This window comes from Ischnura elegans, chromosome X, assembly GCF_921293095.1.
Source record: "Ischnura elegans chromosome X, ioIscEleg1.1, whole genome shotgun sequence".
NCBI classification, from domain to species: domain Eukaryota; kingdom Metazoa; phylum Arthropoda; class Insecta; order Odonata; family Coenagrionidae; genus Ischnura; species Ischnura elegans.
Genome location: NC_060259.1, coordinates 104,646,551 through 104,718,639, shown reverse-complemented (window position 1 = coordinate 104,718,639; position 72,089 = coordinate 104,646,551). Strand labels below are relative to the sequence as shown.

Sequence of the window (72,089 nt, the reverse complement as noted above, 5' to 3'; positions counted from 1 at the left end):
ATGGAATTTCTTTACTCCATAATAAATACTAACAAGGAGAGGTCGCCAAAGTGATGTTCAGGATCTGGATGCGGATGTTATTTTCTAAAACTATATAGGTAAGGTAGAAAAAGTGTCACGGCTTTCTTGCACATAGGCCCGGGTTCGAGAGATATTCGCATGTAAAGATTTCGCGCAGCATTAGGTCCCTTGAGTAAGCGCCTCCTCTCGTTAACGGCCGTGGCGGTGCGGTCTAGGGCGTTCGTTTTGTATGCTTTAGTTAGTGTCCCGAGATCGAGACCCAGCGCCGGCAATTTATTTTCTCTCTTCCAATTTTTGAAATCACTGTTACATTTTACCCCAATTCGTTTTAATTAGTTACTTTGCGATTTTTTAAATTTAATATCAATTTATGGATTTTAAACGAAACTCCGAATTGTGCCTTACCACGCGAATTAGAGGACGTATATAATTACTTACACGCAAATTTCCGGGGAATTTAATCATCCTCGCCCTAGCCATTGGTCCCACAGCCTCTTCGTATATTCGTAATCTCAAGTCTTTCTTATCAACAAATAAACACCATTGCCTATCCTCACATTCAGTTACTGACCCTAGCAAGTTTCCTCTTCCACCCATCCAGCACAATGATCCTGCTTTCCAGCAGCCTACCCAAGCCGTTTTCGAGGCCTTCTTTGTTTACTTTTCGCAGCCGCTTTCACACAATTGGGCCTCGGCGCCTCGTTCAGGGATTATCGAGGGTCAGTTGTGGACGCAGGGTTGTTGGGACGGAAGTCTTTGAAGGACGCTAGAAGGCAGGTCATAAGGGACGTATGGTGAGTGGAAGGACATTTTGTTGTAAAGATCGAGATTCGTTGGGAAGACAGTGCGTGGGCGGTTAGAAATCTAATGGAGGGAATGCCTGGTGGAAATGAAATTTTGAATAAAAAACGTTTAAGGTGGAAAATACTGGTGCTTCAGGAATGTAAAAAAGGTATTGAAAGTGGAGGCACACGCGTCAAAAACCAGGGTACGATTCACGAATGGATGTACAATCGGTTAATTGATGCGAGGCAGAGGTGTGCATCGGTGCACATGATGAGCACATTACACGGAAATTCACGTGTAATTATTTATATACGTCGTCTAATTCGCGTGGTAAGGCACAATTCGGAGCTTCGTTTAAAATCCATAAATTGATATTAAATTTAAAAAATCGCGAAGTAACTAATTAAAACGAATTGGGGTAAAATGTAACAGTGATTTCAAAAATTGGAAGAGAGAAAAAAAAATTGCCGGCGCTGGGTCTCGATCTCGGGACACTAACTAAAGCATACAAGACTAACGCCCTAGACCGCACCGCCACGGCCGTTAACGAGAGGAGGCGCTTACTCAAGGGACCTAATGCTGCGCGAAATCTTCACATGCGAATATCTCTCGAACCCGGGCCTATGTGGAAGAAAGCCGTGACACTTTTTCTACCTTACCTATATAGTTTTAGAAAATAACATCCGCATCCAGATCCTGAACATCACTTTGGCGACCTCTCCTTGTAAGTAATTCCTTTTCACATTGACTGTAATTCACTTCACAGTCACTCATTGTTCTTGAAACACATGCTACTAATTTATTCTCATTTCCACATTTAATAAAGAGACAACATCCTAGTCCATCCTTAGATGCATCACATTGCATAATTATTGGCTTACATGGATCAAAGGGAACTAAGGATGATGCTTGTGAAATTTTATCTTTAAGATTGTCAAGGACCTTATCATGATTAGGCAACCATTTAAATTCAACATTCTCCTTCAATAAATGAAATAATGGTTTCATGACCTGATTCATATCTGGTACATACCGTCTTACATAATTAAATGAGCCTAAAAGTCTTTGCAACTCTTTCTTATTTTTTGGACTCTTAAGTGACTTTAGGGCATCTACTCTTTGAGGATCAATTTGCATCCCTTGTTCAGAAATTATTTGTCCCATAAATTTGACCTTAGATTTCTTAAATTGCATTTTGTCTCCATTAAATTTGGCATTAACCATTTTGGCAGTATTGATCACATTTTGTAGGGCTTGATCATGTTCCTCATCAGACCTTCCCATGATAAGCAAATCATCTCTACACACAATGACATTAGGTATGCTACCAAAATATTTTAACACTTTCTCATCAAATAAATCACCTGAGTTACTTAACCCATAAGGTAACACTTTGTAACGATAAACACCAAACGGTGTAGCAAAACAACATAACCAAGATGATTCAACATCTAATAGTAATTGATGAAACCCTTCTGACAGATCAAGGGTTGTAAAAATTTTTTTTTCTCTACATTTCATGCAAATATCCTCCAATTTGTATGGAATCAAAGGTTTTCTAACAATAATTTTATTTAGATGTGACGGATCCAAGCATAGTCTCAACTTTTTGTTTGATTTCTCAATCAAGACAATTCTATTAACACATGCATTATCACTCATGTTCTCAACTTTGCATATAGCACCTCTTTTTTCCAATCGATCCAATTCACACTTAAACTGATCCATGAGGGCATGCGGGACTCTGGATGGAGGATACAATATTTCTCCTACCTTGTCTCTGATACTTAGTGAACACTTGTCCGGAAATTGCCCATGACCTTGGAATACTTCTTTGTTCTCTGAAATAAAGTTACTTTCAGCACTAAAATTTAACATATCTGGCACTTTTGCTTTCTGAGCTTTGATTTGGTGCACTTTTTCATTAGTTTGAGTAACCCTTTGAACAAGATTTAACGCACAACACCCTGGTAAACCCAATAAAACTTTACATTTCCACTCAACAATCATAAAATCAAGACATGACTGATTGTTAGTTGATTTGCAACATTAATTTACAACACCCAAAGGTTTTTTCTTACTACCATCAAAACCTTCTAACTGGACATTTGTTTTACGTAAGCTTACTGGTTTATCAAGTTTCTCCAAAATACACAAAGGCATTACATTTACTTCCGATCCTGGGTCTAGCTTCATCTTCACTTTCTTACCTTCCACATTTAGTATAGCAAACCACTCGGTAACATTTTGAGTAATACTTTCAACACTTTTCACACTTTGATCACCCTTTGTCACATTATAAACAACATTCACATTTTCACAAAATAATAGAGACGAATCAGATTCATTCTCATCGTCTTTTTCTACACTTTTCACAGCTTTTACCTTACACGAGACGGCAAAGTGATTTTTCAACCCACACTTTCGACATGTCTTCCCGTAAGCTGGACATTGACGAATACCATGTTCTGTTTGACATCGTGTACATTTAAATATTTTCTTCTGAAACACTTTACCTTGGGGTTTTGAATTGCTTTGCCTGTGTCTGGTTTTTACAGCATCCACTACTGTACCTGCTGTGTCGCCTATTTCTTCCATCTTGTTTGCCTGTTGTCTGCTCTGTTCCGTCGCTCGACAATAAGTTTCTGCCTTCCTCAATGTTAAGTTATCAACTCTTAACAGACCTTCACGGATAACTTTATCCCTAATACCATGCACTATTTTATCCCTCAAAATTTTCTCCTCAACGGTTTCTTCATCCGTTGCATCGTTATAATTGCAAGATTTAATTAACTTCCAGCATGCTGTCATAAACTGGCCAAAAGTCTCACCTTCATTTTGCTTCCGATCCATAAACAAGTATCGTTCGTAACACTCATTCGTCCGTGGCTTCACATATTCACCAAGTCTTTTGGTCACATTTTCATAAGATTTGCGTTCCTCGCCAGTCATTGGGATCGTTGACAGAACACTGCGGGCTTCCTCCCCCATAATATTTCGCAACAGTGATAGTTTGACTTTATCATGCGATTCATCATGTCCGATGGCAATCAAGTAATCTTCAAATGCATCCAACCACGCAGGAAATTTAGTAGCAGCATTGGCACCTTGGAGGTCGAGATCTGGTGGAAGTTTCACCGACGATGCCAACAACGCGTCCATGATGATATATTTGACTATTACACCAGTTACTAATACTTATTTATTCCTCCCAACTTGTCTAACGACTGCGCCATGTTTAAACTTATATTTGGTGGTGCCCAGACCATAACTAAACACATAGGTTCAAGACAATTGGGAATAGAACAAGCATGTGGCAATAACACGAACGATCTATGGAAACTTCTCAAACCGCCATCTTTATTCGGCGTACCACTTGTACCACCTTAACCAAATTACATATTCATACATAACCAATGACACAGGAAATACTCATCTAAACCCACCAAGGGTGCGTGCATCTTGCAAGTGCATTTTTAAATTATAACGGAGTGAGGATGACGGACTCCCTCACCTTGGCCATTGCATGGATGTGGTGAATATTTCCCACTGAGTTTTACTTCATGATTTTTTTAGTGAACAAGTGCTGTGCTCCGTACGGTGTTCACCCTGCTAACTCGAGAAACTTCTCCTGTCCAGATTATGAAAGCTCTTGTTTTGCCTATGTTTGGCATTCCAATTTCAGGTTACGCCAGAAACTCAGAGGCAAGTCTGTATAGGCTTTTATATTTTTTATTCAATGTCAACTCATAATTTCCGGTTTTTGATTGGTTGAAAATGGAATATTTTTTAAAATTACATTCATCGTTTCAGCCGCAAATACACCTGTTAAATTTGAATTATGGATGCCGCAAATTTTTCGTACCTTGCGGTGTACAATGAAAATATAGAGAGAAAAGAGTATTCGTAAGCGAAGAAGAAGGAATATGTCGTGGAATATTTGGAAATAAGAATTTCGACTGAATGAAATCAAGCATGCCAAAAATATTCTGACGCGCTTTATGCGAAGAATTTTTTCCCGAAATACCTGAGAAAGTGGAATCAAAGCTCGAGGGCAGATGAGCATTTCAAAGACACTTCCAAAAGCTGGTCGCAGAAGGAAATGAAATTTCCCCCAGAAGTATATCAATATCCCCCTCTCACATCTACTGAGTGCATATGATTACCGTGCATGCATGAACAGTCGGTGAATATATGCAGTATGAAAAAATGATCATTCATTTATCTCAATCATCATGCATCGTTGGAGTTTTAATTCAAGATTTCATTCCAGACAAGATGAAATTACGTATTAGTTTAAAATTATAATAAATGTATAAGAAATATTGGACCTGTTTCCATAATTTTCAAAAATCTACGAACATATGCTTTAGATGCATGAAATGCAATTATTAATGTGATTGCAATTTTCATGACAGGTATCGATGAAAGACTTATCCATCGACTTTAAGTGATATAAAAATCCCTATGGCTATGAGTTACGGCTGTGAGTTAAATAATGAAGCCTTCGGCCAATAATGCATGGACATAGCTGAGCTGTACATCGAGCTTTATGGTTGGTATTACATGCTGCTCATGGTACATAAAGTGTTGATTTATGGAACAGCAATTGCCAAATAATCCTTTCTTACAATTGAAGTTTTAACGGAGCATTGGAGGCAAGGAACATAGACATGAGGAAATTCCGAGAGCACCGTGCAAGAAAATCCTCATGTGTGTTAAATAATAAAGATATCTTTCGAAGACTCCTTTTAATATCTGAACTAGACATTTTAATTACACCAGAAGTTCCAAAACAAACGAGGTCAGCCTATCAGGTGAGGTGAAAATCTGCTAATTTTAAGTGATTCGCAGAGCGACAAAGAGTCAGGTGGGGTGACACCGGACGACGATTCTTTTAAAATTCGTTTTTTTGGGATACGTAAAAGTGATTTTATTCAAATTTAAACATTATTATCCTCAATTTCCTTAATATCGGTCAATTTATTTAATCTAATATGACTTTTCAAGTACATGGAAGCCAAAAATGTATTAGTGTGAATAGTTTTTCCGATTTCGGTATCTCGCCAACTACGCTGATGGTCGCGGGTTCGAATCTTGACAGTTTCATGTCTTAAGTTCTATACTGGCTTTTAATTACAATTTATATATTTTTACTTTAAAATTATACTGTTTTTACCACTCCTTTACCTCTCTCCAAGTTATCGCCAATAGCAATGACATCTATATCGAGATTTTCTAAAAATTGTTTAAATAATAACAGCTCAAAAATGCTCAAATGAAGAGATAGCGTAAAAATAATGCCAAAATCAGATTCAGGCGATCAAAATGTGTATAGAATTTTCATTTTTGTTTCTAATTTAGGTAAATTACGACGTTATTAATTTTGGCCAGCTTTTCTCGATTTGGGACCACTGTGCGTCGTCGCTTGTATTCAAGTGTGCAACCTCTACCATGGCGGTGCCGCCGTGCTTCCTCGTACTGAATAATGACGTCACTTTTCTACCAGCTAATCATCGGGCGCTTTCGATTCTCACTTGTATTTGAAATTTCTCGTGAACTTTGATGAATTAAATATCCCATAGTCAAGATGGCGGACGGTGGTAGTTGTGCTTGTTCCAGTAAAAATATAAGCTCCAATTCTCAATATATTATCTGTAGCTTGCGTGATGATCATGTTCATAAAAAGTGCTCGAACTTATCTAGTAATCGTTTTAAGTTGTTTGTGAACGATCCCGAAGCTGACTGGTTTTCTAGTAACTGCAACCCGAAAACAAATCGCAAGAATCCCCACGCGGATTGCACTACTATTTTCAAGGAACTGAAAACGCTGATTCTTGGTCTGAGTAATGAAATTGAATCGCTGAAGAAACAACACACCCAGGTCTCAAATGGTTTACCTCATCCGAGCATGGACATGGAGTTAGTTTTCGCTGAAGTGAACGAGAGACAACAATGTGCATCAAACATGTTCAACTGCAATGATTCCAACTCTTTCGATGATGACAAGGTAACGATTCAGTCGATAATTAAGGACACCAGCAGTGATATTCCCCTTCAAACTATTAGATTTTTCGCCTGGGTAAATATCAAAATGGCAAATATCGGCCGATAAAAGTGATACTTACTCTCCTACCTCTGCCAAGAAGCTATATCTACACAGAGGGTTATCTTCAAAAGTAAAGATTGTTCCTGATCGTACGAGAACCGAAAGACAATATCTTCGCCAACTTCGTCTTACTCTGGACGAAAGAATGAGAAACGGCGAAACCGACCTAATAATTAAGTACTTTTATGGGTGTCCGAAAATTGTGAGCTCAAAAAACTCACTAAGCCAAAATCGCAATCCAGCATCTCAATCTACTACCAGAATGTAAGAGGAATGCGTTCCAAATTATATGACTTTAGAAACTCGATGTTGAATTGTGATTATGATGTGATTGCGCTAACGGAAACCTGGCTTAATCCAGACATTCTAAATTGTGAATTAGGTTTGAGTGACTACTATATCTTCAGACGTGATCGTAACATGAATTCAAGTGAGAAGAAGAGCGGTGGTGGTGTCCTGATAGCGGTGAAATCCAAGTTTGTGTGCAATGTTTTAGAATGTGATCCCACTATTGAGTCTGTGTTTGTCTCAATCTGTTCTACTTAATCTAAAGTCCTGATAGCCACCTCTTATTTTCCTCCGAATTCGTTATGTGATAGCTATCAAACATACTGTGAAACGTTAGAAAATATCGCTGATTCTGATAAATATTCTGAAATATTGTAACTGGGTGATTTTAACTTACCGCAGATTGTGTCCTGGGATTTTTTTAAATCCAATGATTTAATGACTAGAAAAATATTTAACTCCACCTGTCAGAACTCTATCAAATACCTTGCACTATCTACAGCTTAAGCAGGTGAATGATATCCGCAACACATATGGTAAACTACTTGATTTAATTTTTACCAACACATGTTCAGTGACAACTTCCCAGGAATGCTGCTCTCTTCTTAGTTGTGACCTCTATCATCCTGCACTTAATATTTCCTGTACTCTTAAGAGTCACATGAAGTATACGGACTTTGTTAATTGTGTCTAAATATAACTTCAAGAAATGTGATTTTGTCTCATTGAACAATTATTTACTGAAAGTTAATTGGTGCAGTGAACTTGAAAAGCTCTCTACTAATGAGGCCTTTGATCATTTTTACTCAATGATATATCAAGGTCTACAACAGTTTACCCCATTTACAACTATTAAGTCCAGCAACTATCCCCATTGGTTTAGCTATGAGCGAAGAAAAATGATTAGTGTAAAAAATTCACTTCATAAACTTTATAAACAAACTGGTTTACACTGTGATTATGCTAGATTTTCAGAAATTAGGTCTGAATGTGCCAAATTGATTAAAATCTGTCACAATAGTTATGTCTCAATTGGAGGCATCAATTCCTGGTAACATTAAGCGCTTTTGGAAATAGCGTAAATGCAATAAGACGTACGGATAGATTACCAAATGTAATGTGTTTTCAATATCAAATTGTAGACTCGAGTGAAGGGATAGCCAATTTATTCGCTAAATATTTTTCATCAGTGTATAGGAAACATGATAATGCTCCTATTCCAGACTACTCATTACATTCTTCTTTTACTATAGCATCGTTAATGATTTCAGTTAATGAAATTGGACATAAACTTGGTAATCTTGATCTAAACAAAGGCTATGGTCCTGATGAGCTTCCTCCCCTATTTTTTAGATGTGTCTAACCCCATTACTATATCCACTATTCATAATTTTTAGTAAATCCCTCAGTAGTGGCATCTTCCCTGACTCCCTAAAATCCACTTACATAATACCTGTGCATAAAGAGGGTAAAAGAAATATTATCTCTAATTATCGCCCTATTGCCAAACTATCAGTATTGGCCAAAGTTTTTGAATCACTGGTTGTAGATGAACGTAGTTCTACTATTAACAGCATAATCATTCCAGAACAACATGGTTTCATTAAAGGTCGCTCTACTTTAACTAATATTCTTACTTTTCAAAACCATTTGCTGAAAGCTATGGAAAATGGTACTCAAACAGATGTCATCTATACCGATTTTTCTAAAGCATTTGACTCAGTCAATCATAAAGTTCTCCTGGTGAAACTGAAGTCACTTGGCTTTACAGGCACACTGAATTCCTGGCTCGAAAGCTATTTATCTAATAGATCACCTGTGGTTAATATTAATTCCTCAAAATGAAAATTTTTTTATGCTACTTCTGGAGTTCCACAAGGCTCTCATTTGGGTCCGATGCTTTTCAATGTGTTTATAAATGATATCAAGGATGTCCTTGACCCAGTTTCTTTTCTACTCTATGCAGATGACCTAAAGATTTTCCAAACCATTGATTCTGAAATGGACTCTGTTTCTTTACAAAAACAGTCTGCAAAGGCTTGAAAAATGGTGTAGTCTTAACTATCTGAATTAGAATATTAAAAAGTGCAATACCGTCTACTTCCATAGAAAAAAAGCCATTTCAATTTCAATACAAATTAAATGGAATTACTCTGTCACAACAATCCCATGTAAAAGACTTATGGGTAATATTTGATTTCAAGGTTAACTTTCTGCAACATCTCAATTATATTCAAGCAAAATCGTTTAGAGCTCTTGGCCTTATTTCAAGATTTGGTAAAAACTTTAATAGTATTGAAATTTACAAAGTGCTGTACACAGCTTTGGTCGGATCAAACTGTGAGTACTGCTCTGTCGTATGGTCTCCTTACTATGTCTCTCACTTTAATACCTTAGAGTCCATCCAAAGGAAGTTTGTTCGAATGGTTTCGATAAAGTTTCGACTATTCGATAAGGACTATAGCTATTCTGCTATATTGCCTTTGTTTAATCTTCCATCCATGTTTAAGTGGAGACAGTGTTTTAATGTTATCTTCATGTATAAGCTGTTAAATAACCTAGTTGATTCCCCTGTCTTACTAAGAGAAATATTCATGAAAGTTCCTTCTTACTCCACTAGATGTGACGCTCTTTTTGACAATAGCCATCACTCACGCAACTACACCTACTTTTCCCCATTGCAGCAAATAATGCGTGACGGCAATTTATATCTCAAAGTGGACCTATTTTTTTATTCTTTACCTTCTATAATGAGGTACTTGAAAGGAATACCATGGCATTCCTTTCAGGTACCAGATAAGATGTTACCTAATACATAATTAACTATTACAATATGTATATTTTTGCCATTGTTATGATATTTTATGGCATTTTATAAATAATTTTATGCTTTGTAATTGGGCCTTGGCCCGTTAATTAATAAAATATGAAATATCGCAAACCGCGTCATAAAATAATAAAAAAACTTTCACCGTGGTATGCAAACATATTTTCATATAATTTTGGAGGTCTTCATTATATCTGAAATATATGCAAATTCCCTGATCCGTCTTCGGGAAACAGAAACAACGAATGATCAATGATTTGTCTTTGTGCGATGGTGTGGGATCAATAGATCATAGAGGTGAGTTCTTGTAATAAGTTGTGGTGCATTTCTTTTAAATGAAAATGTGTTGAAGAAATAAGGCGGACATCCAGATTTAAGTATTGTATAACCCATAATTAGGGTAAAATAGGCTCGTCCTTCCTTCACGTGCCTTTTGAGTGCTCGCTTACATGCTCCCAAATTTTAAGGTCGCGCATAAATCGTACTAAAGTTTTCATTGCTACTTGAAGTCTGCGGTTATTATCCCTGTATATATCACATAGTAAGCTACTAACGTGCCTTTTGAGTGCTCGCTTACATGCTCCCAAATTTTAAGGCCGCGCATAAATCGTACTAAAGTTTTCATTGCTACTTGAAGTCTGCGGTTATTATCCCTGTATATATCACATAGTAAGCTACTAACGTGCCTTTTGAGTGCTCGCTTACATGCTCCCAAATTTTAAGGTCGCGCATAAATCGTACTAAAGTTTTCATTGCTACTTGAAGTCTGCGGTTATTATCCCTGTATATATCACATAGTAAGCTACTAACGTGCCTTTTGAGTGCTCGCTTACATGCTCCCAAATTTTAAGGTCGCGCATAAATCGTACTAAAGTTTTCATTGCTACTTGAAGTCTGCGGTTATTATCCCTGTATATATCACATAGTAAGCTACTCACGTGCCTTTTGAGTGCTCGCTTACATGCTCCCAAATTTTAAGGCCGCGCATAAATCGTACTAAAGTTTTCATTGCTACTTGAAGTCTGCGGTTATTATCCCTGTATATATCACATAGTAAGCTACTCACGTGCCTTTTGAGTGCTCGCTTACATGCTCCCAAATTTTAAGGCCGCGCATAAATCGTACTAAAGTTTTCATTGCTACTTGAAGTCTGCGGTTATTATCCCTGTATATATCACATAGTAAGCTACTGCAATATTCGAAATATGGAATGGTTATTGCGTTTACAACTGATGTTGATGTGAAGTTGCTTTTTGGCCCTAATCAATTAATGAAGGTTCCTGAAATACTTACCCCTCATGCCTTGGCAGTGAATTTTCCAGTCCATATTTCATTCAATAAAGACCCCCAGATTTTTTTTCATGTTCTTCATAGGAATACTTTGTTTTTTGATTGTTATGGTTTTTGACAATTTTTACTTTTGAGTAGTACTTTATATGCGAACATATGAAAAAATTGCCCACGCCAAAAGCCGGCGCCAAGGTTTAAACGGACTGTCCCCTGTAGGGTACATAGTTTGAAAATTACCGCCAGTAGGAGAACCTTACGGTATAATAACACAAATACGTGCTGTGTGTCATCGAAATATTGAAGGAGAAGGATGGTTGAGGAAAATCATTCTCAACCAAAGACATTCAGCAGACGCCATGGAGTCAAGAGAGCATTTCCATTGCCTGTTGGCACGCTTAGCAGAAACCTTACCCATGCAGCAGTGTTGCCCCTCAGATATACTTTTGCCTCTCTTTGCTTTCACTTTCTTTGAACTATCCTTCCCGTTGAGGTGTGGACGAGGGACGATTGGCATTTTACCGACGAATCAAGTGGGAGGGAACGCAATTGGGTAACAAGGGGAAACTTTGCCGGTGCACATGGCGGAGGTCGATTTGACGCCATTCCATGAATGTAGGCCAACCCTAGACTCCTTTCCTTGCAACGCATCCCACAGGCAACCGATAGCTCCACCTGTACTCAATGACGCGAGTCATTTTGAGGACTGATTTCCTCCTGCAGGGCAATGCATGAAAGAAAATCCCAGCGGGTGTTCTGATACAAATTCTTAATGCGCTCGCTATCATGCTTTTGTTCGCGACTTTATCGAAGCAATGCTTGCCACCACACCGCTTTCGAAATGTTGTCATTAGTCATCATGCCCGCTCAACAGCCATTACGTGTTTCATATTTAAAATCTAAGGAACCCTATCATGGAGAAATGTTCAAGCTATAATTTTTGATAGCCTACTAAAGACAAAAGAGCTATCCACCTACCCTCATTGGAATATATAGTTCTTATTTCCTCGAAATACATACCTGTAGTATCACACCTCCCTCAAATTTATTTAGATTTAGTGTTTATAATTGGCTCTCATTCTCAAAAAGATGTATCACTCCTGCTTCTACGGAATTTTATTACCAGTTACTCATTTAAAGGTATAGAAAGAAAGCCCTTGTCATTATTTAACTTCATATGAAATAGAAAATTTCACCTTAAAATTTCTCGAGAAATTTTTATACAAGAGATAAATTCTGTGAGATGAGATGACTTACCCGATGCGCTCCGACAATGCCAAGATAATAAATTTACGGATGCATAAGAGACGATAGAATAAAAAATGTGTCTAGTCGAGCGATAGCAATCCGTCCTGGTAATCGATTTTTTCGGCTTCACATTTCTGTTAGTTCGTCTGGGTGTTATACTTAGGCGGAATTTGTAACCTACTCTTGTTTTCTTTATGCCTTGAAGTTTTGGGCAAGTACTCTGGCTCAAACACAGTAAGACTACAATTTTCCATTATTTTAAATAATTATGATCATTAATTCATTGATTCTCCAATTTCATTGCTCAAAAATTCTCCAAATTCTTAAAAAAATTAAGTGATAGAATTTTAATTATATGAACTCTTCACATTTCGTGAGGAAACGGATACCAAACAAAATAGCTTTGGTTCAGTCCAGAGGTTTCTTTAATGCGCACATTTGAAATGCTTCTGATAAAGACAAATTGTTACAACTTTTGTCAGTAATCAAATAAGTGGAGGCCGTTTTTTATTTTGCCGTTCAATTTATTTAATGTGGAGTAAGCATTTAAGGTGAAGCAATTCCCGAAAAAGCAAATCCCGAAAAATTTACAGTTTTAAAAAGCGGTTGAAGAAGTAGGGACAAAGGGCTTTTTATAATGTTTTCCATTGTTTTTTCAAATGTTTTCTATTGTTTTTTTCATCTTGTGTACATGTTACCACTAGGCCAATGGCCTACTTGTAACAATTTTAATAATAATAATAATTATGTCCTTGAAAAAGCAAATTATCGTCAGTGGAAGAGTTCAGGCTTAACTGTGTTTCAGCATGAGAGAAAAAGGCAGTGAGAAAACAAAAGGCGGCGCAAAATTCAGCCGTAAGATAACATCCAGACGAGCAGAGAGATATGTGAAGCCGAAAAATCTATTACCAGGACGGATCGCTATCGCATGAATAATCATATTTTGTTTTCAATCGTTTAGAATTTTTCGTAATTTAAACTCGGATGGGAATCTCTATCGGACCGTAGATTGAAAAATAGACTAAAACTTTTAGATAAATTCAAGAGTAGTGTCTTTTCCGACGAAGTTAACCATATCTTACGGACGCCAACATACTACGGAAGATCATATCATATAAATAAAATAAGAGAGATAGATTGTAGAACAGACAGATTCCGAATGTCATTTTTTCCACGATCAATAAGAGATTATAACGGCAGCAATAGAACTGGTAAATAGATTGCATGAATTGTAGTGTAGTCTACTAACCTATGTAAAAATTAATGCATGTTTCTTAATTCAATTATTATTTCTAACAGGATATAGTAGTATAGTTTGTTAGTGTACGGGACGTCTTTGGACGGTGTGGTGTGCATGTGGGAGTCCAAATGCATTCTGCATGCTGGTGATTGATCACCCCCTGCCATACACCCTAGAGGTGGCTCGCAGGGTTTTATGTAGATGTAGATGTAATCGTGCATCACAAATAGTTGTGATATTTTTATGGCTACAGCACAGAAGTGGCATATTTATTTTCTCTAGAAGACAACAATGGAGTTTTCCTCATTATATTGGTACTTTGCAAATGCTTGAAAAGCGGATGATGAATGTCGGTCGTAGTTGATTAGGCGTTAGAGCGATTATTGTGTCATAGATTTCACTTGTGTAGAGGGGTGGCTTAAATGGGCTAAGAGGACGCCCCCGTTATTCCTCGCAAAATACAAACGATTTTTATCATCAAGGTGCCTCCACAAGGTTTTTATTTTACCGGCTCAGCAAACTTTGTTCGAAGATAATTGGATTAAGTCAGAAAGCCTCTTGACTAAGTTGACTCATTATGGATGAGAGTATAATCCAAGGAGAGGATATCGGGTTCAAATCCCGGTTGAAGCCTTTGGACACCCCCAAACTAAATCTTAAGGTGTAGCCTAGGGAAAGGAACTGGCCCCCATACCCCGATTGGGAGAAGTTCACACGCACGTGGCCTAGTCCGGGTTGAGCTTTACCCCCACATAAGCAAACCAACCTTCGGGTTCAATCACCGAGTGAATAATTGACAATCTAGGAAAAAATACAAAGGCATACTCTTTCTTACTTCGCAGTAAAGTATGCGCATAAAGCGTGCATTCCGTAATTTATTGTGTAAATGCGTGACTGGCACGGACACATGCATGAATGAAAGGAGGTCAAATAGCCCTTGCTCTTATTTTTACCATCATTTCATTCTCGATTGTGAAAAAAATTCAATTTGAAAAATTCTCACTTTGAACAAAGCATTTAAGGAATTTGGCCGCGGTGACGGCGGGGTAAGGTCCTCGTCTGCCAAACCGAAGGTCGCGGTGCGATGCCTTCCGGGGCAGGCGGTCCCCATCCAGGACATATGTGTTTGTAACAGTCTGTTATTGATTGTTCAATATCACCTTATGTAAAGGCCTTAAGTGTGCTTTTGTAATGCCATATCGAGATAAAGATTAACAGAATTGCAATTTCGTGCAAAACGAATACAGCGGAAAAAGTTAGGCAAAGAAACAATTCCTCATTTATTTAAATTTGATATTCAATCCCCTATAATAATTTACTCAGGTCTTATTTTTTTATTTAATTAATAGATTATCAGTGAATATCAATCCCCCATGGAAAATGATGAGGAAGTTGAACTGAAAGGCATTGATGGAATCCATTCACAACCTTTTACCGAGCCAAAAAAGATACGCTTCAATGATGGCAGTTTTTTTTTCTAGATTCATCACTACACGTATTACCAGAATAACTTCAAGCTGCGAGTGCGCATTGCTTCATTATTCCCTCAAGGTCCAAAGGCGCAGTTTCCTCGTCCTTATGACACCAAACATCTCTGTACTCTGCTGTCTTATCTGAGGAAAATTGGAAAATCCCACTGTCAACCAACACGATGATATTCACGCTCAAATGAAGCAGTGGGGGCTAGGAGTGAGCAAATACCATTCCTCGAAATCTGAGCCCTCGAGAGACGGGCGCCACGGCGTGAAAGGCAGGCATCTTTCGTGGGATTCTAGAACAGGTCCATCCCCCCCACGGAGAGCTGTTTTGTGACTACGCATGTGCTGGCCTTAGAACTTGCGTCGAAAAATTCACCTCTCCAGTGAATGACTCAATTAGACCGTCTTTGCTACATACTGAAATAGTAATTTTTTCTCCTATTTCTCGCTTTTTATTTCCTTCTACTATCTTTATCCATTTTCTTTCGAAAATTCCGTCCGAAAATTTATCGAACCGTTCAATATGAAATATTTGGGACTGCGGTTTGAACCTCAAATCGCCATCAACGACGAGTAAGTAATATCGTATGAGACATAATCCTCCGCCATTACAGACCTCCTCGCTGTGAGACACGCACGTTTAACTTCACACGAAAAAAACGTAGTTTGGCGCGATTGGGCGAAAATATCACAGCTACTTTTTCACAGTTAAGTAAGTTAGGATTGGGTTGCATCAAATTCCTTCGTGAAACCGTTTTATTCCCCTACGTTACAAAGAATTTGGTCTTAAATTTACGGCCACTTGGAAGGACACACGGAGTGATCGATCTCAAATTTAACGATTTCATATTTCTCAAAAGCTTAGCTCTGAGTGTACACCTAATGTTATACCATCCACTATTTGCTTCAGAATTTCTTTGAAGTCACTCCATTCTGTGAAGAGATACTCGGGGAACTTGCGTGCGTTGAGACCGCTGAGTGCGGCCCACATCTTAACTCTCCCACTTCAATGCCTCACCGCAGCCTCATGAACAATCAATTTCAACAGAATATTTACTTGTTCATGGACCAAATGTTAAACTAAATTTCATTCAAATGAACGATACTTGAATTTTATCACTTTTGTTCCGCTAGTACAATTACATCGATTACTCTGCGCTAGCGTCAGATACATAAGGTAATAACAACGGAGATTAATTGATGTTCAGCAAAGGCGAATCAAGATGGACATTATTTCAATGACTGTAAGGAGTAGGATCAGTTTAAAACCCTACACAGGCATCATCTGCAAATCCTTTAGCTCTACCAAGCCACAAATTGCACGACAGTTGTTCTCATTGATGATATTCTATGTTCCCAAAGGCATATCCGAAATTCAATTATATTATTTAGGTCATCAGCATTTTCTAAAATTATCTTATGTTTCGTCGCTCAATCCACTGAATACTGTGACGCTATTTCACGATATTTGTCGGGCGCACACTTAGTATCACAAAGCACTTGCGTCATTCAAAGGTGAACGAAATTCTCCACTCAAAAGTATACAAAGTCCGCCGATCGAGATGAGAAGAGAGATGAGCGACGTTCACATTTTGGTCCACGGCGGCGAGGATGGAGAATTGAGCTGAAGGGCCTGAATGCCTTCAATGTAAAACATGCAACTAAACTAATCCGTTTCACTCAGACAAATGGGAAGATCAGATAAATGTAAAAATTAGTTAAGAAATATCATAATTATCATTATCCGTTGGCGTGGAGAAAGTGAATCTCTTGCGGCGAGGATGAAGCTGAAACACAGGATCCCCGGAACGTTTAGTATTGTGATTAATTAGATTTAGATATGATAGATTCAGTGATTACTTCTCCGCGACTCTCATGGCAACACGACAAGAATCACGATTATATAATGTGGCCACATGATTTTACCACACATCTGCCACCAAACACACTCGTGTCATGCGCGTTCCTTTCTAAGCCTTTTTTAATCAATAAGGAGCAATGCAATATTTGATACTGCGCAACATACAATTTACGTGTTCTAAATACCCAAATCACTCCCCACGTAGGATATTGGTAGTGATTAATTCACGAGGCGGGAAAGGCGCACCACTCAGATATCGCCTCTCATAATTCTCGACTCTTTAGAAACACTCGCCTCGTAATCTCACACAGAACTGTCTTCGGTTCTTTCGCACCTATGCAAAATTTTCTCAAACGTCGGCTCAGAAATGTTTCAGGACTGACTTAAAATACGATCACTTCCTGCGGTTTGTGCATGACCTCGAATCACAACCTTTTTAGTGTCTTAGCAATTTATATATTTCATGACAGAATTTTAAAATGCCACACACAGTCTAAAACAAAGCAGTTAATTTCGGCGTGTAAACCGAGTTACATCGTTAGTTCAACTCATCCATCCACCTGTCCATATTTTAATTCTTTTCCTTGGCTTAACTATTTCTGCTAACGTAAAATTAGACAATTCAAACTTGCGCCATCTCCAGTCGAGGAAATTGGAGTTCAGCGTAACCTACCCCGGTTCCGTGACATTATTCCACCATAGGGATAGGTAATTTAAAATCAGAATCGATTTCCGATGGATCGACAATCGAATTTTGTTTCCAGAGTCGATTTTCTGACACTTCGGTTTTTGTCCAAATTAATCGAAAAATCGAAATCGAAATCAAGTATTTGCCAACTGAAATTCGGATGTGCTCGAATAACAAAATGTAAAATATGGGTTATTTAAAGCACTGAAGAACTGTTTACAGTTAAAGTTATTAACACAGAGTATCGTTTGAAAGGTAGCACCCGCGGTAGCACACCCGTTCCGTGTAACACGATAGATACCAATTTGGGCGGGGAAATGACCGACGGGTGGTATGTAGTTAAACAAACATGTATATATAACGCAACTGCCATAAATTTGACACTTATGAACAAACTAAATATTTTAAAAACACAAACAATTATGTTTAAAGTATAAAAGAACCTTAAATTACGATGGCATTGCGAATTTGAGAATTTTCAGTTTTGAAGGTAGGCCTAGCTATTTTACGACTCAGTCATAATCCGCATTATGGCAATATGATATGCAGTTGAATACACGGTGCTCAACGCATATTTTACGGTGAACGACATTTCACAGGCATTGTATATTTTTTTCCCAAACCTACTAGATGGACAGAAAATACTGCAGTTATCAGCAGGGCTCAGAAGGGCTCGTTTTTCCGGCGCTAGAAGTTCCAACCAAATAATTCGCGCTCACTTAATGACAGACAATCGCATATTCCGCGGCATCTCCCTTCACAACAAGACAATGTTGGACAATTGTTTACTAATAGCAGAGAAGTGCGAAACAAGCTATCAGTTTTTCCAGTGTTAACTTTGAGAATAACAATACCTAGTACTGATTGCGCCCATAGGGTGAAAAAATGAGCGATCATTGGCCGGATATGCAGCAGAAATAGTTAGTGGACTGTAAATGATTTGAAAAATGTGCACTCTCTTTCGTGGAGTGGTAAAACATAACATTCTATTCGGCATTTCGAGGATCCAAACTAATTTTGATTCCTTATTGATGAAAGTAAAACAATTTTATTGCCTTGTGATTAGCATGACATCAACGTAATTTCTTAAAAAAAACATAATTTCCAAAACCCATCTTTCAACTAAGCGTATAACGTAGGTATTTTTTTGCCTTTATTTTTACTAATCGTCCCCATTTCATTATTATTCCTTAAAATCGTTTTTTACAACCTGAATAGCTATCAGATTTGAAATGAATCAAGAGGTAAAAGTAGCATTACTTACAATTTTATAAATATCTTGATCCAGTATTTTTTCCACAGCGTCGAGCTTTTAATCACTTTCTTGTGGTCCATGATTTTGTTAATCAGCATATATTTATCCATGGATGATGTTTCTGCCCAGCCGCAAGCTATTATTTTGATCCCACACTCGGTTTCTATGGTAGCGTGAATACGGAATTGCAGCAGCATTTCGCGCTATATCTACTTCGCTCATACTGTAAGAGTTCCAGCAATTAGATATTCAGTATGCATGGAAAATATGTACATAACTAACCGAGAAAAGTCTTTATTTCTTTAGGACTCCTTTCATATTTGAATGTAATCAAATCTCATAGGATTCGTGGTACAAATTTGAACTATTTGCTGCACCCCTCAATTCTCTAGTATTCATATCACGATTATCTGCTCCACAAAGATAAAAAATATTTTATTTTTTCACTCCAGTTATATGTAATGACCCCAAAAAGTCTTTATTTAATTCAGTGACGAATAAAACATTGTAACTTGCATCTCTTCCACGCAGAAAACTTGCAGAAAAAGTTCGCATTTTATATAACACCTAAAAATCGATCATCAGGAAGGTTTACCCAAAAATATAAGTAATATTGATATCAATAAAAATAGTGAGAAGATTTAAAATAGGATGTATCTTTGTGAAACAGAGATTTATAAACCAGGTGAAAGACTGCAAAATCGACCGCGGGGTCAGATATTGACAGCGAACATAATTTAGGAATGATGATGGCACCTAAAATTCAAGACGCTGAAGAGAGCTGTGAAGAACTTATGGTTGGTAAAATAATGTAAGGAGGTTCAACTTCAGCAAGCACTTCAAGAATCAAGGGAGAATAAAATAAAAATCAGAGGAAGACTGCCGGAAGGACATTAAAAATTGACCGCAGTAGGCTGCAAAAGAAATTCTTAGATGAAGGAAAGCTGTCAAGAAAAATCCATTGATCACTGGTGAAGTTGGGGTACTCATTGAAGAAAAAAGAAAGTACAAGGATGCAAAAACCAAAGAAGGGCACATAAGACACGGTCTCCGGCCTTACTTTGTGGAAGTGCTTCATCATAAAATAAAAAATACTTTGTTCCATTCTACACTTTATTTTAAATAGTACGACACGGGTCTCTGCATATCATGCTGTCATCAGGTCTGATAATTGGCGATAGCATGATATGCAGATACCCGGGTCGTACTATTAAAAATAAAGTGTGGAATCGAACAAACAAAGAGGGGCAATCTAAATACGAGAAAATAAGGAACGAAATAAGTCGCAAAGCGAGAAAGCTAGGAAAATGTGGACGAAGAATATTTGCGAAGATGTGCAGGAGCAGTCGTTCACTTCGAGAGTTGGAGGCAGCGTGTAGGACACTGGGGGCCCACTGCAAGGAGCAGAGTACTACATGTAATGCCATTTACAGCAAGATCGGATATCACCCGACTGAAAATGGAGAAAAATTGAAGAAATTGAAGGAGTACCTGGATGAGTTGCACAACGGAAATATCATTGCACCGCAAATAATTGAAGAAGAAAGTGAAGTGGGAAGGGGTGATGTGGAAGCTTCAATATAAAGACCCGAATTTGACACCGCAATAAAGGATTTTCGGAAGAAAAAAGCATCTGGAATTGCCAATATTCCTGCTGGGAGTATTTTAATTGCGGAACAAGAGATGTTATTAACTCAGCTCTACAAAATTGTCTGTGATTTGTACACAACAGGAGATATGTCTTGGGGCTTCGAGAAGAACATCATCATTCCTAGTCCCAAAAAGAAAAGTGTGGAGGCATGTGAAGATTTTACGACGATTAGCCTAACGACTCATGCGTTGAAGTTACGAACAAGAATCATCTGCAGGAGAAAGGAATGGGAAGGAGAGGAGTTCCTGAATGAAGGCCCATTGGGATTCAGGAAAAAAGAGGACACAAATGAAGCCACACTTATGTGGGCTACTTGTTGTGAAGAGCATGGAGAAGAACAAAAACCTGCATTCATTGCCTTTATGGACATAGAAAGGGCTTTTGATAACGTGTATTGGATTACGACGCTCGCAATCATCAAAGAAATTGCACTGCTCGAAAATGACCGGAGAATTAACCACAATTTAAAATAAAACCAAGTCGGCCACATAATGAGACACGAGGCTGTAATATGATTAAAGACAGGTGGAGGGAAAGAAGAGCAGAGTTAGACCATGAGGGCGAGACACAAAGAGAAGCTGATGAAGGTGACGCCGGACGTAAAGCAGAAGAATTAAGAAGCTGTTAACAAAAGTTGGCGATTGGAGAATTGAGTGAAGGGCTATTTCAAACCAATTTTACGATTAATGGCATTTCGGGATGAGATTTCACGACTGGCGATGATGCATATGAATAAAAAGTCGAAAGATTTTCTCAATAAAATGCATGAGAAGCAAAGAGAAAAATAAAACATTGCGAAATGTAAATGCAGATCCATCCAGAGATTAAAATGGACAAGAGAGGCAAAAAATAATAGTCGAATATGGGTTAATGAAGTGGCCGTGGTTATATCAACAAATTGGAATACAAGCGGAGTGAAAATAGCTGAAGACATTCGATTGGGCATCATGATATTTTGAATTTAAATAGGATTTCCATGGGGTAGCCACGTAGGGCTAAACCGAAGATTATCCAGAAAAACAGAGAAAATTAACAGTTGAAGTAATTTTTAAAAATCTTTACATTCCATCGTTAGGATTTTCTAATGGCACGTTGAAGTACGGCCACAAACAAAACCTATTGAGCTTCCTTATGGCATCGCCCAAGTTCCTCGCACCTCACCCCCGACGGGCAGAAAGCGCTCTCCATAGATAACGCCCCCTCCCGAGTCGTCAGACGTAACTGCCGACCTCTCCCAGGGACAAGATGTTTACGCCCAAGAGCCGTTATTCCGACGTTTTCTCCGCAGTCATTCCAGTATATGGCCGCGAGGGGGACGCGCGAAGTGTGCAGCGCACCTGAGAAGCTCAGGTCGGAGGACGAGCCGTCACGCTCCCATTCCCCCCGCCCATCATCATTTGTCGCATGGACCAACTGACGCTTTTATGAGCCCCCGAGATCTTGCGCTCTGCTGTTGAGATAATAATAGATTGATTCCCTTACATAAGGAAGCGGCACGCCCAAGTGCGCGTGCGCGGGAGACAACGCCGTGTGGCCGGGGAGGCACTGCCACCAGTCCAACCACGAGGGTCCTCGCATGACAGACGAGCGGTGAGACAGAGAGCAAACAAGTCACAGCGCGATCGGCGAGTGCCCGAGCAATGCCCTGCCCCCTACACGGCTGAACACGATGCTCGCGGCGGCGATATTGGCCGCCCTCTCCGTGGTCGCCGCGGCCGAAGCCAACGAGGCCTTCAAGCTCCTCGTCCTGCACACCAACGACATGCACGCCCGCTTCGAGCAGACGGACCGTTTGGGCGGCAAGTGCCGCGTGAACCGGGACAAAGGATGCTACGGAGGATACGCTCGACTCGTCACGGCCGTGCGAAACATACGGGACAACTCACGGGAGAACGTGATCTTTTTGAACGCGGGCGACACGTACCAGGGCACAGTGTGGTACACGGCACACAAGTGGTCCATCGTGGCACGCTTCAACGAATTCCTCGGGTTGGATGCCATGGTAAGCTGTTCAAATCAACATCCTTACCTGACACTAACATTATTTATCAATTAGATTCCCCGTAAACAACACATAAAGGCCTTTATAAGGGAGATTCCAACACTAACTATGTAAAAAACTGCATCCATGAACTGGATAGGGATTACCAGCCCTGGCGGGACTAGAACCCACGACCTTCGGTTTGGCAGGCAAGGACTTCACCCCACCGCCACCGGCAGCCCCCCTTCGTTTTAATCTTGTGTGTATCAGCGAATCGGGCTTCAATTTGAGGAGATTGGTTCATAATCGGTTCACGGCCCCAAGTTCATTCAAGTATTAACTATTTTAAGGCTCGCAGTAGAAGGCTGATGGTGGACGATTGAAGCGATTTCTGGCGATTGATTATTGAGCGAAGGAAACAACTTGTGAGGAATTGAAACAACTCCTTCTGCCACTACTCTGTGGAAAGATCCCGTGTTTAATATAATTTATTCGAAGCTTTGTAATGTTAAACACGCTTCTCTATTAACACTCCGCGGTAGCAGCGTCTTAGTGTTTACATCAAGGCACAAAACATCAACGCAAAAGTAACACCTATACATGACTTGGTCAGCTAAACGAAAAATATGTAGGTTATTGAAATGTTTCATTTTATTAAGACAGCACGGCCAGGAATCTTCAATGAGCAACATCCTCAACTTTTTTCGCTCATTTCCTCTACTTCTAAACATTTCGTCTTTCAGATGCAAGCAGAGAGCAGTTGCGATAGTCAAGACAATTAGGATACATCCAAATTGTCCCATAATGTAAATTTTAATGAGTGAAACAAGAGCGGTTGACAGTGGGCATTGTAAATAAAATTCAAACTCTTCAAGTACGGGGGCACACCCCCTTCACAGAAAGCAAACCCCTCCAAAGACAATATCAGTGATTGGTCCCAAATTTCCGAACGAAAACTATGTTACGCTGCGTGTACAAAATAAAAAAATAAATTTTAACGCAAATCCCACACACCAGAGAAAAATATTGAAATATACCAAAACATTTTTATTGACCTAGATTTTTATTCATATATTAAGTAATGCACACTGTTTGAATTCAACGATGTAGGAGCAATATTTGCAGGTATTGCGTGATCCCTCAACTCAACGGCTCGACGCAACATGAGTGTATGATGGAAAACTCGGGAAAAACATTAGCTATAAATCTTTTTATTTTCAATATCAAAGCTATGGCGAACATTTTATCATATTGGCTGCACAAATTCGTTCTTATCCTGATAAATAGGTAATGCAAAATTTAAGTGCTCCTGGTGACAAAATGACAAATCAGGATTACTCTGATGTGATACCTTCGCCCCTTTGAATAAAGTCTAATCCGTGGCACACGAAAATTTCTCATCCGGTGAAAATTATGAAATCAGAAAGGAAAGAAAAATTCATCGGAGTATTAAAAAAAGATCCGCCCGTGGACTCATCGTTTTTTTTATTCGGCTGGCATTCCAGTACGCGAATCCGATTTCTTATGAATTATTTCCTTAACGTCATTGATTCCTTAAATTCGGTTTATTAATGGTTTTTTTACGTTTATGCGGGTTTAATCTTACCATATTCCATCTCAGTGCTTCGCAAGGAGGCCGAAAGCTCCCCAAATCATTGAAAGGCATCAGTAAACCGACTGTTGTGTGACAATAAAAGATGGACCTCCGGGCTCTCACCTCTTGCGCGCCAGGATGCCATGTAAAAGATTGCCATTTTTGTAAACTATATATTTCTCATACGCGTTGTTTCAGTAAGTTTTTTTTTGTCTTACCCAATACATTAAAAAAATCATCATTTTCATGCATTAGTATTTTCCTATACTACCTTGGGTATCTAGGCTAACCATGATATGACATGACATAAATGAATACCCCTTGAAGAAACGACTTCATGGATCACTCAACATCAAAAACATGGTGATAGCATGAATGAAGAATAATGGGCGAAAACAGGCCTAAAAGTTTTATGAATAATTTCATCATGCCCACTGACCTTAAAGAGCAAATTTGTGGAAAATTTGTGCATGTTGGGAAGCTCTTGCATGCTCAATGATTGGTCACCCCTGCCAAACACCCTAGAGGTAGCTCGCAGGGTATTCTGTAGATATTTCGAGTTTTGAGGTGATTACCACTTGCGCCATTTCGAGACAGTTAACCACAACTTGCGAATCGCATGCTCGTGAGTCCCCACGGCGCGGCGTTGCATTTGCTAAACAGGCTCGCTCATCCAAGTCACCCGTGATCTTTGGCACAGCAAACATTCACAACGAAAAGGAGGGGCTTCATCGTCAATATTTTCCATAGAAAAATTGTTTACCCACCAATAAATTAAAACTCACGGAGTTCTTTAACCCAGCAGGCGAACTTGTCAAAATTTAATCATGCAAAAATTTTAATACAGCAATAGAAAATACGGAATTTGAAATATAAACATTCTAAATACATATATTTTTATCTTTTTCGCTACCTTCGTGGTAACATCAGTGGAACTCTTTGAAATCTGCGTCAGTATTTTCTACAATAAGTTGATAAAAAGCAATGCATGCTGTTTAAATAAAACGATAAAGGACAAACGTTTGCCACTATTAGGTGATACCTTGATATTTGGAGTCGAAACCTCCATGCATTGAAAGTATGCTGACACAATGGAGAAAAAAATAGTGTTCATTCAATTTTTCCCGACTGAGCTCTTAAATAGACAATGTCTCGAAAATAGCCAATACATGTGAATTTACCGAAAATATGAAGTGCACCATGACCAAGGTTTAAGTACAAAATGGAAATCCATAGTTGATGGGATGCGACCCTTTTCCTGTGGGTTTAGATCACTCTGGATATACATCTACATAATACCCTGCGAGCCAACTCCAGGGTGTTTGGCAGGGGGTGATCAATCACCAGCATGCAATTGGACTCCCACATGCACACCACACGGTCCAAAAACTTCACGTATACTAACAAATTATACTACCCTATGCTGTTAGAAATAATAATAAAATTAAGAAACATGCATTAAGTTTTACATAGGTTAGTAGGCTACACTACAAGTCATCTAATCTATGAGTTCTAACTCTGCCGTTATAATCTCTTATTGATCGTGGAAAAAAAGACATTCTGAATCTGTCTGTTCTATAGTCTATCTCTATTATTTTATTTATATGATCTGATCTTCCGTAATATGTTGGGGTCCGTAAAATATGGCTAACTTCGTTAGAAAAGACACTGCTCTTGAATTTATCTATAAGGTTTAGTCTATTTTTCAATCTACGGCCTGACAGAGGTTCCCATCCGAGTTTATCTAAGAGGTCAGTTACACTAACAAGACTATCGTAACGACCTTTCACGTACCCGGCAGCTCTTCTTTGCACGCGTTCTAACTCTGTTATTAAGCCTTTTTCATGAGGGTCCCAAACACTGGCAGCGTATTCCAAATGTGGTCTAACGAGGGAAAAGTAGCTAATTTCTCTCACTTTGTCATCGCACTTATCTAATATTCTTTTAACAAAACCCATTTTACGATTAGCTTGACCGGTTTTTTCCCGAATATGTTTATTCCACGATAGATCATAATTGAGTCTAACTCCTAGATATTTCACGGATTCAAACGTTTTTAATTGGGTGCCCCGCATTATATAGCTATGTTGTAGGGAGTTAATCTTCTTCCAGAAATTCATTAAGAGGCATTTTTTCAAATTTAATTCTAACTGCCAAGCATCGCACCACGCTTGGATAGCAGATACTGTCTGTAAAAAAGCAAGATACTCGAGTTTGAGGAGCTCTAGCGTCTACTAGGTCGTTCGTTAGTTCATCCATTTCTTTACTGGAACGGATTTCCCTGTAAACTACAGCGTCGTCTGCAAATAATCGTAGCTTATTGTGTACTGTTTGACCAATGTCGTTTATGTAAAGAAGGAATAGGAGTGGCCCAATGGCACTACCCTGAGGGACGCCAGAAGTGACTCTAACCTCGTTGGAGACTGCACCGTCTAATACTACTCTTTGGACGCGGTCGCTCAAAAGTTCTCCTATCCAGGAAATGACATCTTCATCTAGGCCATAAGATTTCAGTTTTGTTAGTAACTTTCCGTGGGGTACTTTATCAAATGCCTTTTTGAAATCAAGAAATATCGTGTCTACTGGAATGTTATCTTCTCCGGAGACTAAAATATCGTGGGCGAAAAGCGCGGAGTCCTCATTAACAAGTTTTGCGCGTCTAGGTTTTTCATTACTGAGCTGACTACGATTCGTATATAGTGTGATTCGCTTAAAAAAGAGCAGAAAGCACTAAAACTGTTTCCTCGTGCACTTGGCCGATCGCGGGGGCCTACCCTCGTGTGCCGGAAAAGGAATCCATTCGAAGGCACCAAAATGTTTTGCATCAGCAACATGAGTCACGAGTTCGGGGAGAGAAAGCGGTCGGGTTTTTTCGTGGGCGGTCATTGAACCAGCGCATTGCCGTGTTTCATGTGACATTTTAAAAGCAACTGGTACGGATGCCTTAGATATAAACGGCAATAATTAAGGGAAAAAATAACTAACTCACTCTAAGATGATAGCTAAATTTATCTCACTCTTGATGATGAATGCGAGTCCGCTGAAACTGTCTCGGACCTTTATGAGATTCAAGCAATTCATTCCTTCAATTACGTCTGAGAACAAGGAGAGATCTCCATTCATTATTAGTCATCCCCTCTCACTATGTTGAGATTTTATAAAAATTGTTTCAAAAATAACGGCTCAGAAAATGTAAAAATGAAAATTAGCGTAAAATAATTTCATAACCTGATTCAAGCGACCAAAATCAATAAGTTACAGCCATTTTTATAGCTAATAATGGTAATATATCGACGTTATTAATTTTTCCCGAGAAAAGACGTCCTTATTTTCAGCCACGGAAATGATTACTTCATTTTCACGACGTTTAATTGCCCCTGTGTGGAACATACAAGCCACTACCAAGGAAGACACGATAATTAATGTGGATTAGAGATACGACAAAGGGAACTTGGATACCCAAAGATTAAGTTCGGCGTTTAACTCGTTTCTTTAACTTTCGTTCGGCGACACAGCCTCCAATTTGCTATTCCTTTATTTATCTACATCGACACGCTACCCGCAGATGTAGGGACACCACCCGTTGACCTCTTTGAGAAAACAAAAGAAATTAAGGTGCGCGTTGAGAGACATATGACGAAATAACCAAGTGGGCGAAATTCCCGTAAGGATCTTGGAAACTCTGATTTCAGTCTGCAAGGGTATTTATTGATACAATAACTGGAAACAGAAATACGGCAATGACAATTGAAACATGAAATACTGGAAATGAAATCCCTCGAAGTTAACAATTCTATGAGCACGTGAGATACACAAGCATCAAATAACAACAGTTTGATGTAGCGGGAGATAGATAAGCGGCGGAATGCAAGAGGGTAGCTCATTTTTTCTTGAGGTAGATGTATCTCACAACAGCTCTTAGTACAGGGAATTGATGCTTATTCTGAAAAAAATAAACCGTGATACCATTTTACTAGTAACAAGCATGGAAGTTTGGGTATCTTTCATGGAAATTGGATGGAAGAAAACAATGTGGAAGATATTTAATTATTAAGGGAGAATAATATATTTTAGGAAGAAGTAGTTCATTATGAGTACCTATTAACATAACATACCTGGCAGCAGTCTTTTAAAATGAAAGATTCTTAGAAGTTAATATCCATAACTTTTATGAAAGAAGGTATTTCAGTCCAAAACTAAGCAAAGAGAAAAGAAATAGTTTGTTTGCCATTCCAGTTGAAATTAAGTCCTTACTGCACAACCAAAGAGAAAATTTAAGCATTGTAAGTATTGTAGAAAAATTTAATCAATTATGCTCAACTGATGAAAATTTAACCGTTGCAAAGATGGAATAGAAATAGCAAATTAAATATATAGCCAACAAAATGATTACCATAATTAGTTACATGGCACAGGTTACAAATGATGAGGATGAGACAAACAAACCAAAGCATGGTAGTGAGTAGATTCATGAGAAGTTTGAATACTGGAAAAACTTGATTTTCTGCGTTGGTTTCTGCATTTCTCTATTCCACCAAAGAGGAGATCAGTACGGAGAGAAAAAACGGGCCCATTTCTCCGATCATAATGTAAAGTGAGGTATGACCACGTTAGACATTCCCAACAGGCAATTAACTTGGACTATGAATTTACGAGGACCAAAAGGGGCTTGTTAACAGATAGCATGAATACACAAGCATAACTATCTGGATCCCTGGGACCCTATGCTCGAACTTCGGTTCGTATACGGGGGGACTTTCATACGAATGACGTAGTCACATTCCGTGTGGCGGCTGAATTTGGTATGCTCCAGTCGTCGGGGAGGGCGATTCATGCGGACAAGGAGCTCGTGCGGTCGGGACTGGACGAGCTCGTATACGAATGACGTAGTCACATTCCGTGTGGCGGCTGAATTTGGTATGCTCCAGTCGTCGGGGAGGGCGATTCATGCGGACAAGGAGCTCGTGCGGTCGGGACTGGACGAGCTCGTATACGAACCAGCGAAAACATGACGAGAAAAACTTTATCGTCTCCCGAAGGAATTAGCTCATGAGCTAATTATTCAATTAACCCCTCACCTAAGGGCTCCCTCACGATCTTCAGCTTTGTCTGTGGAAACAAAGGTAATTGTTTAGGCTTATAATGTTTATAGTAAGCCTAAATTAAGATGTTATTTGGAGGCTAGGCATTCTGCTTGGTAGATAGCTATTTGAAGGTAGCATAAAGGTGACAAAAGGAAATCTTTCGATTTTACCTCCGGTGAGAGGCGCTGTCGCGCTACATTACCTCTCACTTTTTCTGCAATTTATATTCATCATGGCTGATAACAATTTGGAGTAAAACATCCTAAATCGTATAACACCAAGCTCCCGTAGCACACTCGATACCACTATCTTTTAGCGGGATGCAATATGGCAGCCCCCATCAACAGCTCGCCTGACCGAACCTTGCTACAAATAAAATTATATGAGAACATATTTCATTTCGAATTTATTTTATATCGGAGAATAATTTTTTAAACGTAACGTACGGACGTAAAGGACGTAAAAATTCGTTTAATTAACATCTTAATAAGATAGTCATTACCGCCCAGGCTACAGCAGCGCCTCTAAGTTGGGTTCGCCATATGAACGTCAAAGAAAGGGTAGGACTCTGAGATAAGGACCCTCAAAATCTTAACAAAAGATTGGCGAAAATGTTTCATACAGGATAGATATATCACAGTTTTGTCACCCCCTTGATTTGACTGCCTGAGTTCGAATGGGAGGCAATTTTTTTTCATCATTCATGTCACAGGTTGGTGCACCATTTCCGTGGGAAGAGTACCTTCGGTTTCGGTACACCCGTCGCTCTAATGACGACGGATATCCCGACGCCGAGCCGCGGTGGTCATAATTATTAAATACCATGTAATCTTTATTAAATAAATTTAAATACCATGTAGTTTTTAATTTTCATACATTCTAAACGAATTACTTTCCGATATTGTCACATGTATCCTAACGCATACTTATGGCTTAAAAATATATACTGGAACATAATAAGGTAGACAAGGAATTTGCATAAAAAATTATTGTATACCAGTCACTCTGCGTAGAAAAGGAACAGGCCCGCGACCACTCACTTAGACAAACGCAAACACTAGTTATAATCCGTCTCTAATTCGTCCAATGAATTATCTGAGCACAACTGCACAATTATATGAATAGACCGACTTATTTTTTTAACCCTACATAAAAACTAAAAAATTAAGTTAAAACTTAACTTAAAAATCTTTATATGAAAATACAAAAAGTTAGCAAACACATTTACGTAACACATTGTTATATAGCATACTTTCTCCGTTGAATATGAACAGAGCCGCGCACACAGACTTAGAAACGTAAACACTAATTTCAATCAGACTCCGTTCCATCCAAAGAACCATCTTCCGATTCCGATGAAGATATTGATTCTATCAGGTAGGATTCATACAAAATACTCATGGCCTCGGAGGATAAAACTTTTGATGGCTTGGATCGCATCACAACCTGACTTAAAATAATCGAGTCGGATTGTAACATCAATCTCATGAACAAGCCCACCATAGTTTATTTCTCGAGTACTTTCGGGTAAAATCTTCCCTGAATTCCCCCAACAATTTGTTGTACGCTTCCTGTGCTTCCTCTGACATTTATCCGATTGGTAACAATGAGTTCTATATGACATTCCGTGCAACAGTATTTTGTGTAAACATAATTGGCGTACAGAACCAGGGATTTAATTCAACAATAGCCGTGCTGTTCAGATGTCATACTCTTCGCATATATCCATGTTTATTCTATAGCCAGAAGACAGAACTTGTAAAACAGTAGAAGATACTCCAAATTGGGGCTTGCTTTATTGGCGGAAATTTCAGAGTGCTCGAAGAAGCGGCGAGCTGTGTTTCCGTCATTGCTACTACCATGCACCTCCTTTAGCCGGTTTAAACTAAGCTCTGTTTTAGGTCCTTCCCCTTCTTAGGCTCCTCCACCAATTCTTTAGATTTTGTGTTACAGATCTGCCAGGTTTTAACTTCCATTCTGTAAGCCACTTGCAAGCAGCATTCGAAAAGTCGAATCCATGCATGCAACGTGCGTAAACCACATTAGAGATATCATTCTTTACTGGACGAGATATTATAGCATTAACTTTGTATATAATTTGTCTTGAGTCTTTGTTGCACCATTTTTTGCGAAAGAACTCATTTTGTTACGCTGATTATAAAGTAAGTGCTCCAGTTGCAAGCAACGTGTCAACGAGCTGCGCGCTTCGTCCACACGGTTGGAGGTTACTTACGTATTTCTACAATAACTCACGAAGGTGCGGGTTGGGGCGGTCAATTTTTTTTCGTAGCCGAGAGTTGTGGCTACAATAATGTATGTATACGAAAGCGCTGCTGGGCACTGCTATATAACTTAATGATGTTCGTATTTTTGTTTTTGAATAAAAAATGTGTAGTTTACTGGTTAATATTTATGTTAAAATAATTTTAATGTTATTTCTGTGTAGTAGCAAAAAACATTTCAAATCTATTGACATTGCTGCATCGATTCCATTTTGAAAATTTGAAATTGAGCCAATTTGGTATCTGTAGAGCAGTCTTGAAGATAGGAATATTTCGAAGCGAGAGGGAAGGTATGCATCCCAGCAGCGCACATGTCACTTTGCCTGTGATTTATACGAAGAGGTGCATACTTACTTGCTTTTCATATTAATTTATCAGCGGCTCAAATAAGTGTCTTACCAACCATGCAATGAAAAATCATAACTCACGAAATTTTTTTTCTGATTATGACCACCTTTTATAGATTTGGCCCCACTGTTCGGCGCTTCGAGGATATCAAAACCATACCCATGTATTTGATTAAAAAAAGCCCAAAAATAGTTAAAAATATATACATAATAAAATATTGCCGTATACAATATTGAAGCGGACCAAATTACCGAGATATATTTTGCATAAAGGTGCAAAATTACCGTGTAAAAATTTATAAATGAATACCATGACATTAAAAAAGCCATATCATCACAATCATAAGTCAACAATCCTTAGGTTGGTTGCAATCAGATTTCCATTTCGCTCTCCTATGCTCTAGCCTCATCATAGTGACGTGTTTCTTCTCGTTCATATCTTTCATAACCTGTCCTGTGTAAGTCATTCCGGGCCGTCCCTTACCCTTCTTCCCTTCCACCCCTCCTTTTACGATTGTTTCCATCAGGCCATCATGCCTGTTAATGTGGCCAACAAAGATGACCCGTCTTCTCGTTAAGGTTTTTAGAAGACTTCTCCTTTCTCCCACTCTTCTAAGCACTTCCGCACTAGTTACTCGGTCGATCCATTTTATCGTCATCATTCTTCGGTAGCACCCCGTTTCCAATACTTCCCACCCTTGACTTCAATGTTCCTGTCAACGTCTAAGTCTCGCTCCAATGGAGAAACATACTCCATTTGTAGCATCTGGTGAATTTTTTCCTGACTTCTTGACTTGTATTTTCAGCTGTAAGAAGATCTTCTTACTGTAGAAAAGACTCTTTGCCTGCGTCATTCTGCTGACTACTGCATTCTTGCTTCGTTCATCGTCGGTAGTTCGGCTTCCTACGAAACAAAACTCTTCCGCCTCTTCAAGCTTTCGTTTTCCTAGTTCCATGTTTGCCTTTGACTCCTCTTTTTTCCTGCATACTAATATCGTAGACTTCTATTTTTTTTTTATCTGTTATCTGGCCATTGCCCTTTCCATATTTGATAAGTCTTTCTCAAATCATTCATTGTCTCGGATATGACTGCTGTGCCGTCAGCAAATCTCAGCATACTAATTCAATTGGATATTGTAATTCCATTTCCTCTTAGATTTCCTTGATGGCCCTCTCAATGTATACATTAAAGTTTCGGAAGATAGGGTACTCCCTTGTCTCACTCCTTCTCTTATTCTTGCTTCTGCACAGTTGGGCCCAAATTTTATCGCAGCTACTTGGTTCTTATATAGCCTGTGCACAATTATACGATTATTGTAGAGCAATCCAATTTATTTCAGAACTCTGGGCACTGTATTCCATTTTACGTTATCGAAAGCCTTCTTCAAGTCGATAAATACTAAGGAAATCGGTTTGTTCTTCTACATTCTCTTGTCTGTGAGCAGCCTTATAGCAAGATTGCATCTCTTGTTCCCTTGTTTTTCCTAAATCGGAGTTGGTCCTCATCCAGGAATTCTTCTTCTCTTCGTTGTATTCTTTTGTAGATGACTCTCGTCAGTATCTTCGACGCATGTGTCGTCAGGCAGATGATCCTAAAATCTTTACCCTTCTCTACTCTCTTGTTCCACTGAATAGGAGCGTCTCCTTTCCGAAGTGACTAGAGATGTTGGGTACATATCGCAGATGGTTTTGTAAAGTTTATTTTTAGTATTTTTTCCTGTATTTTTTAATAAGGCCTGTTGGTATCTCATCTATTCCTGCAGCCTTATTCTTTCGCAGGTGTCTTAACGCAGCGTCAAAATACCTTTTCTCTCTTCTCTAGATCTTAAGATGCTGGCTCCCATGTCATCCTTTTCTACTTCACTTTCCTCTTCGATAATGTTAGAGCTGAGTTTGCTTACGTTGTATAAATCCTCCAGGTATTGTTTCCATCTCTTCACCTTGTCTTCGTTTTCAATCGAAATATTTCCATACTTGTCCTTTATTGCATTACATCTTTTACTCCTTTCCTTGAAATGGTACCTCACTATTCTGTTGGCCGCTTCCACATTCCCTTGCAGGAGGTTCTTTGGCGCATACTCGTATAGATTTATGGACTCGCATAGATGGCGCAATTCCTTATTCTCTTGTAGCAAGCCTTACCTTCTTCAGTTTTCACATTCTTATATTTTTTCTATCCTTCAATAAGGTCTAGGACTTCATCCGTGATACATGGCTTATTCCTAGCATTGCTCCAATCACCTAAAACACTAAAGGTTGTCTTCACCCCTTACCTGTTTGATTACTTCCGTGATATCTTCGTATAAGTTTTCAATTTCATTATCCTCGTAGTCTATCGTGGGAATGTAAACCTGCACCACTACGATATCTATCGGTTTAGTCTCTTACTTTACCATAACTATCATTTAATTTTACTGCAGGGAGCTTTTCATACGCATTCCGGCACTCCTTCCGAGCATTATCTCAACCCCAGCATTGCCGTTATGACATCCCGTGTGTATAATCCTTAAGTTTCCACTCCAAAAGTCTCTCTCTTTCTCTCCAGATCATTTCATTTCGCTGAATCCTGGCTCGTCGCGGTTCAATCTTTGCATTTCAACCTTAAAAGATATTCCAGCCAACCGCAGCACCGTGGTCGGAAATCGAAAAACGCCGGACAAAAGTCCGAAATGGCTTTTTTTGAGGTAGACAATTGAAATTTGGCACAAATACGGGGAAATAGTTGCTGATTTTGAAATAGTAAGTCATTTTTATTAAGTCTCAGCCGTTACGGAGTTACGGAGGCTTAAACATGACGAAATTTCGAAAAACACGCCATTTATCATTTTTCTTCGAAAATGTAAAAAGTTACGCAGATGGTAGAGCAGTGGATGGATTTTCATGAAATTTTTAACATGTTCATCTGTCATTATAGTTTCTTGCTTGTACTTTGCATAAGTTTCAGACATTTTTGTTGATATTTGTGTGCTGTAATGTATCAAAATGGCGGAAGCTTTTTTCAAGCAAAATTTCACTTAAAGCAGTCATTATCTTTTTTATAAGAAATATGTATGTCGAGATATTTCGTAATAATACTAAGAAAACATATTTAAACGTTTGTCTGCAAAAGGTTTGGGAAAAAGTTTGCGGCCCTGAGAGAAAATTCGAATTTTCGACCGCGCGTCGCGGTCCGGCTCCACGCGGCGGACCCCGGTAATATCGATTGCGTGTGATGGTTGAAGTTCTTTGCACCTAAATTCCTCAAATTTGCCTTTTTCAGGCAAAAAAAACTTTTGTGGATTTCCTAAGGTTCTATATCGAAGATATTTTGAAAGCAGTATTGGTCATTAGGTCATAAAATGGCGGACATTTTGTTAGGCAAAAGTTAACATAAAGTAGTCATTATCTCTGGTTTTAGAAAAATGTATATCATGATTTTTTGTCAGGGTATTAAGTAAACATAATTTTAAAGTATTCTGCAAAAATCTGCGGAAAAAGTTTGCGACCCTGAGAAAAAATTCCAATTTTCGATCGCGTTTCGCGGCCCGGCTCGGCTCAGCGCGGCCTCGAAACTCCGACTCCTCGCACTGACGAATTTCTGAGGACCTTAATGTCCTGTATTCGCCTTACTCAAGACATCCATGCTGTCAATGATAACCAAATGTCATATATTTATTATCATGGAGGGATACTATATCCAGCGCATGTGTTTGTAGACTGTGATGCCTAACTGTGATGAATATGCTTTTCTTCGGTTACTCCACGGAATTTTCCGAGTAATTATGAACTCCTTCAATTCCTGAGTGCACATGAGGGTGTTTTGTTCCTCATACACTCTTTAGTGGAAGGTTGTTGGGTTGGCTGTTTTCCCTTTCCACTCTCTTTCAATTTTCAATCTGCAAGCCGTCAAATCCCTCCGCCTTCACAGCACCATGCGACTCGGTCCCTGATGCCTTGTCTACACTACACACTTAACTTAAGTGACTTCACTTAAATATAATCTTAAATGTGGTGCGGTAGCTACACTTGAGCTTTAAGTCGACTTCAGCACCGTGATTGTCTATATCGGGAAACAGTTATGTTGACAGATGAAGGTCTAGGAGAGCAATTAGTGATTCTTTGATCCAAAGCGACTGTTATTTGAAATAAACTTCCAAACTCCGTGAATTAACCATTTTGGATTCAGAAGGTTAAAAGGAAAGACCGTTTTCAGTTCCTGAGGGAACGCTATATGGCGAGAGGTGATGGAGCCAGAGGAATTTAGAATTACTAAGCGTGACTTCGTGGAATGACATGTTCATAACGTAAACAAAAACACTTATTGCTAGTCAAATTCCACTGCTTTATTAAAACCATTGATGTTAAATTTCAACCATTAATTCCTCCCACGTCCAATGAAATCGCCACATCTTATCTCCCTCGGCATCCCTAGGACTAACATTAAAGCCCTATGCAATAGTTTCAATAACAGTGTGTGGGAAGTTACTGAGTGCATTCGTTTACGTTATTTTCGATTATGACACCATGGAAAATAAACTGTTTTACCGGATCCTCTGCCGTCGTCTCATTGTCAGTCTTAAAATTCCTTAAAACGTTTCTAAGTTTTATAAATCGAGTTTCACCGTGAGCAACAGGCATAGCAATTAGTTTTCACGGAAATAAAACCAACAATAAGATGAGAAACACTACAAAATAAATTCGTCGAATTAATATCCCCAACACTAGAAATTAACTAACGAAATAGAACGCTCAATAACCACATCATACAATACAGCACAACTTAGAACATAATCAACGGGATGATGTGAGATGGGTATTATGTGCCATTTACAACACATGAAGAGCTTCAACCGTGCGGAAACAGTTGCCTACGCAATTTAAGTTGGGTTCTAAGATGACTTAAGTGGAGGTGTACTTAAATGAAGCTGGTGACACCTACACTACCAACTTAAGTACAGAGCCAACTTAAGTAGTCACTTAAGTTACTAGTGTAGACCCGGCATGAGGGTGTTTTTATGACACCGCCCACCCTTTAACAGTTATGATGGGTTTTCCCTGGGTGGACCTTCCCTTTCCTTTAAAGAAAATGCATGTTGAGCAGTAGTTCTATCTTGGAATTTGTGGTGAAGTGATGTGGTGAAGTGAATTTGGAGAAATCTGTTCTGAAAAAATATTTTTTTACTCGCGATATTGAGTGTGAGTGATAGGAATCCCTACCGATTTTTTTTTCTATTGTTTACATCGGTGTTTTTTTCCTCAGCAATCCACACCTTATTCGAGGTAAGATATATTTCCATGTGTTTTTGCCTGGTGTTAGTCATTCGAGCTTTTTCGTCCCAGGTTTCTTACGTCCCTTGAACTATTTTTTACAAACTTTCCTCAATACCGATTTTTCACCCCTACTTTCTGGTGTTATGTAGCCTATCGTTGTTGAACAATTTGTGGAATGGGTAGATTCATTCTATCACATTAATTTTCAGACCTTAGACAAGTTTTTCAGTCCTTATTGGATATGTCTTCCAATTTTATCACACAGCTTGAGCTCCATAATAGATTGATGGGCATAAAGTTCAAATCACCAACTGAAAAAATGGAATATTTGGTGGATTTTCTTGTGCGAAGATTTGATTTAGGTCAATTTGATGACCCCAATGGAAGTCTTCGTGAATTTGTCAGAATAAGCTTTTTGTTGCCCTACTTGCAAAGGTGGAATAGAAGTACTCGGAATAAAAATACATTTTTAAAGCGTAATAACGCATGGCTCATGGAGTCGATGAACTTTCCTGACACCGTGCGTCAGTATTTGACTAGCACTTCTGCTGTGACTAGTAAGTACCATCCGGTGAAAACCTTTCTTTTTCATTGAACGACATAATATTTTTATTCTTGGGTTATTTACTTTTAAATAATTACTTCCTAGGTTCACTGGGAAGGCCGGAAATAGATTTTAGTGTTCCCTCGGAGAGATCAAAAAGACGTAAGGTCCAAAATATTAAAATGTCTTCCTCTGCTGCGGAGCTCGCATTGGCAACCTGGATTTGGAGTTTGAGGGAGGAAGGAGATATTACGGCCGCCGAACTAATTTCCGAAGGAACGACAACCACTCCTAGTAGGGCGAGAAGAGTTATGTCTAAATGGAGAAAAAGGGATAATCCCCAGAGGGAAATGACCCCTGAAGAAGCCGTGTCTCTCGTTATTACAACTGAGCTAACGAAGAGTCAGTAAAATACACTGAGACGCTCGGCTCAAAATTATGGACACAAGCTTTATCCAAGCTACGATAGAGTCTTAAACGCGAAAAGTATGGCATACCCCGAAGGAATCAGGGTAACTGAAAACATGTGCGAAGTGAGTCTTCAAACTCTTAAATCACACAGCTTCGCGAATTCTGTCATACATTTCAACTGCTGAAACATCATATGATGAAGTAGATTGCACACTAGTGTGCAAATATGGATTTGATGGCAGTTCGGGCCATGCCCAATATAAGCAATTGTGGGAACTATCTGACTCATCAGATGAGTATTTAATTATGAGCTCCCTGGTGCCACTTAGGTTACTAAATGACAATACAGGTATGAGATTTACGTGTCTATTTTATCTGTAATTTATCTAATTGGAATCATTACGGGAATTTTTAGTAATTTTAATATTCCAGGTGAGATACTATGGGCGAATCCTCGGCCATCTTCTACGAGATTTTGCCGGCCTATTCGCCTTCAGTGGCTAAAAGAGACTAGAGAAGTTGCGAAAGCAGAGAGAGATTACATAAAAGAACAGATTATTGGATTGGATAAATTGAATTTTAGGGGTTATTCAGTAGCATTCAATTTGCTATTAACAATGATAAACGGAAAAGTAAGGCCAATTCCAATCTCAAATGCAGTAAAATAATATATGGCTTAAATTATTAACCTTAAAAAATATTCTCTTAGGCCTTATTCTTCTTCCTCACAACCCCGGCTAATCCGCACTTCGAACCTTCTCACTTCGGTCGGGGACAGGAAAGAAACCCCATGAAAGTACAGGGCAGGCATGTAGAACCCAGCTGCTTTGGAGTCGCACAGCAAAATACCAAATCTTAACCCGGAGGTTTACCATGTTTATTTTGTAATATTTCGTACCTTAGCATCTAAATATAGTATCCCTCCATTATAATAAATACATGACATTTGCTTATCATTGACAGCATGGACGTCTTGAGTAAGGCGAACACAGGACATTAAGGTCCTCAGAAATTCGTCAGTGCGAAGAGTCGGAGTTTCGAGGCCGCGCTGAGCCGAGCCGGGCCGCGAAACGCGATCGAAAATTGGAATTTTTTCTCAGGGTCGCAAACTTTTTCCGCAGATTTTTGCAGAATACTTTAAAATTATGTTTACTTAATACCCTGACAAAAAATCATGATATACATTTTTCTAAAACCAGAGATAATGACTACTTTATGTTAACTTTTGCCTAACAAAATGTCCGCCATTTTATGACCTAATGACCAATACTGCTTTCAAAATATCTTCGATATAGAACCTTAGGAAATCCACAAAAGTTTTTTTTTGCCTGAAAAAGACAAATTTGAGGAATTTAGGTGCAAAGAACTTCAACCATCACACGCAATCGATATTACCGGGGTCCGCCGCGTGGAGCCGGACCGCGACGCGCGGTCGAAAATTCGAATTTTCTCTCAGGGCCGCAAACTTTTTCCCAAACCTTTTGCAGACAAACGTTTAAATATGTTTTCTTAGTATTATTACGAAATATCTCGACATACATATTTCTTATAAAAAAGATAATGACTGCTTTAAGTGAAATTTTGCTTGAAAAAAGCTTCCGCCATTTTGATACATTACAGCACACAAATATCAACAAAAATGTCTGAAACTTATGCAAAGTACAAGCAAGAAACTATAATGACAGATGAACATGTTAAAAATTTCATGAAAATCCATCCACTGCTCTACCATCTGCGTAACTTTTTACATTTTCGAAGAAAAATGATAAATGGCGTGTTTTTCGAAATTTCGTCATGTTTAAGCCTCCGTAACTCCGTAACGGCTGAGACTTAATAAAAATGACTTACTATTTCAAAATCAGCAACTATTTCCCCGTATTTGTGCCAAATTTCAATTGTCTACCTCAAAAAAAGCCATTTCGGACTTTTGTCCGGCGTTTTTCGATTTCCGACCACTGTGCGCAGGTCCTAAGTGATCTCACGTTCCATATTTCTATCCTCTTAACTTTATCACAGCTGACCGATTTACTCCCTCGGGCAGTCCCCGCCCGGAGATCCGAATGGGGGACTACTTTACCTCTCAAATATTTTACCTGTGAGAGTTCCATTACTTCCGATATTTCAATAATTGGAGTATCAACGACTCCTACAGATAATAATGTGGTGGTTTACACTTGACTTCCAATTCGCAGTACCACAGCCGTTACAGCAAATGTTTCCACGCCTACAATGAAATCTGTGTCGTTTCACTGACCACTCTTGTCTCCATCTTCACTCGCATAAAGATGACCCTTCTCCCCTGGGTGGTGAGAGGGCTTATTGTTGGCGGCCTAATATCACGGCATATTCACAGGCTAAATTAGAAATTTAGATGGCCTATCTTACACAGGGTATCTTATGGCTTATCTTACCCATAACACCTCGGAATGCCGTCGCTTATTGTCTACGATTGCTAATTCGACAAGTTTTCTCTTTTATACCCAAGGGCGTACCCAGGATCAAAACTAGGGGGGAGGGCAAGCCATGGTTGTTCAAGTTGTAGGTAAGATTTAAGCATAGAAAAGGTGAATGAAATCAACATTTTAAGGAAACTGTGACAGCTCTTTATTAGTTTTTAAAATTATTTGCTTGAAAAAATATTATTTTCGTTAAAGACATTTGCGATTTTTACATCTAGGGGGCTGCTGCCCCCTCCTGACCCTTGCTGGGTACGCCCATGTTTATACCGCAGCTATAACCTCTTTCTGTGGCAGTCGACGCACCATCTGCAGCCCTTTGGACTCGGCCTCAGTGGCTTAAAGTTCAGCCGCGAGAACAGTCATATGTCAAGATTAATTTCCCTAAAATGACTTTTCCCCCTTGTCGGGCGTTTTACTCTCAACATGGTCATATGCGACGTGTTTCACAGGTCAACACAATAATCACACAAACCTATGAGGTATGAAATATTGAAGGCGATACCCTGTAGAATCCGAATACACCCTTCTAAACTTCCTTGGAAAAAATTGAAAAAATGACTTCTGGCCAGCTCTTTTCGATTTAGGACCACGCCTTCGTCCCTCCTCCTGGCTGCCCGCCCCTAATAATTTCTGACTTGCGGGTCGGCCACGTTGTCGTGGCCGTGCCCCTGGAGTGTATCCCCGCGGGCCCGCCCAGGGTTTTGTTTTTGCTGCCTGAATTAGAGCATTTATTTAAAAAACGAAATCCATGCACATCCCATATGCAAAATATTTCTCAAATTTTGCGGTGCTAGTCTAATATAGAACATATTACGTTCACTCTCCTGTCAAAAAATATCAAAAGCTAATAATCTCACATGCTTTGGAGCTAGAAGTTTACTAATAAATTAACTGCAATAATTTAGTGCATGCTTTCCGGGAAAATGGAAAGGTGGAAACTTATTCTGTGTTAAATAAATGACAATCAATAAATAATTGCAATTCTTTACGCAATTACACTCATTACTGACATTAATAAAATTTGAATTTTAAGCTGGCAGCTGCGAAAAGATGAAATTCGGTACATTTCAAAATTGGACTGACCTACGACCATTTTCGTATTCAATGAATAACGCTGATAAAGTGATGTATTTTATCACTTATTATTCTGACGTTTTTTTTAAAGAAGGCATCATTCCAAATTTCATCAAAAGCTTTGACGCAAAACAAAACCCCAACTCACGATGTCTCTTAAGCATGCTTCTTCAACCCACAAACTGATCTCTCTTACGGTTTTCCCCATGTTATTTATAAATAGGACACAATGCATCCTCTCAATGGGTCGTATTTTGATCTTTCTCGCATCGAATCACCCGTTTGATACTTACATTCAGGGCCAGAACTAGGAGTTTTGCCAGGGGGGGCAAAGATCAGTTTGCTGCCCCCCTACCTTAATCCCCCTCCCACCTACCCAACCGCAAAAATATGATACCTTCATAAGCTATTTTTGAAATACTGTTGTTGAAATTACTTATTATATTATTATGTTTCCTATTAAGAAGTTTTATTCACATAATTGTTTGATAATTAATAAATTATTAATAATTCTCAAAAAATGTAATTTAAAATTTAAATAACTTTTTAAAATAAACTTTCCAAATTTTGCTGCCTCCTGAAATCTTCCGCCCGGGGCCCCACTGCCTCGCACAGGTTCTGGGCTGCTTCTTAACATGCACTCTTTCTTTGAACAGAGCTTGGGCAACCACGAATTTGACGACGAAGTTGCAGGACTAGTTCCCTTCGTGAAGAACATAAGCACGCCCGTGTTGGCGGCAAACCTGGACTCAACGGAAGAGCCGACGCTGAAGCCTTACATCAAAGCGTCAGTGGTGCTGCGACTCAGCGGCACGCGGGTGGGAGTGATTGGCTACCTCACTCCAGCCACAAAGGTAAGACATTATTTTGGTGGTGATAATGTCACATGGGCTACGATATGGAGGGATGTAAGCTAACGTCATGCACAACAGTAAAAACTGCTTGTTGCGGTGATCACGTTGGTGCGTGGGTAAGCTTGTTGGGCCATGCGGAGGAAATTTTTGCAAAAGACGTGCCAATCATATGAATAAACCACATGCATGCCTAAAACATATATTTTGACTTGTCTAATATATTATTTCCTGCAACATATCTCGTTTACAGAAACACAACCACTTTTTTCGAATAAAAATTGATAACTTTATTTTACTCAGCGGCTCACCTACAGCGGAATTCAATCGTTAGTAGGAGAAGTAGTTTTAAAAACGGATTAATAAATATTGAAGACTCAAACTTGTTCAATCTTACTTAAGATATCCATATATCCATTTACTGCTGGAATTATTTATATACTTTTCAACGCTAATTGCGGACAGCTATCAATAGTCACACGCAGAGGCGCAGCTAGGAATGGGGGGTTTAGGTGCAACTAATAGCGGGGTGTGTGGGGGTATGGAATACCCACCAGGATAAGCGCTAGGTGCGAGATTAATGAATTGCGGAATTTTAAACTAAGTGATTCAAAATGGTGAGTTTTACGGCTTTCTGAGGATGTTTTATTAATCCTTTCACTATTCTATCAGTAATATCAATCCAATTAAGTAAAATGTATTAAACACAAAATTTCTCAAAGCTCTGGGGGGGTTTTAACCCCCAAAACCCCCCCCTCGCTGCGCCAGTGGTCTCACGGGCCTCCTGCTGTTCCCGAACTATATCCATTCTGCGTTGTAGATACAACATTGTATTCCGAGAGAATAAAATCTCTTGCTATTTCTTCGTTAATAAATGCTACTTAGAATTTGAGTAGGTACCTTTTGCTAACAAGTTGCACAAAACATTTCCGGTTAATTTGTTCTCCCGAAAGCATTCCGTAAGATGACAGCAAACGATGCGATTTTTCTCTTCATTACCTGATCTGAATTAAATTTGTATTTTAGCTCTTTCCTAATGTCCCGAATAACAATTCACAGCCTGATAGCACAATATCACTGCAACAAAAAGCAACGTTATGAATTGGAGAGCAAGGAATAATAACCATCCTGAAGCACTCCATCAATATTTAGCCGTTTTCAGCCATTACACGTTTTATAGAATAGCTTTGTTTTCCAGATAATTTCTGAGGAAAATAAATGCTATTCTAATCATGAAATTTTTTCTCCGATTCATTACGTTGCTTCTTTTCTAAGTGATCTTTTGCTTTATTTTTTCTGTTGATTTTGATCTGATATCAATCGGTGGTGACTGGGGAACTTGCATGAATTTTTTTTATTTCATAGGCGGATAGAAAATTATTTTCTGAATACAACAAAGAAAACCGCATGTAAATCTGAGTTTTCCTTCGCGAGATATTTAATGATAAATATAACGAATTTTAAAGCGCGGGAAAAACTCCCTCACCCCCCAAGCCACTGCCGACGAAGCCTCGATGACGTCAAAGGTGCCTAAACATCGCGCGAAGCTATTGTTGTGATTTTTTGTAATAGTTGCCAGCAGTTGTGAGAGCTTCGTTTGTTAGACGTGTTGATTATTTTATATTTAAAGATAAATATCCGACGATAGAGGCTTGGAAGCCCTCGTATTTTGCATTATTTATAATATTAATATCTGAGTAAGGGCATAAAATATAAAACTGGAGCAGTTAAACCAAAAATTTGATAATACCTAAATAACATCGTTGTAGGAGTCTGAGCCACGGCCATTGGAAGGGGGATACGTTAATTGTAAGTTGATGTTATCGACGGCATATCATTCATTTAAGTATGTAATTAGAACGATTTTGATGTTTACTAATGTCCGCTTAGCTTTTATATACATTAACTTCATCCGTTTATTCGTAGGTACCGGAGAATTCGTCGTTTAGGACTGTCTGTGCTTGTATTATGGGGTGAATTCCAGTCAATGCAACTTTTGCTCGCTGATTGGAGACATCTAGGAACATTTTGTGCCAAAATAGTGTTATTTTCAACGTGACATCTCCCGTTAAGCTACTGATTATAATCACAGTGCCAGTGGTTGTAATGCACAAAGTTTGACAAGGTTGAAAAATATCGGCCAAGAGTTATCAGTGTTCCATCGTGATTGAATTGTAAAAAGTGCTATTACGCTATCGATAAATGTCTAACAGTAGTGTAAAAATTGTCAGTGGCGTGCTAATCTCCGTTGTTCACGCTATTGAAATGAAAACTACGTGTGTAGTTTGTTATTCCATTATTTCAACGAATAGTAGTGAGAAATGTCACCTGTGTGGGCTAATTTCAGGGTTTAAATCAGTGAATAAATAGTTGTATTCATCATAACGAGTTCTGTTATTGTAAGTAGTACGTGATGAATTTAAGAATGTGATAGTGACATCCAGTTTTTGATAAGATTATTTGCCTATTTCCCACTATATTTTTATGGTATATGCTAGTATATTGTTTATGGATTTACCTATATTATTGAAATAGGTTTTAGCTTGTGTGTGTGTTGGCAGCGGAACCGATTCGCGATCTCACATGTGGATTGTGTGCAGACTGTTTTGCTGTGAATTCGTACCGTAGGGCGGATAGGACAACCTTCTCCGTTAATCCGGTGTTGCCAAATTCAACAGCACAGCTTACTCTAATGTCAACAGCACAGCTTACGATCGTTATCCTCCAGTATTACAAGTTTCTTTTACAACTCGATTTGCCGCCGACGTATAGCAATAATTTGTCTTAACAAATTCCATGAGGGTCGTGGCATCAAATTTTGGTGTCCTAAAAAAAGGCTGGAGTTCTAACACCCCATGCCACACGCCTTTCAGGCGGCTTGCGGGGTATTATGTAGACTTAGATGAATTACAGGGTACTATTCGAACGAGTGGCAACGTTATCATCCATTTTTCTGATAACCAAAACACACGAAGTGAAACGCTTGTACTTCATCATCCCGATGCCGCATTATTAATATCCCAAGTAATAATCTAGGCACAATAGTAATAGGAAAACTTGCCCAAGAATAACAGAACAAAATAAAGTGACGATGAGCGGCTAAATACTCCCTCAAAACAAATTTTACACCATGCGCTCAGCGTATTTCCCTACTCCCTATGGTTGTTTAGGCACCTATGACGTCACGCCTGGCCTCGGCAACGCTCGGGTGTCTTCGCACAGTGGTCGGCTCAGAGAAATTTATCTCGATTTTAAATGCAATTTTTTTATTTCTTTTGATGTTGAATGGAGAAGCTGAAGGTATTTTTGCGAGCTAATGTATCCATTTGACTTATTCAAAATAGTTTTTAGAGCAATCTACGACCCATGCAAGTTCCTCCTTTCTTCAGAATTTTTCGCACCAAGGCGGCTGCGCCCAAATGGCTGTGCCCAGACCCTGGATCCACCCGCTGATCATGTCTGGGATAGAACAAGGGGTTCCCTTCCCCACTTGCTTTAACCCCGTTTGCTTATCCACAAAGATATCTGATACCAAATTAGTCAACCTTCCTTTCACCACAGAAATGTGTTCAAACCATCTCGAAATTACTGCGTCTCACTGAAAATATATTTCAGAGATCAATCATGTTAAATAAGGTTAATATATAGTTATATGTGTTATCAGAGACTGAAAAACAATGAATAGCAAATGCTTTGATCGAGGCTAACTAAAATTGTTCTCTACATAGGAAATTTCACAGCTTGGGAAGGTGAAACTTTTTCCTGAAGTGGAGAGTGTGGCAAAGGAAGCCGCCAAGCTGAAAGCCGAAGGGGTGAGGGTCATAATTGCACTCGGTCATTCTGGGTACAAAACTGATTTGGATATTGCTCAAAATGTGCCTGATGTTGACCTTGTCATTGGTGGACATACAAATACATTCCTTTATACAGGTGAGAATATCATAGGTTTCATATTTCCCAGAATTGATTGATAGGATTGATAATGGCTTAAAGGTCCTCTGTAATTGCAGCATGCCTTGCCGTGTCGATTGGAGACCTTTAAGCCATTATCTAATGCAATGCGCAACTTACTTTTGATAGTCATAATGTTATATGATTGCCCTCTCCCATATGACTTAACAGATAAAGATGTCTCTCTCAGATATTTGAAGCAACATAAATTCTCATGAAATTACGCAGCTGGATACAGGTAGCATCTGCTGGTCAAACAAATCATAAAACACCAAATGTTTCTTCAAAAAGGATTAAAAAAGGAGAAATACATTAATGTGAAAAGGATTAGATGACAGTGGCGTAGCCACAGTGGGTTTTTGGGTTACAACCCCCCCTTGAGCCATTAAAAGAGATGCCAAAAATTAGTGTGATGGCCTCCATAGATAACTTTTCTTAGATACTCATACAAAGTTATTGTTTTTGAGTCCTAAAAAACATCACGTTTTCAACATCAAAAATCCCAAAATCTACTGGAGGAGGACCCACATTTGCCCTGGTATAGTGGCAAATCTATGGGGGGGGGGGTACCCCCTACTTAGCCCCTCCTTGTCCCCATCCTGGATCCGCCACTGCCCTGGCGTGTTTTCCATACACCTTGGAAGGGCCCCAAAATGTCTGTTAAACCCCCCATTTCAAAATTCTGGCTACGCCACTGTTAGATGACAGCAGACTTGAGTGGAGAGATGATTTAAACCAATGTTAATATTGTTGACCAGTGATCATTATATTTCTTCAAAAATTTCCTAGAAATACGTTGTTGGATGAAGAAAGATGTGAGGCTTTCCCGGCATGTTTAAGTTGATGATGCCGGGTTTCCCGTCGGGCGAGGCTCTCCATCTCTGCCGATGTTTTGATGGCCGTGTCGCCCATCGTCACCAGGGATTGATGACGATGGGCGACACAGCCATTGAAACGTCGGCAGATATGGACAGCCTCACCTGGTGGGAAACCCGAAACATCTTCAACATGTTGTTGGATGGATGGAAATAAAAATTCTTTTTTGTTACATAGGTACTCTACCATTTCAACATTGTTGCTTTAAAATAATCACAAAATTACCTATTCAGTGCCTACAACTGCAAAACCTTAAGTTAATGAAAGTAACATAATTTTCTCATTTAGTGGTGAATATGTGCAGTTACTTTGTTTGAATTCAGAGAAAGTTTTTATAAAGAGGCCATTAAATTAGGAGGTACTCATTTATAAGATTGTTAAAAAAACAATTTATTCTTAACGGGAATGTGGATATGATTTAGGCACAACTATCAAGAGCACTTGAGAGTGCACCTAATATTGCCAAGTTTTTATGCATTGCCACCATAAAATATGCTTCAGAGTCTATATTTTACATATGCATGAAATATTTTCATATGTTCAATACATTTTATCATTAGCCACTGATTTGGGCAAATGCTTGTTGGTTGTAGTAATTTTTAAGTAGTCATTACATATCAAGCAAATCCAGCATATTTCATATTTTCTAATTATGTACTTATACTGAATTAGGTTCATGTATGGAGGGAAATGTCTGGGTTCCTCTTTTGGCTGAGTTCCACTTTATTATGTTATTTCTAGGTACTCCTCCGGACTCAGAAAAGCCGGTTGATGTGTATCCAAAGATAGTGCAGCAGAAATCAGGAAGAAAAGTAGCAGTTGTCCAAGCATTTGCATATACAAAATATCTTGGCTATTTAAATGTGGCCTTTGATGAAGATGGAGAACTTGTCCGGTATGGAGGAAACCCCATCCTTTTAAATTCTGAAGTTCCTGAAGGTAAAACACTGTGTTCACTATTCCATATGTGCAGCCTGATATGAAATTCTTCTACCCTAAAGTAATCTTTTTTCTTAAATTTGGAGCAAACTTGAAACTTGACACATTCAGAATGAAAAAGGTCCACAGTATGACCTGGTGCAATGCCCAATTGCAGATCATTTGCCAATGCGTAGCTCACGGCTGTGGCTAGGAAATTTAATGGTGGAGGGATTGTTGGAGAGGAGAGGCCACAGGAATGTTATACAGGGGGAATGAATTTTTGGGGGTCATTGTTTGGTGGGGGTGATCTAAGATTATATCTAGCATAAATATTAGAGGGGGTTGAAGCTCCAATTACCTAATATTCTATGGTCATTCCACTCAAATTATAGACAATGTTTTTGCCCTCAAGTCACCAATTTCCAACCAAATTTAGCAAATTGTATTCACTTGATTAGAAAAGAACAACTCTTTTTGCCATCTATGCATCGATTTAGAAGAAATTGAAATTTTTTAAAACTATGACTATACAATAGCGTCTTCACATTATACATGCAATAAACAATAATAAGCAACCCTACAATTCGTTGGACATTTTTTCTTTCAGTGCAATTTTATTTAGGGATTTCAATTCAAAAATTTGATTGTTAGTTGTGTTTTATTGACCAAATTTGAATCAGCACTTTTTGTATCAAAATGTGGTCTACTGATGCAATAATAGACAAAATTTCTGCCCCCCGTATTATGATAAAAGGTAGAGTTAAAATGACATAAAACATTCCTCATGATCATGTACCGAGTGTAATCAATTACTTCCTATGTCACTAGTCACTCTAAATATACCATTTGAACAATAAAAATATGTGCCGACATTACTGATAGCGATCAAATTAGTACATTATTCCTGTTTTATGCCAAAATGACCATCAGACAAGTGGAGTCAAATGCTTGCTGTATTTTTGCTGTTTTTTTATTGAATGTTGATGAGGATAAAGGAATCTTCTAGGTATTGTCGGGCTCCTTAATTGCAGCCATGCCTCCTACCCTTTTCCTCCCCCCCCCCTCCCCTGAGATCAGGGTTAAAGAATCTTTTGACTTGTACCCTGGACGTTAGGAGTGTGCATCCTTGTGGAACCCACCCAGGATCTTGGTCCAATTTTTTGGCTGCAGCTCTCTTCTAATCCAGATACTCACTGTTCTAATGAGCATCACAGGAAGGGTACACCATTAACTCCTGATCATCCTACCCCTTTGGAGCTTGAAAAAGAAGAAATAACCACTCAGGAGAAGAGAAAGCTTCTAAAATAGAAGCGAGAGCTATGGCCAAAAAATTCAACAAGTCGAAAGACTCTTTAACCCTGACCTGATCCAAAAGGTCAACAAGTCGAAAGACTCTTTCACCCTGATCTCAGGAGAGAAAGGGAAAAAGGGAGGGGGCATCGCTGCAATTGAGGATCCTGATGACACCTCCACGATATGGATAGGGATAGCTGGGAAAATGATGGAAGAGTCCAACATCATCATTTGGCTATGCGACAGGAGTTATCGCTAAGGAAACTGTTTTAACTGTTCCGAGAAAATCATTCTATGAAGAAAATGATCCAGAGATTTTGCTCTAGATGGGAATTCCCAAACTATTTACAAAGCATATTGTGCAAGGAAAGGTCAGGGGTGGTCATATGTGGATTGGCCGTTAGAAAAAATCTGCTCACTGGCCATTGCCAGGGGCTGGCCGGAGGGGAAGAGGATTTTACATTGCTAATGAGGAAAAGACATTGGTTTGAAGGGAAAATGGACTCTCATAAAGGTGGCGCCTGAATAGAGGAGCTGGCATGAGGGCCAATTCTATGTATTCTGGCTGATTTATGTACAATGGCAATGGCTATAAAAGTGATGCAAGTAAAATAGGTGAAATAGGTTGTGTTTGGAATGTGGTTTATTTCAAACCTGATTCGTGAACAGCCATGAAATTCACATGAATTGCCATGAGAAAAAATTCCTCTGGAGCGGGAATCGAACCATGGACCTTTGGCTCTCTGCACCACTCTAAAATTGCCACGGGAATTAAAGAACTTTGATAGCATAGTGGTCTGGGTAGTTTTTGTTTTGTGCTGAAGAATATTAATGAATGAAGGTTTTTACTCAGGAGTTCTCCATATGTATCTCCCTCCACAGATGAAGAAGTATTAAAGGAGCTGGATCGATGGTATCCAAAAGTTGCTTCTCTGTCGGAGAGAGAGACTGGGTCCACTCGAGTATTGCTGGATGGCACACAATCCTTTTGCCGCAATGTGGAATGCAATCTGGGAAATTTGATTGCTGATGCTATGGTTTATTATGTAAGTGTATGAAGCACTAACACTAGCGCAATGAGCTTTTCACAAATAAAGGCAAAATTAAAACATCAACACAATAACTTTCACGGAACCAGAGGAAATAAAAATTGGGGGTACATGTGTAGTTTCAAATTAAAACGATTGAGCTTGGAATATTCTGAATATGTCAATACTTAGGAAGGTCTTGAACTAAGATATTCAGTGAAGTGAATTTAATTCTAGACCACTACAAAAAATTTCAAGCTGTAGGGGTTTGTTACAGAGTATGGTCAAAAATATCTCGCATAATTTGCTAAATATGAACTTATACTTGCAATGCTGCAGAATCATGAAAATTTTACTCTTGTTTCTACATACCTATGATTAACAAAAATTTGGTGCCTTAAGCATTTGAACTCTTGGAAAAACTCCATAAAGTCTGTCATGCATGCACAATGTGCCCAGTTCCATGGTTTATATTGCATTCCTGCTCAGAAAATGCCAACATTTGGTGGCTCTTAAACTAACTCACTGATATATGGTTGTAGAAAGCACTTGCCAAGGTGGACAGTGTATGTGTATAAACTTAAAGGAATACAAGGTTTTCAATTGAAGAGACTGCTGCCAAGGACGAAATTCTTCATGAAAATATCATTTGACTTTGCCAAAATCCGAACCAGGATGTAACAACTGCCTCGGAAGAGGATGACTTGGTGATGTAATTGGTGTTAGGATTGGGTAGGATAATCAATCAATTAACACACGGCTGTATAGGTGTGAGATCTTCATTAGAAAAAACCGGAAGTACAAGTAAGAACAAAAGACATACGAAAAAGGAAGATATTTCAATTATCAGATTACAAATAACAATTGGCAGCATACAAGACCTGCAATCCTGGATATACTAGTTCCAATGTCGGCTGAGCCAAATGATTTTTCCATGAAGAATTTTGTCCTAGGTGTACATAACTTTTTCTCCAAACAAAACTGGAAACAAATTTAAAAAATATTCATTGAAAGAGGAAAAAATGTGTATGTGGAGGGTTAGAGTGCAAAAGATTTTGCTAATATAGGTATTTCTTTTGTTCTTGACCACTAGTTCGCCTATATTAAAATATTAAATCTTGAGGTTTAGGCCATTATTTGTTATTAGCTCATTAAAGGTCATAATAAAAACCATGCCACCATTGGCAAATATCTTTTTTATAAATCATCTAAACTTCAATATTTGATATTTTAAAAAAGATTTTATTCTTTTTCATTCTATTATGATATTATTTCTTTCTCCGAATTGAAAAAATATTCTCTGTAACTTATAAAACAAAAATTCCTGACTTTATGTTTTATTGGAATTTCTTTTTCCTACTTTTTATTTTCGAAACCCAACTGTGGAAAAATCAATTTTTCTGGAAACATAATTTTTTGTTAATATGATTTTGTGATCAGACGTAAGTCTGACAGACCTGATTTCTTTATTGAAATAATAAAATCTTGCCTCATGATGCAACACATTTTTGATCAAGCATGTTATTCATGACTAAAAATTTATATTAACGATGATGACCATGAAATTGTCTTTCGGAAGCACTTTGAAACCTATTCTGGAAAAGGATGGAGTGATGGAGCAATTGCTATTCAGCACGGAGGAGGAATAAGGACCTCAATTGAAGAGACTGCAGCCAAGGGTAAGACCAGTGGAACAGTACCATGAAAGCTAGAATGGGAAAATTTGAATAATTGTGCAAATAATCATGTTCATATTGATAACCTGTAGAGTTAACAGTGCAGTGACAAAATTAAAGAGTTGGGCTGAGGATACCCGGGTACAATAACAAAAATCATTTTGGCCAAAATGATTTTTGTTATTGTTTTCTATGTATACCTATGTACACGCAAAAACCATCTATTTTATATCCCTGAGAAATTAAGAAAAAACAATATTTCACTTATATACACAATGCATTGATGAGTTTTGTATGCACTTGGGTAGTTTGTGAGTCTGACTGCCCATAGATTCCCATATAATTGGATGGTATGAGCACAAGTGCCCACCTTCCATATTTGATCCAATGTATTCTTGAACAACAAGAAAGAAGTCTTTTGAATACATCCAAGTCTTGATAAATGGCTCAGAGAAGACAAGATGGGATGAGAAAATTAAATAAGGCCTAATCCAGATTTATGAAAAAGTAGCACTGATAATGAATGGATTACAGAGCAATAACAAGGCCATCATTATCATGAGTCAACAATCCTAAGATTGGTTTGACGCAGTTCTCCATTCTTCTCTCCTATCCGCCAGCCTTTTCATAGTGACGTATTCCTTCTCTTTTACATTCTGTATAACCAATAATAAGAAGGTATCATTCATAATGGAGGGTTACTTTTACACACCTCATCATGTACACAGATTGTTGTTCACAGAATTAGTGAGGGGAAAATGGGCAAGAGTTCCTGATTGTATTCCTATAGCTTTGCCACTTCATCAGTGAAGAAGTGAGGAATAAGGTCACTGCTGAATTAGAAGTTAAAGGGAATAACTTTGCTATGTAATTATTTATGAACTGAAGTGTGTGGCGTGCCTTAATAGTGGCTTTTAATTATACATACTGCCTGTTGGTATCGCAGTGAACTTTTCACATTGCTTCCTGTTTTTGTACACATTAATTTACAATTACAAGCTTTACAGGTTTTTTACCTAAGCAATTTCAGCCTTGCTACCTGAATTCCCAAACGATTCACTCAGCTTTTCAAATTCTTTACAAGGTTGTCGTTTTTCTATAATAAAGTGACTTAAAAGGAATTCAATCACATGATAATCAAAGGAACACACATGTTCCCAACAGAAACTAGCCTTTGGTAAAACTCAATCACCTCGTCTTGAGTGAACCAGAATTCCCTTCATTCATTTTTCTCCATTTACAGGGACCATCACCATGGGAGATGTGTTAACAGTTCTTCCATTTGAAAATGCTGTTTTCTTAGTCCAGCTCTTAGGGAAGCATATAAGAGAAATGTTGGAATTCAGCGCATCATTCCATGACCCTCAAGGGTCAAGCCTTGGAGGAGGATTTCTCCAATTATCCGGTATTTATGAAAGTTTTCATAGCAAGTTAATTTTTTATTTCATGAAAATAAGCAATTTATATAATGTTTCCTGGCTAAAAATCATGCTCTAATCACCCTCGCCATTCCTAAGAATTAAATTTGTCCATCAATTATTTGCTTACAATGAAAAATTAAATACAATGCTTGATTGACCTGACATGTACTCAAGCAGTTAATGGCCTTATGTAACATAAGCATCATGGATAATTGTAAATAAAAATATTTTTGAAGCTGATGGACTCTTCCCCTTCTTATTCTCAATTCTTTTGACACTAGGCATAAATATTGACCTTTCATGAGCAATGAAAAAATGTCAATTTACACATCTTTACAACAATAAATATATGTATCATTACAGGAAATTGGAGTAGGGAAATATTTTGAAAATTGAGTGTGTCTAACTATAGATAGATACCTTGATAGCTAGAACAGAATAACTATAGATACCGAGCCATTCAGCACAAATTTTTAGACTTATGTATCTGTTTCTTGTAGGGGTCTTATGGAAAAAATGGGTACCTAATCACTTTTCCACGAGTTAAGGTACCGTATTTCTCCAAATATAGTCTCTCTCTGAATATAGTCCCCCCTAATTTTGAGACTTCAGTTTGAGGAAATAATTTAAGAAATGCGTTTGAATATAGTCCCCCTTAATTTTACCACGGACATTTTTGGATAAAAAGGGGGGACTATATTCAGACATATATGGTACTTATATAAGGTGCGGATAAGACTTTGAAGAGGAATAGGCTGGGAATGCCATCATATATCTTCATTTAAACATTATCTTCTTATGGATGTGGATGTGTTTCATATACACAGCAGATCATCATATTTCGTACCTTATGCCATTCAGAGCTCTTCCTGACAACTATTTAAGTCCTGTTGATGAAATTAAGTAAGCCCAATAACAGCTAAACAACTGATATTAGGTTTTTCTGTAAATTAAAAAAATCAACTGCAGTAAGCGATCTGCCGATGAAAATACAAATTGGTATATGAAGTCCTTTAAGCAGCCGAGAGAAAAATGGCAATGTCTAGATGGAACATATGGCCTAATGGGAGCAGTAGATGACCATGCTAATTAATTGAGAGAAGTTGGTAGTCGTTGATAGCAATGATAATTGTAATTATGTAACCAAAACTTAAATGTTGCATGAAAGAAACTTACTTCAAGGTTCACATGAATTGACATTTTTTTTTCTTTGCCAAAGTGACTTCATGACTAAATTATCGATGATAGGGTTTTATTTCCAGCATATCTAATGGTTGCCTCACTATTGTTATGCAATTACTTTCCCACGAGAGTGGCTATCAATTTTATTAATGCAAATTATTTTCCATTTATTGTCTTACAATTTAATATCTTCAAAGTGTAGAAGTGCCAAGATTGGAAACATTATTTTTATGCATAAATAACTAATGGAATTCTCTGGAATGGTACAATAATGAAAGTACCTAGGAGGGGGCTGAACTTTAGGTCTCCACTCCACCATCACTCTTGATGCTTACAAGTGTCATAAGAAAGGGCTAAGCTACTTACTAGCAGGTCTCTTATTTTTCCTTCCATCATGCCTCAAATTTATATATTGTGGTGGCTGGGTAAATGATTACATCTATAGTTGTAATAAAGGAACAGCTTTTTGACAGACATAGTTGAAAAGGGAATGATGTATATCTTCAAACTGATACTAATGTGGCCTCTTTGTGAGGCCTTAAAAGTCAAGATCTTTGACTTTGGTGTCATAGTCCCTTATTAATAAAAAGACTCCCAATTTTCATGATATTTTCCTAACTACACTATCCTGTGACTCTTTCATCCTATCTGCTATGTTCATTCACATAATTAAAAATTGTTTATAAAAACTTATCCATACTCAATGTTTCAGGCCTCTATGTGCGCTATAACATGAGCAGACCCATTGGAAATCGCACAATGGAGATTAAAGTACGTTGCTCATCCTGCCGGACACCTGTACTCAATGATCTCAATCCTGATGAAATCTATTCTGTCTTGATGCCAAGTTTTCTAGCAGAAGGAGGTGATGGTTACCGTGTCATTAAAAATAATATTATATCCTCAAGAACGCAAGGTAAGAATTGAGACAAATTTTATTCCATGCAAAACTTTAAGTTAGATATACAAAAAATTCTTTAGCAGAAAGGAAAAACAGAGAAAAATAAACAAATAACATTTTTTAATTGGTGAAATAATATTCGTTTCCAATATTGAGATAAACTGGTCTGTTCACTAAATACATACATAGTTACCAAAATCTGCAATATTTCACGAAATATTGTCAATGGATTCCCTTTTAAACTTTTGGCTTTGAATAGTATGAGAGAAAAAATCTTGGCAGCATGAATGCATAAAGGGCATAGCTGAATAAGAGGGTGAAAAGTCCCTTCTCCGGGGTTTTTCCCGTACTTGGGGCATCCAATTTGGGATCAAATAGGACTAACCTCCCCATAATTCCAGCCCGCTAGAAACCCACCTAGCTCGAAAATACGATTTCCAATGTTCTTTAGATATTATCTAGCGATTTGATCAATGGATTTTTCTTCCTCATAGGAAAACCCACTAAAATCGCTGGCACATTAATAGCTTTGCTTGGTTTCGCTTATAGTTGGGCCCTCTTCGCTTCTATAGCGTTGAGGTGTCTTTCCATCGTCCCGTCCCTTCCGCACCTTTCCTCTCCCAGAGGCGTCGTCGGGCTCCCATCGTGGCGGTGCCTCTATCCTTTTCCCTTCCTCTCCTCCCCCTCCCCGGGTGATATGGGGGTACAAGCCACTGCCTTGGTTCCCGGCCCCGGCGCGTTATATCCTCGAAGGGCTCCCCTGAGCCCTCACACGTTGTTCTTTAGATATCTCGGTCTAGACAGCATTTGAAAGATTTTTTGATGTAGCAGATGCCCAATTGTTTTCAAGAATTTTCAGTGCGACAAGGAGAATGGCGTTAATTTGAAAATTTCTAGCGCGTTTTTTATAAAATATTTTTGAGAGGGCCACAAAGTTTGTTTGCCACAAAAATGTTTTCCGGGGACATTTTTTCTTTGTGGCCCTCCGGGGAACTTTCGGCTAGTTATTGAAAAAAATTTTAAGTGATGGAACATAGCGAAAAAATTAGAATATGTGATTTTGGCCATTTTTTGCTGTATTTTTCTATGCCCTGTCCCTCCATAAGACCTGTTACATACCATCTTACATATATTTCGTACTCTCATGAACACCCACACTCATAGGGATTGTAATGCCCACCACAGGGACAGGTTTGTATGGAAACTGGTGCCGAAAATGGCTTCAGGGCCCTTGAAAATGCCTGAGTAAGCTAAAAACATTTTCAACAGTCCACCAACCCCCCTCCGTCACTCCTTTCAAACCTTAGAATAGATTTGATTGGGAAACGTACCACGAGAATTTATTAAGCGTCCTCGATGACCTCCTTGTCAGATATGAATTCATTGAGACTACTTCACCTATGCTGAACCATTAGGATTTCATCTATCTCTTGCGAAAAGTGCCGGGAGCGCGAGAGCACTGTCGCTCTTAGATGCTGATAGTTCTCTAATCATTCAATAGTCAATATTCATTTTATTTTCACATTATCTATTTTCTTTAAATTTTAAAAATTAACTCATATTACCAATAATTGGTCAGATAATACATTAAAAAGGTGAAACAACATATAATAAAGATTTCCTTAAGTTTTTGAATACATACCATTGGTTGTTTTTGAGACCTAATTTTTTTCCAAACCTACTGCAAAATCAGCGAAGATGCCTCGGCACTTTTAGCATAGTACCCAGAAAATTGGTTGGCACTGAAAGGGCAGAGCAGAGTTAAAAATATGATAATTCAAGCTAATTTCTTCAAATTGATTCAACCTTACCATTAAATTATCATTCTGGGATGAATTTCAGGAGGAAAAAGGTAAAACGAATTTGAAATTGAAACATAATTATGGGATTGATATGGGATATGGGAAATCTGAGATAATTATGGGGCTGGAAAAATGCTCTGATTCTAAGGTTTAAAGTATTTACAATCTCACACTCAATAGCAGTAGGTACTCAAAATACTTGGGAACATAAGAAATGATTGCCGTATTAAATATGCAGTGCAGTACATCGATCAAAATTCAGAGATTTCATTTCTGGTTCTTACACCTTTCAGATGTAACAGACACACAAATGCTGGCAAATTACTTACGCAAGAAATCACCAGTTTACCACGGAGTGGAGTGGAGAATTCAAATTGTCTACTCTGACATGGATCTAAAAAATCAGGAAGATCATGTGACAGAGATGACTGCAAGTTTGCATCAAGAGTCGGCCGCAACACATTTTTCTACTGAGTGTGTGGCAGTTTTATTTGTTGCGCTATTAAATTTATTATTAAATTAATGAAAAATAATTCCAATAAAGATTTGCTTCTTTCTCTTTTATCCTACACCTAAATGACCAAACTGTGGGAAATATGAAAATATTTAGGTGCAAATATAGGGGACCGGGCTCAATCCCTGAAATGAACATTTTTTTGCATTTGAACTTCATATATAACATCCACTGCTTAGAGCAATTGCAGTGCTCCCTATTCATCAATTTTAATGACCGCAATTGCTTAACATTTTTTTTATTTTATATATAAATTAGTACTGTGGGATGTCCTTTTTAAAAATTACTTGACGAAGCCTCACATTGATCTTGGCTCCCCAGAGATATTCACTTGCCTCGTTAATCACACCTAAATATTTATTCAGAATTACAACTAACTGTATTCAAATAACTATTGATACCATGTATCAAAAATAGTGATGAAATTCTTTTACATAGCTGTTTGTCAATGGCAAAATTTGCATGAAAATGCTTTCATGCATAAATTTACCTGGAGTAACTATAAGGGAAAAATGAGGACATTTGAATTACTGTTTTTCACATAGATTATCCTAGAATCCACCTCATATCTGGCTGGTTGAACACTACACACACTGTAACAACCTTGCCATGTATGGATTATTATCTGTATAAAGGGAATTATTATCTGTATAAATGTATAGTCTTTAAAAATTCATAAGGTTATGCAAAATTATGATTTGAAGTCATATTTTTGTTTTTCCCAGGATGAATTACATTTTGTAGGAAATATGTGAGGAATACCCAGCAGCATCTTTTCAAAGTGCACAGCAAGTGCGGTATTTGATCAAGAGAAATATCAATGATTTAAAAGATATGGTAGCAAATTAATTTCATATAATTAAATTTCGTAGCCACACAATGCATTCCTCCTTCTCTTCATCTCGGAATACCCTATTCCACAACCTGCCTAAAGCTAAGAAATATCTTAATACAGCGTTGACTTGTAGATAAATAGCATATCCCTTCAAGATGTATTTCAGCTTTGGAAAGTAAAATCAAAATTTTAAATCGATGACCACAAACAAAATTGTTGGAATTTCTATGCACTCAGCGAAATACGAAGGGCAATTTATTTTCCACACAAAGCGTGTGAATGAACGTGTCACCCCATGGAAATGCACCGATTGGAAGCTCGCAACCCTGAACACTGCTCTCCTTTTCCTAATACATGGAGTAAACCATAAAATGAAAGTAAAATCAGTAGTTAGGTTTAAATGCCATGAAATGCATTAATTTTGCCAATTTTGCCGCCGGAATGTATGAGTTAAATATTTTTAAAGAATCTTCTATGACAAAAAAGTCAAAGATTTCACTGGTAGTGCTAAAGAGTGAGCGACGTGACAGTGCTGACGAAAAAGACGGTAAATTTAGATTAGTGTGAGAAATTCACGGTCTAGGAGAGTACAGACTTGATGTTAATAACTATTAACCCATAGAAAATGTGGAAACTCCTCCGGCTTTTGAATGAATTTGAGTGAATTAACGGCTACTTCAGCCGTCGACTATTCTCCTGTAAATTTAGCTAATTCCGTGGAAATGAGCATTTGCCATTCAGCTGGCTCACCATTGTGCGGTCTTGCGTATTTTGCCTTTACATAGTTGGTATATAGGAAAAGAAACCTGGACCAGAATATGCATCCGTCCCTTACACTTAAAAAAAGAACATTTTTAGGCCTCTCCATGGAGAGGACACACATGTTCAACAATACGACGCCCAGACGGATCGCCGGACAGGGACCACTCAAAACGTGAGAGCGTAAAATAGAACTGTTTGAAGAAGTTAAAATAAGTTTTTTCATCGATTTGAAAGCAAAAGAATGTTTAATCAGAGGGGTATATCTCAAATTTTCCCTGTCAACTAGGTCAATCAGCAACCCTTATCTTGAAGCCTTACTAAACACAAAAAAAGTTCATTATGCATATCGGTTGATGTGCGATATCACTGTTAACAGGTCATGAATGGTTGAAATATTTTCCTTCCATTACCAAACCATCTGGGATGAGACTAACGGAGGATTTCCGTGTTAAATTATCATCTCTAATATTTCTACGTATCGAGAAAATATGGATTAGTTTCCTATTCCACCTTTGGCTGAAAGATTAAACCACAGACCACAAGGCCCCTTTTCCACGCGACTATTTAATCGAAAAACCCTCTAAAAATCCAGCTTTGCGCCGTCATCTTCAAGATGTAAATTCATAATTTAAAAAGAGACGTGATTAAGACGAGATACATGATATTGAAAGTCTGACTAGTTTTCGCCATGAAAAAAAAATATTTAAATTCCTCGTTGTCTTTGGGCTCATCCAAAATATCATTACTACTCACGAGGATTTTTACGAAAGTTCCCTTAACGACAACTCCGAGCAAAAGTTAGCTTTTCTCTCGTGAATCTGAGTGCCGCGTCGCAGATCGTTTCCGGCAGGTCTTTAGTTGTCAACGATATGCGCAACCCGATGCACACGTTCGATAGATGTCAATCAAGAACGACAGCTTTCCTTTTGTGAGTCGCTTCCTCTTCTGGTGAGTTCACTGCGCGCCCACTCCGCGAGGCGTCAAGCATGCTGCTGGTGTTGACGCGCTGACTTCTCACCCAATCGGTCCGGGTTAAAATCCCGGGGGTGGCAGAGAGTTTTCAGAGGCTGTGAGATCCCTGCTAGAGTGCCTTGTAGCGGGCGCTTCAAGTACAGTCCGTGAGATGGGCGTTACGCCCGCGCCGTGGTCCCCGTTGGGCGTGGCCCGCGCCTCCGTTGGGAGTTCGCTAATGCCCACGCCGCGTCTCTTTCCACCCTTCCCTTCTTTCGAAGTGCAAGTAACAAATGATCAGTGGGTCTCAGCCTCCAAACGCCATCCAATCAATGCACGCAGTGCCTCCAAGCGATGGGCACAGGATCCGCATGAGGGCCGAAGGCAATATTGCAAGGTCGGGTCAACCTCCGGGAATAACGTAATGGCTCTCCCTTCCAACTACGTGCACAGCAAATGTATTATGATTGAACTCATCTACCCTTTAAGAGTAAACATCGCTACCGCTAACACCAGTCGTATTCTGTCACTTTTCGCAATAAGTTATTCGTTTAACACTTATGCTATCATACTGAAATATTCAGGGCGTTCAGAGAAAATCCCTGTAAATATAGATTGCTACATCGAAATTTTACGCTTTAAAAGAGGCAAAATTTTCATAATATAGATATAGAAATATGTTAAATATGGTCTGTTAAATGCTGTCAGCTCTATAATAGTACGCGTAACTCGCGTTTTTAATCGATCGAGCGAAATCAATGCGTCTCCTTGATTTATTTCCAATTCGCACGCACCGGAAAACCATACATGTCATCAAATAAGCTCTACTTTTGCTTGTATAGAGCTGAAATTTGTAATCAACGTTGGCTTTTGCCGAAATAGCCTTAGTTGTGACGGCTTGGCCTCCTTTGTCGTTTTTTTACGGAATCCGTTTGATTTTTCAAATTAAAAAAAGTTATTACTTTGGTGGCAGTGGTTATTATTAGAGGGATCTTATATAAATGCAATAAATCTCTTCCTTCAATTGTCATTGCTTGGTTTTTACATTAACAGTGACCATTTCTATTTCTCTTTACTCTTTAAGTTCACCTCTTGCTGTTTTTTGAATTAAGGATCCAAAACATTTTTGTCAGCCCTCAAAATAAAATGTTGGTTGCATAAATTTCGTGATAAAAATGGTTCCCAACAGTAAAAAATTGGCCATCATGTTCCCTAATTTCGTCTTTATGCTGTTGAATAGGATTGGCTGAAAATTACTTTTCTTCGAGATAAAATTTTCCCCGTGCGAAAAAGTCGTGAACGAGTATCACGGTCGTCGGTTTTAGATACGATTTACTTTCGACATTGGATTATACCAGCCTCGAATTTAAGAACCACAGAGTTTGATTTTCCGAAAAATAAGGCGGATACTGGAAACAAACGCCTAAGGAGACCAAGACATAATAAATACGGTCATTTTCGTGATAGCAAACGATCACTTTAACTTGCAGCACTACACAGACAAAATAAAGAGATTATTTTATGAAATTTATGGCGTGAATAATATATACTAATATATATAAGAAGCACAGCACCGAAAATTTTTTTCGGCTTGTGACCACAATTTCCATATTCCCTTTTTGATTGTGTGGTAAATTTGGAATTTTTGTAATATATTTATTTCAAAACTTTCTCTTCCTATGTATTCATGACCCAGAGATAAAATAATCCGAAACATGAAGCTTTAACTATCATGAACTTTTAATACATGCTAATTTTTATGCATAAATGCAAATTTGACGAATTATTTCGATAGAAAATATATTTAGATAGTCATAGTTACCACATTAATACGGCTTGAACCTCACTTGCGAATGTAAACATCTCTTTACTAGTTATGTGCAGAACATTCTCAGAATTTATATCAACGATTTGGCCACAATTACTTGTCTAACCAACCATTACTACCCCGCCCTAAGCCTATTATTCAACAAAGGAATTTTTGCAAAAATATTTTAAAGGGTGGCGGTGATTAATGTCATCCAATTTTGAGAGAATTTCCAATTTGAGACAGTCTGACCTGAGAAAATAAAAAAGTCATATTTCAGCTTACCCCACCGTAGAAATATCCACCGTAAGATTCATATATTTATTCCGGAGCCAAAATCGCACTGAATCTAATACTATTAATTTTACATCAAATTTTACCCATTATTTGAAAGCCAGGCAGATGTATTAACCATGCGGTGCGCTAATTATGTCTGTTAACCTGACAATAGCTCTCAAATTTGAAGTTTCGTCCCAAAATTTTCCGGAGACTTCAACGCGTGAATTGAGGATCTTCCACTCTTACGCAGCTTGGAATACACCATGACTTTTTTCACGAGCACAAAATTAATTGCAGTCTCAAACTTTGGTAGAATCACAGTCAATGTGAAGCCCTACACTGTAAACTTTCGAAAACCGTAATCTCCCGTCAATTTCACACAGAGGATACTCCAAACCTAAATATCTGACACTGAACGGCAGAGCCGCTTCGCTGAGATGGACGGTGCAGACATTCGGATGGATTTTTGGGTACGGAGCCACGTCAGCGATCGCGAGCCTATCACTAGAGCGCGGAAAAAAAAGCCTTTCGAATTTTTGCAGGAGGGCCTTTCGTGCTTTTAAATATACATCGTCACCAATTTCATCCAAAAAACTAAACTATCGTGAGAGATATTTTGCCATTCCTCGGTGTTCCGGGAGTATTTACGATAAAAAAAACTCTTTTAGGAGTAATAATTTTAATTGCAATGCCTAACTAAATATCCGATGTGATCAGGGCCGCCGATCCAATTGCTTCGTGCGAAATAACCGTAGAAGTGATCCAAATAGTTAAATAAAAGGAAGAACGGAGTAGGATCATAACGGAAGATTTAGATACATCAACCCCACTCCTCCAACGTGCTGCTCCACACAAGCCCTGCATGTGTTTTTGCCGTTTTTCCTCGCTTCTCGTGCCAATGCCAGGCTATCTCGGAGGAAAATTGGGGCATAATACGTTTCTCGTAGCATTCTCGGTGGCCAGCGTGTGGTTTTGCAGGGAAGAAAGAGAGGAAATTAATCGTGTACCAGAGAATGCTTTAAAAAATGAAACTGAATTCAAACAATAATTTATTCAAATTCACATTTTTAAATGTATTTTATTTGTGTAGTAAACTTAAGAAACGGCTGAATTTTATTTTCGCTGCTTATCGAAAACACATCGAGGGAAACCTCTCTTGATACACGTCAGAACTCCGACATCCAAAATTCTCAGAGTGACATCCTCTTGTAAATGCGCCCTGCAGAATGTGTTTAAAAAGGGTTTACTTCTATGGTCTTTTCGTGTTTAGAATTTTTCCCCCCCAAAAATCATTAATTGTGTTTACCTCAACAAAAATTACTACCTCGAAAAAAATTCCAAGACGCAAGAAAATCTAAACGTCCAAGGTACATCTCCAATTTCCCGTTCATTTGTAATAAAATTCCTGAATTCATTTACCCTGACATATTTTGGTTAAATATCTGTATTATCCTTGATTCTCTCACACTCTTCTTAATGATGTGAGAAAAGCGTTTAAATACGTCGAATAAAAACATTTTTTCTCCAATTAAGAAGGATTTGAATCATTTCATATCACGTTTTGCCATAGAAATTATCTCTAATTCATTAATTGAGGCCAAACCTGTATTTGAGACATGAGGAATTTCATCTATGGGTTGATGTATACCGTAAAAACATTCATATAAATCTTTTAACAAAACCAAAATAGACTAATTGTAAGTTGGAGCGTACCCTCTGCATTTCCGCATTAATCTAGTCCTCAAATTCATCTCTGTTTGTATCTGCACCTTTAATAAAACGTCTTTAAACCTATCAATGGCATCACTCCGATTTATCTTCGTGAATAATGCATGTACTGAAATTACTTGCGGTTTCCTAGTCATAATTATTTTTGACATTATGGGTATTCATTTTCACAATGTCTTTTCTTTCCAATTTTGGGAATATACCAATTAGAGTAAATATTTGTTTGTATAGCAGATTCACTGAGTGAAGAAAGAGCAAATACATAGTCTCAGTGGATGATATTATAAGAAGGTCAGCATCTTAGATCAATCTTCGTAGCATCAATAATGGCAGGGAAAAGAATGATGTTACATATATCTCACCACTGTGATAATTTTTAAAGTTGATTGTGAACGTGCATTTTAAACCCACCGTTTAGAGTCGTGAATTGTATCTTAAACGTGTGTGCAAATTAATGGATGTACTAAGGTGGTAAATAGCTCCTCTTACATGCAAGTGATTTCCTAACGAGAGAGGCAAGCAATTTGAAGATGCGAAATTTGGCGCTCCGAGTAAAATGGTTATGAGGAACAATTTTGTAAAAAATACGGCGTCAAGTAAGAAAAGGTAATCTCTATATTACCGAATGATAGTAAAGATTACAAGTAAAATAATAATAGTAATAAGAACTAATAATCTTTTTGAAAGAGATTTCAAAATCGTGATAAATGTGGATATTTTTTCTCGTGACAATTCATGAATACATGAGAGAATGAGTTCTAAATGATTTAAAAAGCATTCATTCGACCAATATTAACCTAAGTCGAAACTATATGCACCGAAATAAATTTTCCGGTATTTTGAAGTATTACCAAAGTACCGGTTTACCGGCTGAGAAAAATATACCTGCATGTCAATTCAGTCATCATACTGCAATCCTAAGATTGGTGTAAACTTACTTCAATTTCTCCCTATCCCATATCAGTTATCGCGTCATACCAGATATATTAATATAATAGGAAAAATATGCCAAACTCACACACTGATACATACTGCATATTCCCATCGAAAAAAATGGAAATTTTGATGACTTCAAACGCAAGAAGTCAGGGATAAAAATGTAAGCCTCTCATCCTCAAGCCACTCTTTGATTGAAATTTGGGAACATATAACAGACTTTTCTTAGTTATCGCTCATCACTTTCATTGGCCATCAGTCAGGTTCTTTGGTCACAGAATGTCTTACAATTTATTAATTTTTTAAACAAAAGGTCGTAAGATTGTATTTATTTTTACCTAGTTTATTTTAAAAAATGAGGCTACTGCTGATGAGCCTTTCAAACGAACTTGGAGCCGATTACTGAAGTTGGTGAAAGCAATGTGTGACTGCGTGGTGCCGGCGATGCGCACTATTTAATCTATCCAGCAATAGGAAAGTGAGTGGTCATTGGGGATCCCCATCGAGCCAACTGTCAAAATTAAGGGAGCAGTAACCTACGATGGGGACTCGATCCCTAGGAATATAATTTACCAGCAGCACATGTTCTCCACTAGGCCAACGCGGGTCATTACATTGCAAGACTTACGATACGAAAGATATTAATCAACAGCGAAAACCGGGGTAAGTATGTAGTAAATTCACACGAAATAATCATTAAATCCAGCATAAATCTGACCAGACTGATACATTTGCAATAATGAAGTGATTTCTCTCATTGGGTGCATGCATCTTCACGCACAAACGAAACATTTCCGGCGCGTAGCCAAAGGCAACTAAAAGCGTATGGGAAACTGAACTTCTTTGAGAAGCGGGAGTGGCGACACATACTTTGTCCTAACACTTTTGAAAGTGCCTTAACATGCCGGGACATTAACTACCCCTTTTTTACTTAGACGGGGGTGTGGCACGCTCGTTTCGTCCCCAAACAAGCGTGATAAGCACAGTGAGTTATTTCGTCCGTAAGGATACCGATCACAATATACATCATTACCTTCATTCCACAATTTCACCAATATTATCAATTTTAAATACAACTGATATAAGGAGCGAGGCTTGGACTTTGAAAGAAGCAGAGTGAAGAGTTCTAGCATTCTAAATGTGGTGCTACTGAAGAATGATGAAGATAAAATGGATCGACCGAGTAAGTAACGAGGAAGTGCTAGGAAAAGTGGGAGAAAAGAGAAGTATTCTATAAACCTTAAGCAGAAGGGAAACTTAGTTGGCCACATTATGAGACATGATGAAAACAATCTTAGAGGGACAGGTGGAAGGGAAGAAGGGCAAGGGACGGTTATGATTTACATACGACGGGTTATAAAGGATATAAAAGAAAAGAAATACGTCACATGAAAAGGCTAGTGGATAGGAAAGCTACTTCAACCCAATCTTAGGATGACTTATGATGATAATGGCTGATATTAGTCTACTTAATATTAGCTTCATTAATAGCCTGATTCATTTTCCATATTTTTTGCATAATTTCTTGATTCTTTGATGAATTCCATTTAGGAGAAATGTCTCCTGGATTTACTCTGATTTTTGATGCAAACTCCGTTCACGTTATCGGTGCTATTCTCTTCGTTACATGAAGGCACGAATCCTTCGACATTATTGCAATGTCTCAGAAGAGTGATCCTGGCGTTTCTTTCGTCCAAATCGTTTCCAGCAAGGAGTGTGTTATTGATATTGATGGCTACTTTAAATCACCTGATATTATTTTCTGGCTAAATTGTCCATTTCACCAGTCCTTCTGTAACGTACGCTCCAATCATACAGCAATCACTTAAGCTTCCCAGAACTGAGCGTGAATGTGAAACACACGAATGTACGAAACGAAATTAGGATTCATTCGGTGTTGTACTGAAAAGACGTCAAGAGACAAAAAAAATCAAATATCAGTCATTTATCAGGGTCATAATACTCAGGAAAACTAAGAAAATTCAGGCAAACAGGCACGAGCAGAACAAAATATAAGTGTTTTACTTCATTTCACATTGATAAAAAATCGTGAAGAGGTGGGCGGTCACCACCACGAGGGAAAACTTTAGTGGAGCCCCGACCCCCACGCCCTCTGACTACGTGTCTGACCGTGATGTCGTTGCGCACTGCTCGATGCGAACCAAGTGGTGGCGAATATTAAGAGTGCGGAAGCAGTCGCGATGGATGACGGGAAGGGAAGTGTGACTCGGGGGGCAAGAGGAATGAGGTTCAGGTCAATAGGTCTCCACGTTCTCCATTGAGAAGACAATGGTGTGGGCATGCATACAGACGTGCGTATGAGCACAGTCACGACAATTCACGCACATTATTTCCCCCACTTAAGGACATAAAGGCCGTTTATATCCTCGTCCATTGAGCTTTTCTCTGCAGACTGAAATGTTACGAGGAAAGCTAATGAAAGACAATTGTTCTCGGTTTATACTCTACGCAGATATAAAATAAGTTATGCCGACGGAAGAGAAAGCTTAGAGTAAAAAGTACAAGTGGTAGTGTGTTTTAAAATGTTTTGCTGTAAAAAAAACGGGGTTTTAGGCACTGCTTAGCCTCCAAAGCGTCTAAAATTGATACGACGGAATATGAGAAGCGTTCTTTGTTTGCAAGGTTGTGTTTAGAGGACCGCAGACAGTTAAATATTGAATCAGGGTATGGGAACAAGGGTTAACAGCAGGCGATGTTCGAGGAAAACGTCAATGAGTGGCCGGAGGAGGCTATGTGCGCGAATATGGAGGTCCCTGAGGATTCAAAGTCCGGAAAAAAATCACGAGGATTGCATTTTGGTCCAAAAATAATAAATAGGAGTACATTACGGTAAATTGGGACGTATCGTACCGATAATCTTTGTCCTAACAATCCGTCTTGCCCATTCATCCAAAGAATTCAGAACATTTGCAATCATGGATCTTTAAATGTCTCAAAGAAACTATTTGAGACTATAAAATCCTTAATTGTTCCGTTGTCTATAAGCAGAGAGGAGTATCCTCGCCATAAGTTACAATCTAATTACGTTAAAATTCTGGTATTGTGAGCATCATCCCGAGATTCTAAGAGTAAATCAAAATTTTATAATTCTAATAAAAATATTAAATTAATCACTATAATTTTAAATCATAACTATAAATATTTCTTGTATGAACCGCCTTTTTGCGAACGGGCGTTAATGGCTCAAGCAGAAATATCGGGCACGATGAAAGACAATCCATCGCCAGGATTGTTTGAAGGCAGAAGTAGTATTTAAAATATCTGTTCCTATTTTTTTTTTAAATTGCACATCTTCACGTATGTGTTGGAGAAATACTAACGATTCGCAAACGGCTTATTTCAGGTTTTTGCCTCAATTAGGTTTTGTCTAAGAGCTTCGTCCCACAAAACCGGCTGCAAATTTTATCAGACGGCCCAAATAACAGCAATCCGCCGTATTTGTGAGAATTGAGATAGATAGAAGGGCACTTATTAGCACTTATACCATGATTTCGATTCACACTTTTTCGTCACACGCCCAACGGCGGTGAAGGGGGAGTAATGGCGCGGAAAACACGGATTGATTACTGAGAGTGGGTTGCAGCTCAAAGAATTTTGTCGTTTTCAGTTCAGAAGACTTATTTACGAGTCAAAATGTTGCAAATTGATAATTAGTTATTCATTACCTTTACCTATCAATGAAGAAATTTTACTCTTGCAATTCGATGAATGATATTTCATAACAAATTCGCTATTATCTTGCTGAATTTCTAATGTTCCCTATTCATCTATTCTGTGGAACTCTCGAGTTGAATGACTTTGTGAGCATGCATAATTGAAACGTCTCCATGCCTATGTACTCATTCAGTATACATAATAATAGTTCTGAATACTTCTCTCAAGGGTGGTCTGTTGGATTTGAGTAACCTTGAGAGAAAATACTTCAGGGCCATTTCATTCAAATTCATGAAGACCTCTATGAAATTTGCGAGCGCACCTCTGTGTACGTTTATCCAAACGACCGGAGCTGCGGACATTTATGAATGATTAACAAACTGAACGCTTCAACTTTCGAAGCTGGGTTATCTAACTGGGCTAGGTCCCATGAAGTTACAGCAAATTAAAAAAAACAAATATTTCTAAATTACTAAAGAATCACAAAATCGTGCCAACTTTGTCACTTGATTCAGCCGCCATGAAAAGTAGAAGTATAAGGAAAAAACAGTTTGAAATGTGCTACTTGATACTGTTAGTGCTGACGCATTTTTTAAATCCTCCAATACAGCCGCAATCGTATTAAATAATACCTTTAAATATACCGAAATAGGGTAAAATACACAAGAAACTATCAAAATTAAGGCCCTGCATGTAGAGTGAGCAATATTTTTGCGATTCATATTTTAACTTTTAAAAAAATTAGTATTCGGAGCACGTTAGCCAACCCAGCACGAGGTTAGTATTGATACTTCTAGTTGGAATTATATCTAAACAGTAACTCTGATTTCATGCTGATGAAGTTTATCTATAAATTTACTTAAGATTATAAATAATTATGTATCACTATCAGTTTACAATAACTATTGAAAGAAACAGGTTTCATGTCCCTTCTAAATTGAGCGTGATAGTTTCAAAATATAGCCACACTATCCTCTAGTAATTATTGCTGGTAGGCTTATTTTTATTTACTTTATTACACAATAATTACGAATTTATACACACTTTTATCGGCTCACCTCTTTGTTCCCATACGCCTTCCGTTTTTCCTTCACTCAAACATCCCAACCTTTACCACCACTTACGTCCTACACCGGTCTTCCTCTGCACCAGGAAAATATTATGCGTAATATTAAACCCGTATTCTAATAGCAACTCATTGCGCTACATAGATATTGCCTACTACTTGTCAAACTCGCCAAAGTACGAGTACGATCATATCATTACTGGTGTGATCGCACTGGAGTCATCAAAGGAGTAAAAGAATATGATGTTTGCCAGGTCGGTAACTCAAGTGATTTAGAAACTCCTCGCTAATGACAGATTAAGGTCAGAGAAGGAAATTAGTAGAATTAACATAGGCACCTCAATTAATCGCAAATATGCCGCTCAAAGGTTGATGACCGCATTTTTCCGAGGCCACGTTAAAAGTAGGCTTCACGACATTTCGGAAGGTAAATATTCAGTTAAAGAGCCCCAATTTTCCTTAGAGTTAATGATTTAAAGTAATGAAGAACAGTACTAATTGTAAGTTCAAAGTTTTTCTCATACATACTTCCCAAGGGCAGTATTAATTTCAACGCACTGAGAACCATCAAATCGTTTTCCCAATTCACCCCAATAGACACTTTAAAGGAACCATTTTGCGCATGAAAAGCTGAAATTTGTGTTCCTTATCTTTCAGCACAATATATATTTAATTGAATAAAGATGTATATGATTGTAAGAGATGCTTACCGCAAGAAAATACACAAATTAAGTACCACAGCACTGTTTGTGGGTTGCGACCTTAATCACATTGAAAAATATGCAAGAAATTCATAACCATGTCGAGCACCAGTGGGGAAAATTATGGATTCTCTGAAAGACAAGATCGCCTAAAATGGAGTTAATAAAAAATTAATAATGCACTAAGGTAAATAACCCATTTAATGTTTCGGAAGATGCTGGAAAAGTGAATTGAAGCTTAATTTCGGCGCAGTTCGTTGCGTTCGTATACATTGGAGAGGCTACGTTGAATGCTTCCGAATATCGGCGGGGCAGGTCAGGGAAATATAATGAGGCTGATTCCGGAAAAACGAAAAGGTTTCGCTGGCGGTGAACAGATAGAATGTTTATTCGCATATAATTATAACTACATCATATAATCTCATACTCGCCCACATCAAGAGAACGGTTTGTCGAATAGCCATTGGATAGAATACCTACTCCGACTCCTTCAACTTCGCCTCTGCTAAGCACCGCCTTACTCCGAACCCTTTCCAGGTTAGTAACCCATAGGATACGAACATTTTGAGCAGAAGCGATGGAGAGATACATTGGTGATATTGGTATGTAGCTGATCTAGTACTTGCATACACATGCTTAAAAACACATACAACATGCTAGCTCAACGGCTTCAATAGTGAAACAGAGAAGTAAGTAGTCTCCTATGGCCGTGACGCTATCACGCTGTATAAAGTTAAGGCCATCGGGGACTACTTTTCTACTTTAAAAACGGTGTCTCCATTGTCTCCACCATTCTCTTCATTAGGCCACCATGATTCAGGATATGGCCGATTACTACAAAAAGAGGTACTCGCTGTGTATATGTCTAAATAAATTGTCATTGCTACGTTAATAAGCATGTAAACCGGCAATAAAAAATGAACCTTCTTTGACTCAACTTTCCAAAAAAAATTGCATTTTAGCGAGATGACTCTTTGATTATTGTATCCACTGCCATTGACTACCATCCTCCTGGGACTTCTGGTTCCGCCCATCCTACACCCAAACAAGTTCTGCCAACCGAGAAATAAAACCTTTGAAGGAATCCCAGGTTCTTCTCGTGCACGCATCGCGAAAGAACTTAATGCCACTCATACACCGTTCAGAGTCAGTAAGACACAAATATTTC

The 72,089-nt window shown here is 38.4% G+C and overlaps 1 protein-coding gene across 1 annotated transcript; it reads left to right on the top strand.

Moving 5' to 3' along the window:
• The first annotated feature begins 22,051 nt into the window (after positions 1-22,051).
• On the top strand, positions 22,052-58,200 carry LOC124171095 (protein 5NUC-like). Its single transcript, XM_046550240.1, has 9 exons — positions 22,052-22,741; positions 42,422-42,619; positions 46,345-46,546; positions 48,185-48,382; positions 50,540-50,703; positions 52,265-52,364; positions 53,605-53,766; positions 55,677-55,880; positions 57,961-58,200. Exons 1-9 carry the CDS (start codon positions 22,409-22,411, stop codon positions 58,188-58,190), a joined length of 1,791 nt encoding a protein of 596 aa, XP_046406196.1. The 5' UTR covers positions 22,052-22,408; the 3' UTR covers positions 58,191-58,200.
• The last annotated feature ends 13,889 nt before the right edge of the window (positions 58,201-72,089 follow it).

Bases quoted from the DNA above. Each gene is read 5' to 3' on its own strand.
- LOC124171095 (XM_046550240.1), top strand. From the start codon at position 22,409: ATGCTCGCGGCGGCGATATTGGCCGCCCTCTCCGTGGTCGCCGCGGCC. The intron at 53,767-55,676 runs GTATTTATGAAA...TCAATGTTTCAG, and splicing joins AGGATTTCTCCAATTATCCG to GCCTCTATGTGCGCTATAAC. The intron at 55,881-57,960 runs GTAAGAATTGAG...TACACCTTTCAG, and splicing joins TATATCCTCAAGAACGCAAG to ATGTAACAGACACACAAATG.